The sequence below is a fragment of the Mus musculus genome, chromosome 1 (assembly GCF_000001635.26).
Source record: "Mus musculus strain C57BL/6J chromosome 1, GRCm38.p6 C57BL/6J".
Taxonomy (NCBI): domain Eukaryota; kingdom Metazoa; phylum Chordata; class Mammalia; order Rodentia; family Muridae; genus Mus; species Mus musculus.
Window position 1 is genome coordinate 120,469,829 of NC_000067.6, and position 72,089 is coordinate 120,541,917.

Sequence of the window (72,089 nt, forward strand, 5' to 3'; positions counted from 1 at the left end):
CAGCGGGGCTGCTGCCTTGTCTCTTGCCCTTTGAGAGCGCACACCACAATCAGAGAACTCTCTGCTCCCTCCCAGCCCCAGATCTCCCAGAAACTGCATCTTTATTCATGTTTTTGCCCTTGTTCTCACCAATTGCCAAGAACCCTTTGCCTTTTAGTTCTTTCTCATAAGGACTCTACTTCTAAGAACTGGTGTCCTTTTTCCTTAATAATTGATCCCCTCTTACTCATCGACACACAAGCAAACCTACTGTATCTTGCTATAAAATGCCAAGCCCTCCCCACACCCCACCTACAGTTCCTCTCTGCTCCTCATCCAAGGGCTTTCAAGACCTTGTCCTGAGCTCTTCCATCCTCCGAGGGGCCTCTCAGAAGCCACACACAGCAGACCCAGAGAAACCAGGACTGAAATCGGTGCTTAGGAGGGGCAGGACTCTGGCCTCTTTGAGGGTCCATACTATATTGTTAAGAGTTTTCTTGAACTAACTATTTTTCTACATATAAATACATATCTTTCTATTTATAGACATATATATTCTGCTCATAAACATCAGAGCAGCCAACTACAAAACCATTAAAAAAATAGTTTAAAATGGAAAAGGACTCGATTTGGTGGTGACATCTTTAATCCCAGCACTAGAAAGGCAGAGACAGGTAGGTCTCTGTGAGTTTAAAGCTAGACTGGTCTACATAGCAAGTTCCAGGCTAGCTAGGGCTTCGTACTTCATCTAAAACAACAACAAACTCCAAACATTAAACACCCACCGATAGAGAAAAGCAATCATAGTCCTAATACTAAAGACCCATATATGTGTATATGTGTGAGTGTGTGTGTACACATGTGCATATGTGTGCAGATGTGTGCCTGCATGGGTGTGTTATAAGCACATGCATACATGTGTGTGCAGGGTCACTTTCCTGTGCTGATATGTGCTATATGTGAGGTCTGAGGTTGATATGAGAATGCTGTTCCTCAGTCAGTCTCCATCTTATTTGTTTTGAGACAGGGTCTGTCAGTGACCCAGAACCTCCTTGTCCCCTCTAAGCTGCTGGCTGCTAGACTGATGACCATGGAACCTTAGAGATCTCCTGACTCAGTCTCTCCCCAACCCCAGCTCCAGGGTGCAGGTTCACACTGCCGTACTTTTCTTTTTGACATCTATCTCCTCCTATACATGGAGATATTGGAAATAATTCATTCACACACATGCACATACTCATGTGTATACACACATAACACACATGTGTGGGTATACACACCCATAGACACACACATACCTGTGTATACACACAAAGAGACACATATTCTCATGCATACACAGAGGCACAGAGTACATGGGTACATGCTCACATATAGACACACGCACAAAGGGATGGGTAGATACATATGCACATGCACACATATAAACACAAACACACAAAGGGATGAACAGGTGCATGTGTGCATGCACACTCGTAAACACAAACACACAAAGGGGTGGACAGATGCATGTGTACAGACACACATATGGACACAAACACACACACATACACACACAAAGGGGTGGAAAGATGCATGTGCACAGACACACATATAGACACACACACACACAAAGGGATGAACAGGTGCATGTGTGCATGCACACACACAAACACACACACACACAAAGGGGTGGACAGATGCATGTGCACAGACACATATAGACACACACACACACACACACAGACAAAGGGGTGGACAGATGTATGTGCACAGGCACACATATAGACACACACACACACAAAGGGGTGGACAGATGCATCTGCTGGGCACTAAGTGTGCATCTGCTGGGCACTAAGTGTGCATCTGCTGGGCACTAAGTGTGTACCATGCTGGGCACTAAGAAGAGGGTGCATTAAGACACTGTAGTCTCTGCTCTCAGAGCCCCAAGGCAATGACTAGTCTATCCCAAGGTTGTCCAGCTGTGGGAAGCCACTTGTTTCCAGTTCAGAGGAAAGGGGAGCCCTGAAGATCAGTCCTGGTGGCTACACCCAACAACACAGAAGGGAGACTCAGACTGGAAAGTAAGCTCTAATTCGGGAGAAGTAGCAATTCAAATGTGAAAAGATCAGCAGGGACCTGTAAAACACAACCACACTGTGCTTTTCTTGTAACGGTAGTTGGTAGTCGTGGAAGAGACTTTGTTTTCACAACACAGGGCCTTCTCTATCACAGGCTAGCTTTGAACTTGCTCTATAGCCAAGGAGGACTTTGGAGGTCTGGCCCTCCCGTCTCTATCTTCAGAGTGCTGAGATCACAGTCAAGTTCCACCAAGTACAGGATTTCCATGCAGTATTATATGCAGTATTGTGCATAAATGTATGCAGTATTGGGGATTGAACCCAGGACCTTGTGCATGCTAGCCAAGCATTCTACCAATTGGTCCACAACCCCAGCTTTCCATCTAGGTTTCTAGACCACAGGTAATACCTGCTCCCTCCTCCAAACTCAGCACCAAAGACAATCAAAATGGTCTCTATGACAATTTGACATGTATGTATATATTGTCTTATTAGCAGTCCTTTTACAGTAAAGGATGAACACACATGCATACGTGTGTGTATATAATTGCTAGCCTATAAGTTTTTTGAAAAAAGACTTGCTCACTTTTATTTTATGTATATGGCCTGTGTTTTACAGACCCCCTTTACTCTTTTCACACTTAAATTGCCAGTTTCCCTGAATTTGAACTTGCTTTCCAGCCTGAGGAAGTTTCTTTCTGTCTTTGTTGGATGTAGCCACCAGGTTTGAGCCTTAGGGCTACCTTATATACACAATTATACACACTACATATATTTGCCTGCATATGTCTGTGTATCACATGCATGCAGTACACATGGAGTCTAGAAGAGGGCATTGGGTCTCCTGGAAGTGGAATTAAAGGTAGTTGTGAGCCACAACACGGGAGTTTAGGAGCTGGGGACTAGGAGCTGGGACTAGGAGCTGGGATTAGGAGCTAGGAAAGGAAAAACAGCAAGTTCTCAAAACCACTGAGGCATCGACCCAGCCTCCAGGCTCTTTTTAGTGTGTGAATTGACGATCCGTATTCTTGGAACATGTCCTCTTGTCCCTCTGACTACTCCATTACAAAGGGAACTGGAAAATGTTTGAACAGACCCATGCATATTATCACCTGCCTGTTGCCACATCAGGTGAGTTCTGTCTGTGTGTGCTATTAACAAAGATCTCTGAGCACTGTTTCTCTCATTAGCAGCAACGCACATCTCCCGAATGCTTCTGGATTCTTAATGCACAAATGAAAAGGCATTCAGAATTTTCAGTATGGGAGCTGGGTCTAGGAGACTGAGATATGGGTGCCTGGGTCACATCTGTTAGATGGAGGTGCTGGTGGCATGAAAGAACACAGCATTACTGCTGTTCTGTGTCCTGTGCAAGCACAGCACAACTAGCCTGGGCAAACCTCACAAGCACACTGAGCCTCAGACTCTGTGTTTTCCTTCTTTGTGTAAGTGGGTTATGGAAATGGGAGTGGAAACCACTCCTTGGAGTGAGGGCATGTTCATCATTTTCTAAAGGAGGTACAATACCAGCAATGTCTTAATATTTTCTAAAGATTGAGATACAGTCTGATGTAACCCAGGCTAGGCTGTTCACACACTGGGTAGTGGAAGATGACCTTGAACTCCCGACCTTGTATACTACACTGTGTTTATGTGGTGCTGGGGATGGAACCCAGAGGTTTGTGAGTACTAGGCAGACATTCTAGTAAACGAACAGGCGTAATTTACAATGACACTTTCTTTTCATTTATCATCTTACATTATTCTCACGAGAGGGGAGGAAGCATTAGCAACATTTCTCAGACTGGGACACTGGGACCCTGGGACTTATTGAGTAGATGGCAGCTGTGTGTGTGTGTGTGTGTGTGTGTGCGCGCGCGCACGCGCGTGTGTGTATTTGCAGTTGAGTATAGGTGCCTGAAGAGGCCAGAAGAGAGCATCAGAGTCCCTAGAACAGGCGTTAGGAATGGTTGCAAGTTGCTTGATGTGTGTCCTTTCGCAAGAGCAGTGTATGCTCTTAACTGCTGAGCCACTTCCCCCACTTCTGATGATGTCTGTGGAGGCCCGAGGGACATCAGAGCCACTGGCACTGGCGTTGCAGGCTGTTGTGAGCTGCCTGACATGGGTGCTGGGCACAGAACTTCTGTATGAGCAGTAAGTGCTTTGACCATTGTGCCATCTCTCCAGGTCTGGTTTCACACTCAGACCCTCACACTAGTGCAGTAAGGGCTTTTATTCACGGGGCCATCTTCTTTGTCCTCAGTAAGTTTTTCCTGAGTTCCTACTCTGGCATCCATCAGGGTGGGGTGGGTGGGGTGGGATAGGGGCTGGACAAAGGTCCTCACAGATATGGAGCTCAGAGTACTCTCAGATAGAAAGGGACAGTTCATATGTATCCTGTGACCTGGCACCATCTGCAAGCTCACCTCTAGGCAGCAAGCAGATAGCCAGAGATAGGGCAATGCACTGGTAATCGACAGAGGGAATGAGGGAGGAACCCTGAAAGGTGATGAGTGACTGAAGGCCACAGTAACTTTGACACACTTCAGACTCATCTCTTCCCACCCCCAGCTTATGAGGTCAAGGGCATATTTATGAGCCTAGCTCGTGCATGCTGCCTAGCCATGGCTGGAGAGCACAGGGGCGCTAGTTCAGGGACATTCAACCACATCAGATCCCCACTTGAGCTTTATTAACTTCCCCTCAACAGAGTTAGCAAGCCCACAGATTTCCATGTGGGTGGAACCCAAAGACACCTGGGGACACACTGATGACCTCTCGGGCTCCCAAGTCAGGAGCATTCCACACCCGCATCTTCATTATGTACGCAATTGTGATTGCCCCAGGAGTTCTTACTGCAGTCCCACAAACTGTTCTCTGTGCCCCGACAATTCACATTGTCCAGCCAGATGTTCCCAGAGCCTGAGATAGAGAAGCAGGAGAGAGAAGGGAAGGGTGTTAAGGTAGAAGTTCAGGGAGGCAGGCCAGTGCTCAGGACCTCCCAACTGGCATGGGAGGCTAGGTGAGCTCTTATAACATCTTGTATAATATCTCGGGTTCCTCTCTGACCTCAACCACACAGTGAAAGCCTCATGCAAATATTTACCACTTAATCCACACAGTATGCGTGCACACACAGCCTTCTACCGGTTCCTTCATAGCTCAGCTTCCTCCTGCTGTATCTATATTTCTGCAGGACCTAACAGCCTCTGTCAGCCCTCTTCCTTCTGATAAGATTGAAGACAGAGCACTGGATGGCAGTCAGCTCTGCTCTAATGTGACTGACTATTCAAAGAGTTTTACGGCCCAGCTAGTTCTATTGAGAGGCAAGTACAAAACCAGGGAAATGACTCAATGGGTAAGAATGCTTGTTGTAAAATCAAGAGAACCTGAGTTCGGATCTCCAGTACCCACATAAAAGCCTAGCTCTGGGTTCAGTGAGAGACCTTGTCTCAAGGGAATAGGCAGAGAATGGCCTCTTCGAGACCTGCAGGTAGGTGCTTTGGGGTGGGGTGAAGTAGAGAACACCCAAAGAAAGGAGCAAGGAGAGATGGCCTTATGCCTTGTCCAGCCAGCGTCTTTGCTAGGGCAGGCGTAGTGGGTATATAAACTGATTTCTAGTGCTCCGTGGCAGCTTCCCCAAATTGTACATAGTAAATCTTGCCTTTATTTTTCTTTCTTCTCATTCTTTGCTTTTATTTTTCTTGAAACAGAGCTCAACTATGTAGTCTAGAATGGCCTCAATGCTCCATCATTGTTTTAGCCTCCCAAGAGCTGGAGTGACAGGTACCTGCCACCATGCCTAACTTCCCATGCACTCTTTAAAAGATCCTCACAGGGGCTGGGAAGATGGCTCAGTGGGCAAAGTGCTTCCCACTCAAGCAAGAAGCCTTGAGTTTGATTCCAGAATCCATGTCCAAAAAAAAAAAAAACAAAACAAAACAAAACAAAAAAACCAAAAAAAACAAAAAGAGGACATGGCAGTGTGTGCCTGTAATCTCTGTGCTTACACTGGAGACAGACAGCTCCCTGGTGCTCACTGACCAGGTAGCACAATCAAGCCAGCAGTTCCAGGCCAGTGAGAGATCCTGTCTTATGAAAGCAAGGATTAAGAAGCACGAGGCTGTCCTCTGTAAACCTGTGCACACACATGCATGCTCACCCACACGAACAGGCATGGATAGGTATGTGCATGTACACATGTATGTACACACATAAACAGAGGTGGAGCTCTACCTTCATGGCTAAGACTTCTAGCAGCTACTGATTTGGGTTTCCAGATGTGGAAGCAAATATCTGCCTTTGCCATGGTTCTGTCTCCTCCCTCTGTTCTCAATAGCCACACTTGTCCCCACTCCATAAATAATGCTGGCCACATGACATCCTGACTCAAAGACCAGATAGACAGTGACCCATAGCAGTGACCCAGAGCCTTTTATAGCCTTTGTTGTCACTCCTGGAAATGTGACAATGTCCTTCAGACAGGTGGCTAAACTGGAAAGAGGTTAGTCCAGAGCCCAGAGTGCCTGCAGCTGTACTCTACCCATGCTAAGGTGCAGGACTTTCCAGTTCCTTGAACAAATGATATTCTTTAGCCACAGCCATAGTCCATCACTTCACCAAAGGCTGTCACTGTATCGCTTGGGCATGTGTAGGAAAAAAGTCCCCAGCTGTAGAGTCACTTACCACCTCCATAGCTGCTAAGTGCTCTCCCTCTGGAGTAACCGAGCATGCGACAGAAGACAGTCGCATCATTATTATCCCAATCATCATCACAAATTGTCCCCCACTCATTGTTATAGTAAACTTCAGCTCGGCCTCTGTTGGTGCCACCCATGATCCGGACGCGTTGGAAAGATTCGCCTGGACAAGAACATATGTGTGTTAAGGCGAGGCAAGTGCTGGCCAGCATTGATGTGAGTTTTTCTGCTGCTCTTGAAATTCTACATCTAGGAGGATAAGCAGGATCATGTTGCCAGAGCTTTTGAGACTCTCCCCTTCAGCACCAACACTTGTATGCTCGTTCTCCTGCATTCTGCCTTAGGAGGAACAAGGCACAGGGGCAGATGTCTCTTTGCAAGCATGTCTTGCCGTGTGTGTGGGGGGGGAGGAAAAAATGGTAAAGGGAACAGAAGGAGGGAGTAGAGGGGGAGACGAGGTAGTGAGGAAGATAGAGAAATGATAAGAAAAAGAAGGAAAGAAGGGAATGAGGAATGATGGAGGTAAATGTGGGGAGGAGGGAGAGATAGGATGGGGAAGAGGGAGAGATGGAAGGGAGAGGAAGCAGGAAGGAAGGTGATATGAACAAGGAGGGGGAGAGGGAGAAAATATAGAGTGGAAAGGGAGGGTGAGATGCTGCCTGGACCTCTGGCCACACACTGGCTCCGGCAATATGTGAAGAGTGTTCTAGAGAAATAAGCCCCACCCTCTAGCACTCGATTTGGCAACACTGGATTGACTCTAAAAGATAAGTAAAAGACAATGAAAGTATCAATTACCTTTTTGACCCTTTTCTCCCTTTTGTCCTTGCTGGCCAGAAGACCCTGTCATGAAGAGAAAACCCACACACGTGAGCCAAGTTCTTTCTCATCCCCCTTTTTCCCACAGCAGAACACACAGAGGAACGAGGGGTAAGTTTCTCTCCTCCAGCTCTGTCTTTGACCTGGGATCTCTGAGGATAGCTATCTATGCACACTGGAGCTGGGTATGAGAAAGCAGGCCTCAGATGCATTGAAACGATGAGAGTTAGGCTAGTGAGAGAGACTCGGTAAGCAACAAGGCTTAGGGAAAGACCTATTTGGTTGTGGTGCTGCCTGAGGTGGTTGGAGCAGAAAAGGGAAGACTACATGCATCCTGGGAAAACTTGATTATGCTTTTCCAACATAATTCCTAGCATGTAACTTGGCAACTCCATAAAGATACCTCCAGCAGCCTGGGTTTTCAAGACTCATAACCTTTAGGTCCATGTCAAAAGCAGCACCTACCTTTCATCCCCGGGTCTCCCTTCTGACCGACTCGTCCAGGTTCTCCTTTGGGACCTGCCAGCCCAGGGCTTCCAGTGTCTCCCTTTCTGCCTACAAGACCTGAGAGAAGAGAGTTAGCCACATAGATGCCCAACTCTGTTCCTTAGGAGGACACAAGGGCCTTTCTGATTAGTGGATGTGTGATCCTGGACTATCAGATCCCCCAGTGATGGGCTGTGTGAGCATGTAGCCAAAGCTTTGGTCCAGCTGGGGACTGTTCTGGTTATCTGGTCTCCCACCTTAATGCCATTGAGAATGTACAGGAGGATATGGCTGGTAGAGTTCTTAGAAGATGAGATGATTACATAGAAGTTTTAGTCTTTCTGTGATAATTTCTTAGGATGTTTCTAGACCCCCATGTCTTATTATAGATTAAGACTGTAATAGAATATGTAGCTCACATGGAAGAAAAACACTCCAGAAGACTGCCTGCACTCTGTTTTAGCACTTGCTTTGGCATAGGTATGGTTTGAGCACACCCCACTAAAGTTCTTGTGTTGGGTGACTAAGCCTTAGGCAAGGAGTGTTAAGAGGACATGGTCATGGTGGGTAGTCCTACAGGCCATGTGGGGGTGCTATCTGCAGAAGAGAGCCTGGGATCCTGCTTCTCTGGCTTCCTGTCCTAAGCTCTCACTGATAGATGGTTCAGATGGATAGACTCAGCTTGATGGCTGGATGAATAAACTTCAGTCTGCTTAAAGATTCAGTTATAGCACTTGGGGGCAGGGACAGAAGCAGGAAGATCTCTATATGAGTTTGAGGTCAATCTGCTCTACATAGCCACCAAACCAACCAACAAACCAAAATCCAACCAACTAAAACCAAACCAAACAAACAGGACTATCTTTGCTCATTGGAGTTAGAGGTATTTGGGGCTATGCCTTCATTATGCCAACACCTACCACAAGGCTGAGAGTAAGCCAGTACCATGTCCTTGATCTTACACTTACTTACTTGTTTCTTTATAAAGTAGACTGCTTTGGATGTGATGGGAATGGTGATCGTGAAGGAGGAGGAGAAAGAAGAGGGAGAAGAATAAAAATAAGAATAGGAAGAGGAAGAGGAAGGGGAAACACTAATGAGAAATAGGGAAGAGGAGGGACTTGGGAAGCTAGGAAGGGTAAGACAGAGCAAGGCAGATGGATAAGCCTTGACCCCTAAGGGGACACAGGGTCCACCCAGTACCGTTGGTGGTAGCATGGCCGGACACCACTGCATGCACTGCCCACCCTCCTCGGGGTCTGACCCACTGTCTCTCCATTTTGGGATACTGTGGCCCTGCCATTTAACCCAGGTCTTCTAGGGAAGGAATAAAGGCTTGGACGATAAACCTCAGTCTCTGCCTCAACTCTGAGGGTAAGGTCACAGTGATCAAAGCTGATGAGGCTTATTTCCACACACACAGGTCTCCCAGTCATCATCCGGAGAAATTAAAATGAAGCCAGCCCTTTACCTGGGACTCCTGATTCTCCTTTTGTGCCTTTCTGTCCTTGAATTCCTAAGATGGAAACACAGGAAAGGGGGAGAAGATAATAAAACTTAGATATTAGACACTTTTAATCTTAGACAGCCTCTACCTTTGTCTGATTAATGCAGATGGAAGGGTACACTGGTTCTCTGTGATTGCTTCAAGCCTCATGATGGGGTGGAAGGGGAGACAGGCTGCAGACAGATGAAGATATGGGCGTGTTTTGATGAAATGGTGACAACGTGCTAGGTGAAGGTCTGAGGTACGCAGATTCTGGGCGTCCTGGCCAGCCTTCCCCATCTGGACACCAGTGACCTGATTTGACCTTGAATCCAGCCCATGTCCTCATTATTTCATGAGAATTTCAGAAGATAGGTCAGAAGTATTTTATAAATGAACATTTTGGATCCAAAGACTATACAGTTTCCACCCAGATCACCTGTAGTAGATGGGCCAATAATAATTTGTGTTTGTGTGGGAGTGTAGAGGACAGGGGACAACTTTCAGTGTCCTTCTGTGGGCTCTGTCCATCTTGTCCTTGGAGACAGGGTCTTTCACTGGGGCCTAGAACTCTCAAAGTAGCTTAGGCTGGCTGGACAATGAACCCCCAGGGATCCTCTGTTTCTACCTCTCCAGTTTTAGGATTGCAGGAGCACAACACCATGCCTGGCTAAGGTTTTAGTGTGGATTCCAGTGGATCAAACTCAGCCCTTACGGTAAGGCCAGCACCTATTAACTAGCTGTTTGTTGGATTCTTTGCCGTATCTCCAGGATGTGTAAAGGGCCACATGGCACAGGGGTCTCATGTTCAGAAACGGAAAAATAAGAAAGCAACTCTTGGTGGTTATTCCCTATGAGGTTAATAGAGGAGGTCCTTGCTCCTCTGTCTCTGGGGGTGGGGGTGAGGGTGGGGGGTAGGACAAAGGACAACTTTCAAGAGTCAGTTCTCTCTTTAAATCTTGTGGAGCCTGAGTATAAAACTCAGGATGTCTGGCCTGGCCTCAAACTAAGTCACCCATGAACCATCTCACAGACCCCTCCTTCCCTGCTCTCATTCCTTCTTTCATTCATTCCTTTATGAATACTAACTTTTCATAGAAGACCCACTATCGCCAGCACCCTTCCGGCATCCCCATGATGGGTCATAATCTGTTCCTTTAGCATTTTAAGGGCTCATCCTGGTTTCAGATCAGTGGGACTCCCTCAGACAGTTCTTGGAACATGAGGGAGTGCAAGCTTATTGTGGGCTACTGGGAAAGAGTAGATGATAAAGCAGTCACATTGGTGACATGGGTCAGTCTTACCACAGACCCACCCTATGAGATCACCAGAAACCATGTTGAGCCGTCACCTTGCCATGGCCTGAGCAGATTTCCTTCCTGACCTTCCCACCACTCTCTTCTCAGAGTTTCCAGACCTCACACAGTGCCAGCAAGGGGAGCAGAGGGGCCTCGGTGGCCTCTTGAAGATCCTTCTTGCAGTAAGGAATGAGTGAAGTGCTGGTCAGCTGCAATCCCTGACTGACCAGAGTGCAGGGATTCAGCTCCTTACTAACTCAGGCTGGCCACTGAGCCCCAGGTATCTTCAGTCTCCACCTTCCCGGTGTTGAGATCACAAATGGATGCCACCAAGCCCAGCTTGTTTTCACACATGCTTTGGCGATGAACTCAGACCCTCAAGTACTTTACCAACAGAGCTGTCTGTGCAGTCTAGCCCTGCCTTCTTTCGTTATCCACAGCTCTGAGGATTCCTGCTGGTTCCCTGCCACAAAGAGGAAGTGTACTGATGACTCTCGGGGACACGAGGGGATCTATCCATGGTCCTAAAGGAGTAAACTAAAAGTACAACCTGGCTGTTTCCAGATTTCTGCTCCCATGGTTCCCCTAAGCTATGTTTGCCCTGCTTGCTTCTTCCTGAAGTCTTGCTTAGCTTGGTCTGAACAACCTCTCAGGGGCTCTCCAGGTGCCCATGAATGACATCATTGTCTAACTTCAACATGTCTTAGAATGTCCTGCCTGTGGCTTGTGTGGGGCTAGGAGGTGGTTCACTGGATCAGAACAATTTCTGTGAAAGCATCAGGACATGACTAGGAATCCACAACACCCATATAAAAGCCATACATGGCTGTGCATGGCTGTGCATGGCTGTGCATGGCTGTGCATGGCGCTCCTCTGGTGGCATCTGCACAAACACACACATGCTTATACAGAAACCAGGTCCACTTAGAGATTCTGATTAAGTGGGATTGGGGTGGGGACCCCAGGAATACACATTCCTAGCAATTAGTGGTCTAGGGCCCCACTAAGGCAGCCCTAAGTAAGGGCAGCTTTGATTTCTCTTGGATTACAGCCTGTGTTGTAATAACAACATATAACAAATTCAGGAAAAGCATATCTTTGGTTTCAGACAGTGGGATGAACTCTCAGACTCACTGTGCATTAGCAGCCATTGTCAAATAATTTAGCATCTCTGAGCCTTTGCAATATGTTGCAATGTGCATGTGCATATGGGCACATACGTATGTGTGAGTGCTCACATGAAGCCCAAAGTTAATGTCAAATATTTTCCTTAACGACCTCCTCTTTATCAAGGCAGAGTCTCTGACCAAACCCAGAGCTCACCAGTTCAGGCTAGTGTAGCTAGCCAGCATACCCTGGTGATCGATCCCTTTTCTCTGTCTCCTGAGGGCTGGAACTTCAGGTGGCCTCTATGCTTTTACGTGGATGACAAGGATGTGAACTCAGGTCCTCCTGCACTTTACAGATGGAGACATTTCCCAGCCCCATCTCTGCTTCCTGACTTCCAGGCATGGAAGATAAAACTCAAGTAGGGGTTGATAGATCAAGAGTGTGATGGTAAAGTTCAGAGCATAGGGCATAGCCCAGAGGCCTATTTAACAGCAAACAGACCTCTCCTTGCTTATAATTAACCCATAATAATGAAACCCAGGCCAAGCCAGTGAAATGTCATTTCTCTGTCTTCATCTGATCCAGCTAGTTGTTCTATTGAGAGATTCATGGTTTTATTTACAAAATGGGAAACCCATGGGTTGAAAAGCTGGATTGCTTTATCAAAACTGGATAAGTGCCATAGAAGCTCTGACTTGGGGATTACCAGCCTCCTGACAGTGAGGATAGCAAGGGAGCTGTCTTCAAACATGAGGATGATATTCAGATCCCATCTGCCACCCACCCCTCTGGATATCCCATTCTGGTAATCACCAAATCTAATCTGTGTGGCCACTCATTAACCCACAGAATTCTGGGAAGTCCCTTCCATGGGAAGTCCACATAAGCCAGCAGATGTTGCACCAAGGCAAGCTTTGGCCTTGGATGAGCCACCAACCTAAATGGTGATTATGATACATCATAAATAGAATATATGATCCACCATATACAGTATTGGACTGATGGTATTTACCATCTGGATGATTAGTGGGATGTACACACATAGACACCACATAAAGATGCTCACCAGCTATAACAATATGAGCCACTAATTATGATGTCTGTAATAAAATTGGGATGTGTGTGTGTGTGTGTGTGTGTGTGCGTGCGCGCGCGCGCAGGTGCATGAATGTTAGAGTTGGTATGGGGTCTTGTGTGTGTGTATGTGTACATGTAAACATATGCATATGTACATGGCAGCTGGAGTTGATGTGGGGTCTTGTGTGTGTGTGTGTGTGTACACATGTGTACATATGCATATGTACATGGCAGCTGGAGGACATCCTCAACTCTTGTTTCTCTGATGCTTCCCTCCTTGTGTACTGAGATAGCATCTCCCACGCTTCTGAAACTTTCTGAGTAGGCTAGGCTGTCTGACCAGTGAGCCCCAGGGATCTACCCGTCTCCACCTCCATCAAATTGGGATTAAAATCAAGTCCACTGGTTTATTTTGACATGAGTTCTGGGGATTGATTTTTAGGTCCTCATGCTTGCTAGACAAGCATTTAATCCAATGAGCTATCTCTCCAGCCCTGGTGAGGGGTTGTAAGGGATTATGAACCTTGAGGGAATCAAATAATGGAGAAAATGCAGCCAATACCTAACTATGGCTCCTAATTGCCTCCATGAAAGAAACAAAGATCATCATATACTCAGAGTTCAAGGCCTGCTAGGAGGTACTAATGCGTGAGTGAGTGAGTGAGTGAGTGAGTGAGTGAGTGAGTGAGTGAGTCAGCCAACCTCTTTACCAGTTAAAACTGGGAAGGGTCAGCCTTTATGTGTGTTCATAGTCCTGTCAAAGGCTAGGGTACCCAAGTTCTTTGACCTTGCTCAACCTTATTCTCTGGCAGAGGAATGGGTCAAGGCAGAGGATCCTTTGACATTCTTGAAGGCAGGAGCCTAATCTTATGGCTCTGCCCTTCATCTTTACAGCACTCTCAACTGGCAATCCCGACTGCATAGGGCTTTCCAAATCCCATTTAGAGAGTCCACACTTAGAACATGCTTGTAGCCTGTCTATGCCATCTTCCCATGAACTATGGCAATCTGCCCATCTCTACAGTGCCCAATGCAGTGGCCTGAACCCCCTAGACCAGGTGAACACAATGCAGAAGCTTGGATTCATATATCAGACAGATTAGCTCAGGGTCTTATCAAGTGACCCACACTGATGAGAGGCCACGTGACACAGACAAATCTGGCAAATTGTTTATAACTGAGACCACAAAATAGAATGACTCTGTGCTAGTCTACAGGACAAGATAGAATGAGTCTGTTAGTTTATAGAATAGAATGGAGTATTCTGTTAGCCTATATGATAGAATAGAATGACTCTATGTTAGTCTATGTGACAGAATCTGGAAAAGAGCATCTGACTTTTGGACACCCCTCCCCCCAATCCACTGTGTACAGAGAGCTACTGCTAGGCTTGTAAACTAGTTTCCGTGAGGTCCCTGGGTTGGACCAGTGTTCTCCTAAGAGAATGCAAAGGAAGAGTTTTCGCCCTCTGTTCTAATCCTAGGTGCTGAGGTCACCACAGGTGAGCCCAGCCTGGCTGAGGTTTTAGTTTCCCTCTGTGATGCTCCAGGTTTGGTCATAGCATTCAAGGCTCTCTGGGAACCGTGGACAGAAAAGAACACCCCAGGAAGCTTGTGCTCAAGGGGTTATAATGGAAGAAACTACTTTCCTTTATCAGGAGCTTCCAGGGCTAGAAGACAGGAGAATCTCTGCCTCTTGTGGGATGTTGAGAGGCAATCCTCCTTCCTGTCTACCCATAGAACCCAGAAACCCCACCTCCCACCCCCTGCAGACTCACTCACCTGTGTCACCCTTGCTTCCTTTCACACCTGCAATCCCTGGATTCCCAGCAATTCCCGGGGGTCCTAGAAGACAGACACCACATGGGCATAAGGGTTGGAATGAACAGATGCAGGGATACCATTCCCAGTGCAGGGATAAAGGACCTCACCTGCTGGCCCAGGAAGACCAGTGCGTCCTGGCTCACCCTTGGCACCTGAAAGTCCTGGTGCACCTTGAGGGCCTGGAACACCCTGCACTCCAGGTTTTCCTGAAAGGTGATGGCAGGGTTAGGGGGTCAGTGGTACAAAGGCAGGCTCCCCATCCTCCATGAAATACACCTCCTAACACCAGCCCTCCATCATCTTTAGGATTCAATTACTGCCTATAGGAAGAGAAAAACAATGCCACAAGCTCTCTCTCCTCCATCACAGCTGTGGAAATTCAAGATGGTGGACAGATTGAGAATTTCAGGCTGAGACCACCCAGTTCTGCATCTCAGCAGCCCAGGAGGTAGACATGTAAAGATGGTTTTCACTAGAGTCTGCCTCTTCTACCAATTGACCATTTGTTTAAAGGAACAGTCAGCTTCCTCATCCCCTAGAGTGCTCTGGGTTAACGCCATGATGAGATGAAAGCTGGCATGGTGGTTCAGTACTGAGATTCTAGCATTTGGGAGCTGGAGGCAGAAAAATCAGATGTTCAAAGTCATCTTTAGCTAAATAATGAGGTTAAGACTAGCCTGAGCTACATGAGAAAAAAAAAGAAGTGGAAGGAAAGAAGGAAGGAAGGGAGGAAGGAAGGAAGGAAGGAAGAAAGGAAGGAAGGGAAAGGAAGGAAAGAGGGAAGGAAGGAAGGAAAGAAGGAAGAAGAGAGGGACAGAGAGAGGGAGGGAGGGAGGGAGAGAGGGAGGGAGGGAGGGAGAGAGGGAGGGAGGGAGAGAGGGAGGGAGGGAGGGAGAGAGGGAGGGAGGGAGAGAGGGAGAGAGGGAGAGAGGGAGGGAGGGAAGGATATAATTGGCAACTTTCCCCCACTTGATTCTTTCTGGGGACCACAGCCAATCTGCCCAGATGCCCACAGCTCCTACCTTGGTCACCTTTGACTCCTGGAGATCCAGCCAAACCTACAATGGATGCGACTCATAAGAATGTTGTCAACTCTTACTGGCTCTGCTACCAGAAAAAAAAGGCAATGCCCTCAGGCCTGTGGCCCAACAGTGCAACATCTTACCTGGTAGGCCTGGTTTTCCAGCATCACCTTTACCTCCCTGAGCTCCAGGGGACCCCATGGGCCCCGTGTCTCCCTTCATGCCCATGTCCCCTTTGTTTCCTGTAGCAAACAAACAAACAAAAAAGAAATCAAGGTTGGACATGGGAGGAGGGTAAGACAGCCCCACTTAGGCATTTCCTGTCTCACCCAAATCCCAAAATAGAATGCCCTGTGCCTACCGGGGAAGATCTAGTCACAGCCCCCCAGGAAGGAACCCCTTCCCCAGAGACAGGACACATACTTATGACAGATTGGCCAGATAACCAAACACTAGTAATGGTTGGGTTCCCAGGACTCCAGTCAGAACTCTTACCAAGAGGAGAAGAGTCATAGCCTGGGGTCATCCAGTACTTTGGGGGCTCATTTTACTGTCTACATTATGGGGATTATCTTTTGTAGCCTCTCAGACTGAAATCTGAATGTTCTAGAAAGCATCTCCCGGATGCCAAGAATAGCAAAGGTCATTGGGAGAGAGAAGAACAATGCAGTAATTTCTGTGCCCGCCGGTGGTGCAGACACAGGCTTCCCTGGCACCCAAGACTTCAAATTTTCCACTTGTCATCAGCATTCCAAACTCATTCATCCAGTCCTCTCCTGAGTCCTCTGTCTCTTCCTCCTCCTTTCCTTTAGTACCTGGTGCATATCAATTGAGGGCAGCCTCCTTCCTGAAGGGCAGGCCAGCTGGGGAGGGGGCTGCACAGCGAGCTTGCTTGGTATTAGCTACTCCGAGAGACACTAAGGTCACACTGTCAACTGGGTGTGGACACTCAGCTCTGTTCCCAGTGGGACCAACATGGGGGTGAAGGTTTTAAAGAGGACTGTCATCCCAAAGCAACATTTTTCTGCTTTCTACTAGAAAGCTGGCAGAAATTTTACTAAAAGGAATTTATGTCTCTGCTCTCTAATATTGGAGTGTACTTTTTTTTTTTGTATGTGTATACCTGTTTATGCTCAAGTGTGTGGGTGACCATTTGTGTGTGGGCATTCATGGATGAGTTTGCAAGTCAGGGGACCTCAGGTGTTGTTCCTCAGTTGCCACCCTGTTTTGTTTTTGAGGTGAGGAACTTGCTTTGAAGCTCAGCAGACAGGCTGTCCAGCCACTCTCAGGTATCTGCCTCTCTCTGCCTCCCTGGCACTGAGATTACAAGCAAGTGTGACCTCTCCTGGCCTTTTCACATAGGTTTTGGAATCAACCTTGTGTTGTACTCAAGCACATCACCAAGTGAGCCAAATCTCTAGCCTTCTATTCTGTTATTTTTTGACAAGGGCCTTCGGAGGGGACTAAGGTACCATGCCAGGTTCCTTCCAGGTCCCTTTAGAATGGGGACATGATTAATTAGTGAATGACTCTGAAGAGGACAGAAAGAGCAAGAACCAGCCTTCCTGGGTCTGAGTGAGTTAAGCTAGTTCTAATTCAAGGCTTGAAAGGGAGGTTAGCCAATTCAAGATGTAAAGAATGAATGCTTCCTGGGGCCAGGGAGATGTCTCAGTGGGTAAAGTGCCTGCTAAATAAGCCTGAGGTACTGCATTTGAATCCTAGCACTCGTATTTAAAAATAAAAAAAAACAAACAAAACAAAACAAAACAAAACAAAACAAAACAAAACAAAAAAAAAAAAGGTATGGTGACACATGCTTGCAATCCTAGAGCACAAAAGGACAAGGTAAGAGAATCTCTGGGGCTTGCTGGTCATCCAGTAAGTGAGCTCCAGGTTCAGTGAGAGACCCTACCTCAAGAAACAAACCATAATGAGAATAGATTGTATGAAAAAACCCACTTTAAATAAAAATAAGCCAGCAATGCATGTGCAATTTTGAGTGCATGCCTACACACCATATACCACACACACACATCTAAAAAGGGTGGCTACTTCCTGCCAGGACACCAAGTGCTAACAGAGGTCTGAATTCCATGGTACAAAGACCCCAGCAGGGAGCAGGATCTCACTCTGGTGTCCTCAACAGAGTTCAAAGAGTTCATGAAACCTGTGTCCTCAACAGAGTTCAAACAGTTCATGAAACCCGTCTGGAAGGCTCTCATATATATATCTTTGTATAATATGTATATGCATAGCACCCTGTAACCCACAAACATGAATGATTATATATCAACTGAAATTAATTAATTCATTTCAAAAGAACTGGAGTACAGTTGAGGCTTCTCTTAAACAGCTGGACATGCAGTTCTTGACCCAAGCCCCGTTTTCAGCTAGAACGAACAGACTTTCTGCTCTCTTGGGCTTCACCATGAATGCCAACACCCAACACAACCCTTACCTGGAAGGCCTAGGTCCCCTTTGTCTCCCTTGGTGCCATGTTCCCCCTTGGGGCCAGTGAGACCTATGTCACCTTTGCTGCCCTTCTCTCCTCGAGGTCCTGGAGCACCTGTGATGAGAACAGAGGTGAGTGCCATTGTCCTAGTGAGGACGGGTTCCTCAGAGTGGAAGGGAAGGGGTCTCCAGGGAAGGTCTAGGGCACACGTCCATTAGCTCATCTCTTGGGTGGTCTTGGTGAGCTCTTTGAAAACTTGTGGGGGAAAAGGAGAGTCGGAAGGCATTTACCCTCAGGGCCAGGGTGGAGCTATAGAGAGAACTTGTGGGGACAGCTGCCCCATAGGCATTGGTAGTGCATTGGTTGTCCCAGGAGAGGAAGCCCAAGTTACCAGTTGCTCCTTGCTTCCCTGGTGCACCCGTAAGTCCCTGGAGGCCTGTGAGATGAGAAGGACTCAGTCACTGGTTGGTTCCTTTAGTTAGCTGACATTCTGCCCACCCCACCACCACCACCATGGTACTCAATCATAAGATCCCGCAACACTATACACAAATGCACAAGCAAGCATGTGCAGCAGAGTCCCAGGCAGGCCCAGACAGAAGAGACTTCTCTCAAAGGCTTGGACCAGTGCGTAGTCGTGGAAGAAGGCTAGAGAACAAAGCAAGTGGGTTTGAACCATGGCTGCCACTCCAAGCATGGTAGGTGACCTTGGAAAAGACACCTCAGTATTCCTTGCCACAATGCTCTCATCTGTAAAATGAGGCTGGTGAGGGCTGGGCCCTCTGCAGGTGCCTCACTAATGATCCTGTGCCCAGGACATAAGTGGAATTGGCAAACAATGGCTCCCTCCTGCGACACCAGGCCACCTGGAAGGACACGCATGCACGTTATATCCTGAAGTGCAGGCTGTTCTTAGTGGGAAGAGGACCTGGTCAGCATAGTGAGCATGAGGAGAAATGGGGCGGTCCCAGAGGGTGGGTGAGGAAGGGAAGGGGAAGAGAGGCTGCCGGGCAAGCTGTGGAGAAAGGCCTGCTGGGATGCCTGAGCTCCAGCCTTTCCCGGGGATGCCAGCTGCTCTGGGCTTATGGTCTCCATCACAGATACTTCTCCTTCCCATTAGGTTTGTGGGTTCCAGAAGCATGAGCAGAGTGTTGGGGGGTTAATAAGATTGCCCAGCTTTCTCCTGTCCTCTACAGGTGCCTGTTGGAGCCACAAGAAGTGAGACATCAGACTGTGCCTCTGGGAATGGGCTGAGCCTGTCCTTCCAGGTGGCCTGGTTGGCTGCCGTCTCTGGCATCTTGGGAACCTACTTCAAGCCCCCCCCCTCTCTCAGTTGCAAGAAGGGAGACTAGATCCCCTCTGAGTGGCCTGCCTGCTGTGTGAGTGTGAGGCTGTTTGTGCATAGGCCATGTGAGTATCTGCAGGTGCACACGCATGAGTATGACTATGCAGAGTGTAAGTGTGAGCACTAGAGCATGGGCAGAAGCCTATGTGTGTGCATGATGAGTGTGTGAGCACCTGAGAGCGAGGCTGCATGTGGACATAAATGTGTGCTCACACATGTGCATGAATATACGAGTGTGTATTTCCATGATTGTGTATTGTGAGCATGTATGTGTGCCAAAAATGTGTATTCATACATGCACACGAGTGCATGAGTATATGGTGAGTATACGTATTCATGTGTGCATATACATGTGTCCATACATGTGCATGAGGGTGTGGCTCTGTGTGTGGTGTTAGTATAAGAATGCATACATGTGAAGGCACCAGTGTTCATATGTGTGCATGAGTGAGTGTAGGGCTCTGTATGCATGTGTGCGTGTATGTAGCATGAGTGTGAATACACAATGATGTGTGCAGACATGAGCTTGTAAATAAGTGGGTATGTGTGTATGAGAGAGAGAGAGAGCATGTGGTGATACAGTGGGTGAGAGTATGAGTGTCTACAGATACTCCTCACCACACTATAATCTTCCTTGTTAAAGTCTTTTGGAAGAAACCCTGTCTTGATGTAGAACAATGGGTTCCAGGGGATCTTATTAACTGCCTTCCTAATGGAGCCAGTTCCTAGAAGTAGCTTTCTCAGCTCACCAGACCTCTTGTGGTTGCTGGAGCTTTCTGGAGGGGCAAGCCTGCTGGTTTGTTTTAATTCCCCTTTTATCTAGACTAGCTGGCTCTGCTCCTGGCTGTTAAAAGGTCTTAGGATTCTGCATCATTCCACTGCAGCAGACTCAACCATAGGGTACCGAGGGAGCTCCATGAAGACTGATGGTCACTATCCTAGGCTTTTGAAAAAGAGAGAGAGGGGGGAGAGAGAGGGGAGAAAGAGAGAGAGAGAGAGAGAGAGAGAGAGAGAGAGAGAGAGAGAGAGGAGGGCAATGTATATCCCGAACAACATCCCGCAGAAGTCTCAGCTTTATTTTATGTATAAAGCAAAAAATGAGGTCCATGATAGTGAGGGAGTCACGATCAGGAAAGCAGGTTTGGCCACTGCAGGATCATGGAGCTGAGCTTTTCCCTGCTGGTTCATAGGTTTGCAGTCCTCGGCAGCGAAGGCTCTACTGTGATGTCCACACCCTATCACCTATCCAGGCTGAGGCACCACTGAGCAATACTCCCATTTGTGGAACCCCCCCTTACCTATGAGCCCACCCCAGGTCTCATACAAGCTGCCTCCCCTTGGGCAGGCCCATCCCACAGGGTTTAGACTCTGGTGTGCGTCCTTGTCCCCGAGAAAGCCCACTGTGTGTTCCTGTGACACCTACTCACCTGCCTCTCCCTTGCTGCCTGGTGGGCCCTGGGGTCCTTGGACACCTGGAGATGTTAGGGTTAAAATGTGAGGTGAGGAACCCATGGGAAGATAATAAGAGAACTTGCAGCTGGCTGGGTATGAGACAGACAAGTTTAGCAGTTAAGAGGAAGGTCAGGACTGGGAAAACCAAAGCCAACTCAGCTGGTCTCAGCAGGACCTGGGTCACCTTCCCCAAATATTTCCTTAAAGTTCACATGCAAGGCACCATTGCCCTTTCCCCTAATGAACTTCTCAACTCTGCAAGTAAGTACACCTTTCAATGTATTTCTGCAGCTAACTGTAACAGAGTGCATTGTGGGTACACCTCCACCCCCAGCACTGGGAGATGGCTCAGCAGTTAAGATGCTCTTGCCCGGGACCTGAGTTCAGTTCCTAGCATCTGTGTCAGGCACAAATGCCTGTAGCCACAGCTCCAAGGGATTTATCTGGCTTCTTTCAGCACTGCCCTGACATCCATTCCCAGGCACTCTTACGTGTCATCAGAAAACAGAACTTAACAGACCAATAAAAACTGTTCTCAAAGGTAAGCCTCTACCTAGCTGGGGGGGGCGGGGGGGGATGCCCTGAAGTATCCTGGGAGACAAAGGGAGAAGTGATGGAGAGGAGATAAGTCCAGACATTGGAGCGGGCCAGTGACTGGTGCCATGGCTGGGAAGCTGCTCTATTCTTGGGGGTGTATTCCATTTTCTCCCTTGAAACACACTTTTAAACAAACAGTTATGTGTGTTTGTGTGTGAGAGGGTGTATACGTCATGTGTGGGGGCTGCTGAGTCTCCTGGATCTGGCTACAGATGGTTGTGAGCCACTTGCCATGGATGCTGTGAGCCAACCCTGGGTCCTCTGGCCATTCTGCTGAGCCTTCCCTCCAGACCACCTCTCTCTCCTTTCTTGCTTGATAAAAATTACCTTTGGCTCCTCCACTCTACCTGTGTCCCAGTGTGATTTCCTTTTCCTGCCATGTCTGGGGTCAGAGGGAATTCAGAAGGAGACATCTCCCCATTCATGAGAAAGGGAGGAAAGGATTCAGAGTGTAGCTTAGGGGAGAAAGGGAAAAACACAGGGCTTGAAGACAGTACCTGGGGTTCCATCACGACCTGCAGCCCCCTTTTCTCCCTTCTCAGCAGCTGGCCCAGGCAGCCCGGGGATTCCAGGAGCACCCGGGGCCCCTTTTGGACCTGGAGGATAAAGAAGAACAGAGACCGTAGCTAGTCAAACAACAGTGGATGATAATATGGTCACCCAGCCTCCAAGGGCAGACTAGCCCACGGGCCTCCAAGGGCATGCTAGCTAATGAAGTAAACAAATGATCCAGGGTGATACCAAGAAGCATATGATCTGGGAGACATAGAAGAAAGAGAAAAAGAATTGTATAGATGGTGTCTGAGTGGGGCTCAGCCACAAAGATGTGGCTTCAGGTACCAGTTCAAGTTTGACCTTGTGGCTGTGTCCCCTATCCGTGTCAGGAAGCCTGTGGTTCTGGGCAGACATGCTTGCTGCTGGAACAGCTGCCTATACCTGAGGCAAAGCCAGGGCTTTTGAATTCTATGCTTTTCCCAGCCCCGAGTAGCCATCAAATGAGCCTTTGTGGGCTTTGACCAAGCTAGGCAAGCCATGAAGTAAGGGAGCAAGATAGTAGCATAATGAATGGGAGTCTGGGCTTCTCAGTGCTGGCTCCCAGCAGCACTGCCTAGGTCTTGTAAATGGGAGCTGCAGTTCCCAGAAATGAGCCACACTATGGTAAGATTCTACCAGGCTGATGAACAATTAAAGTGTGCATGATTGTAGAGAGTAGGAACATTGCAGGTCCAGAGCCAAATTATCCTGGATTATCTTTAGCCCCTTAATAGCCATTTATTAACCATTTCTGTGTTTTGTCTAACATCCTCGTGACCATTAGGTAAAATCTGTCTGGAATGGACTAATAGACCCCTTAGCATCTGTCAACCCAAAGGCTAAGAACGTCATCAGATAGCATCTAAGGCCTAATGCGGTAGTTTTCGATACCTGCTTGATGTTCCCACCAATGTATTTTTAAGTGCCTTAATTTATGATTTTCTTTTGTTCTGTTACTATCAAAATTTCAGGAAACCTATCAAACCAAAACAGGCTTTGTAAGGTAACCTGAGTCCATGTACCTGGGCTATCGCCATTTATATTTGGTTTCAGAATAAACAGTCTTTTATTCCCTTTGAGATGAGAGTTGTGTCAACAGCACACAGCACTGTCATTACAGCCCTCTGGGAGAGCCAAGCCTAACACATGAGACATGAGACATGAGACCTGTACCAACACCAAGCTAATCAAAGACACTAGATAGGAGTGCTTCTGGGAGAGAAGGAACATTCTGGAAGCCTGGGACACTTGGACAAGATGTGAGGAGGAGATAGGAAATAGGTATGGTCACATACTATCCTAGGAAGATGACAACATTTGTAGGTTGGAGGGAGAAGGCAATCGTTTGGCTCAGGGGAAGGCAGAAGTCCCAAGCTGGGTATCCTCACTCTGTCAGGGGTAGAGAGGGGTCCTATGAAGCATATGGACTGACCAGATCCATTGAAAGGTAAGCTGCATTTAGAAAAAAAACATAGAAGGCTCCCACCTAAGGAGCCTTCCAGCGAAAGTTCTAGGGAAGGGCAGAGTGGGTTAGACTGGAGGTGAACCTACCTGGAGAGCCTCGTTCACCTTTAATCTGGAACAACTCTGTAAGGGAAGGAGAGAAGGTTGCAGACTGAGCCAGAGTGCAGAGGGAAGCTTGATTTTGCTCCTGTGCCCCAACGAGAGCTCATGGGCTCTGCATTGGAAGCCTGGGACCCCATGGGTCTTCTAGCCTTGGAGGTTTGAACAATAACACCTGAATTTGTTCAGAAAAGTAAGCGTAGACGGACCAGGAATGGGACCCTCTGGAAGTTGAGGAAATAGAGAAATACTCAGATTGCTGGTCTATATCAGCTTTGCCCTTGACCAATCTGTGTTGGTCAAAATGGCTGTTCTGCAGGGTGGGAATGTCTAAGTTGGTAGGGTTCTCATCCAGCATGCATGGTAACCCTGGTTTCATCCTCAGCACCACAGAGACTGGGTGTGGTGGTACCTGGATTTTGAGTGAGGTTGTTGAACTGCTGACGGAGTTGCTCCTGGCTGGTATGGACCCAGCTGAGCTGGGCCTGCAAGGCTTGCAGCCCCTGTGCTCTAGGTACCAGGTGTGTTTTGGGTGCCCACTGCAGCGAGAAGAAGGGCTTGTCCTCGATAGCTAGTGATCCATTGCCACAGCACATCTCTAGCATCTGGAGCTGCTCCTGCAGATTGAGAACTGGAACCCACAGCATCAGTTAGGGGTCTCAGTGAAGCCTGAGACGTTGGGGCGAGTTTCTGATAGTCTGTGTAACATGTCCATGTTTTCTGTAGGACATGGAGTTCAAACACAAATTTTGTGCATTGTGGGTAAAGGAAACAGGATCGACTTCCCACAGCAGATCCCTAGGACCTGTTGACCAGCCAATCTAGCCATTTGGTGAAGTCCAGGCTAGAAAGAGACTCTGTCTCAAAGTGGACAATACATCTGAAATGACTTTCATATGCACAACACACACACACACACACACACACACACACACACACACACTCACCCTCTTCATTCCTCCATTACCTTGGTGCGTCTAACCAGTGTGTCCTAGCACAGGGCAGCAGAACTCTCAGAATGCCTCTAGGCAGCCTGAACCTTACACCAGAGGAGCTTAGGTGGCCACTCCAGGAGGGACCAGACAGGACCAGGACTAGGAACAGCTCACCTTGAATCAGCAGCAGTGCAGTACCTGCCGTGAGCAGGATCAGGTGGATGGCCATGACTGCCATGCAGAAGGTCCCCCCATTTCTCTTCTTGGGCACTGGATCTGGAATACAAGAAGACAAAGGATGGCTTCAGAGGCACAGAGAAGGAGCAAGTCTGTGCCAGGTCACATGTAGGGGTGCAGGAGACTCCCTGGAAAGTAGGAAAGGCAACCAGATCTTTCTTGTTCCTGTTTTTGCCACAAGGCAAGAAGTTCCATGTTTAGTCCTTTATTATGTGTGGCTGGAGAAGAGGAGACAAGCAGATCCCCAAGGCTTGCTGGCCAGTCAGACTACTAAGCCCTGTTGGTGAGCTCAGCCTAGTAAGAGATGCTTCCTTCAAAGAAAAGCAGAAGAAAGAAGGAGGAGGAAGTGAAGAGGAGGAGGAAGAGGAGGAGGAGGAAGAGGAGGAAGAAGAGGAGGAAGAGGAAGAGGAGGAGGAAGAGGAGGAGGAGGAAGAGGAGGAAGAGCAAGAGGAATAGGAGGAGGAGGAAGAAGAGAAACAAGGGGATGGAAGGGGAGAGAAGCGAGAGGAAGGAAGGGCAGAGGAAGGGAGGGCAGAGGAGGGAAGGGAAGGGGAGGAGAAGGGGAAGAGAGGAAAAGGGGAAAAGGGGAGGGAATAGGAAGGGAAGGAAGGGAAGGAAAGGAAAGGGAATGGGAGAGGAGGGGAGGGGAGAGAAGGGGAGGGAAGCTGGTGAGCACCTACAAAATGACACCTGAGATTAACTGCTGTATAGATGTATAGATATTGCTCAGTCTTGAACACCAATGTGATGCCTGGTTTGTGTTGGAGTCACCAATACTTACACAACAAATCACTGAAGCTACAGGTTGCATTTACACAGTCTGGGAGGTCGAAGAGGTTTGTTCTTGTTTCCTAAACCTTCTAAGAGGCTCAGAGAACTTAGTAACTCACTAGAACGTAAGATGCAGATGTGCAGTTCGTGTCTATTTCCTTGGTTTTTGGTTGTGTGTGTGTGTGTGTGTGTGCGTGCACATAGGCATGCATATGTGTGATTGTCTGCCTGTCTCTCTCTCTGTCTGTCTCTCTCTCTCTCTGTCTCTCTCTCTGTCTCTGTCTCTCTCTCTGTCTCTGTCTCTCTCTCTCTCTCTCTCTCTCTCTCTCTCTGTGTAAGTATGCCTATGAACATGTGTGTATATACGTACATGAATCTGTGTGTGCATGCAAAATGTCTGGCACAAGCTATTAAACAGAGCAACAGGAATGACAGGGGACCATGACTTTGCCTCAGCTCTACAAGGTCCCAGCCTGCTGGGGTGTGCATTGTGAGCATTTGGGGTGTGCCTTTGCTATCATCCCTTCTGTGCCCACTGACACAGACATATACAGTGGTTCCTTGCTGCCTGTACAGGAAATCTCCAGAGCCACATAAAGGCATCAAAAATACAAAGTTGATTGTGTTCCTTATACACTATGTGGTATTTGCATAGAAGCCACACACACACTGTGTGGGAGGTGACATGCAATGGCATAGGAAGGGGACCCATGCCAGAGTCCCAAGCATCAGAGGTCAAGGTGGGGCAGTAAGAACAAGCATGAAAAATGATATAAATGTAAGAGCGCAGAGGAAAGCCTTGGAGGAACAATGAAGAGAAGAGAAGGTCCCACTGTAGGTATAGTTGTGGGTGTTCTCTCTGACTCTAAATGCTTTCAGAACTGGCTAGGGGGACATAGCTTAGTGAGTAAAGTCCTGCAAATGTGGGGACCAGAGTTTGGATCCTGAGAACCCACATAAATGTTGGCTGGGTGTGGTTACCCCCATCTACTATGTCAGCAGCTGCATCAGTGAGCTCTCCATTGTGTGAAGACCCTGTCTCAGGAAATAAAGTATAGATCAGTGAAGGAAGATGTCAGTATAGTGTCCACATACACTGTGAAATGCACCCACACACATGTGAATGTGCATAAACTCATGCACACACCCCACACATACTGACATAGGCCAAAAGGAATTCAGAGTTCCCATCTGACCCAAGACAGGTGTTTAGGAACTGGGGACTTGTACTTTGCAGGTATATCTCATTCACTGTATAGACAGAAGAGGACCTGACAAAGTTCTTATGCTCACATTTGCTAGTTCATCTCTTTGAAGGTGGAAGAAATACAAAGGAAATGTCTCTTCTAAGTAGTTTGGATCCTGAGGAAGAACTTCCCTGGTGAAGAGCCTAAAAAGCCTCTGGTAGGTTGCCTTAGTTAGGGTTTCCAGTGCTGTGAAGAGACACCATGACCAAAGCAACCCTTATAAAAGTTATTTAATTGGGGCTGGCTTACAGGTTCAGAGATTCAATCCATTATCATCAAGGCAAGAGCATGGCAGTGTCCAGGCAGACATGAGGCTGGAGGAACCAAAAGTTCTACATCTTGATCCAAAGGCAGACAAGAGAAGACTGGCTTCTACATGATTAGGAGGAGGATCTCAAGTCCCATCCCCATAGTGACATTTTTCCTCCAACAAGGTCAAACCTCCTATTAGTGCCACTCCCTGGGCAAGGCATATACAAACCATTGCATAGGTTCTCAGAGATTTCCCTGGGATAAAAGAGGGAGACTGGACAGAAAGACATTTCACACTGTGACAGCCTACTTTGTGGGTTCTGATGAAGTGAGGGACCCTGTCTTTAAAAGAAAATGTGGTTAGTGCCCAAGGAATGACACTTCCAGAAGCTGTCCTTTGATATCTCTCACACTCGCGTGCGCGTGCGCACACACACACACACACACACACACACACACACACACACACACATATTCACACAGGAACACACATTGTACATGCAAATGTAAGAAGTTAAAGACAGAGAACATTCAAATCCTAAAGAGAAAAGTACCAAAAACAGTTAGAAAGGTCACATTATCTGCAAAGACCTGAACGACATCTGATTCTCTATCTGAAACCATGGAGATCGGGTACAAGTGGCACATTGTGTTCTGTGTGCTGAAAGGAAAGAATTACTGATCACGAATTCTCTTGTGAATGAAAAGATCCTTCAGGAGTGAATGAAAAATATAGACATTCTCAGAAAAAGGGAGACCAAGAGAATTTGAAGGAACTTCTCCAAACAGGAAATGCGAATAGAAGACCTACAGTTTCAAAACAGAAAAAGAATAATGGAATGGTTAGAAACAGGTGTACACACACACACACACCTCTTTGGGTTTCTAAAATTTCACTTCACGCTTGAAAACAAATAGGGTCTCTTCTTATACTGTACATAATTTATGGTGAGGAAATTCTTAAGATAATTGTATTTTCAAAGTGACAAATTGAAATAAAATTTCTATATTTGACCTGACATGGGAAAAACAAAAACAAAACACTAATTCCAACAGACGGTGGCATATTGTGTAAGTGTGTTACAATGCTGGGAGACATTTCTAAGGAAGCTGCTGTGGTTTCAATGGCTCACGTGTGTGGCCTGGTCTCCAGCTGGTGATGCTGTTTGGCAATGCTATGGAACCTTCAGGAGGTTGAACCTTGCTGGAGGAAGGAGAGCCTTGAGGTTTTACAGTAGGGCTCCACTTCATGTTAACGAAATGCTTCCTGAGTGGGGGTGCCACGTGAGCCACCTTGCTCTCCCACTGCTGTGCCTTCCCTGCCCACTGCCCTGTCTTCCTAGCTGTGAGGACTCTATACCTCTGAAGTCTGAGCCAAACTATAAACTCTTTCACTCTTAAGTTGTTTTTGTCAAGGAATTTTGTCATAGCAAGAAAGGAACCTCCAAGACAAAAGGCCCTCCATGTGACACATTCTAATGAAATTCCAAAAGGTATTAAAATAATACATTGGAAAACAAGAGAAAAAACAGATATTGTGCAATAAGATGATCTTTTAAAGCCCTAACATATTGATAATTGATATATCTGTAAGCTGTCCCTGACTACTGATCTGCACAGATGTTGGCAAGCTGATGTAACACAACTATGTATTACCTAGAAGAAACCAGAACTTCAAAATAAAGAAACAAAAATTGGTACATCTGAAAGGAGAAAGATACAAATCGATAAATACAATGAGATATTTCAATTTTAATACCTTGTTCTCAACAACTGATAAAAACCAGCACAGACAAAAAAAAAGATCAAATACCATCAATAAACACCTGATGAACACTAACAGGACACTTGATCAAGTATCAGGCACATGCCTTTCCATCATACCTGGAACATTTAGCAAAGCTGATCATGTCCTGGGTCATAAAACAGGCCTTAGTAACTCGTGGAGAGAACAAGGTTGAGGCTGGGGAGATGGCTTGGTCAGTAAAACACTTGATACACAACATGACCACCTGAATTCAGACCACAAGAACCACGTAAAATGCTAGGTGAAGGAATGCTCTTCTGTAATCCCAGTGAAAACGTCAAACACTGGGGCCTGGAGAGTTGTCTCAACAGCAAAGAGCCCTTGTTGTTCTTCCAGAAGACCCAAGTTCATGCCAGGTGACTCACAACAACCTGTAACTCCAGCTTCAGGGTATCTGATGCCCTTTTCTGGATGGATGCTATGGGCATACATATGTGCATACTTACACAGGAACACACATACACATATTAAATAAAGTAAATAATTTAAAATAAATCAGTAATAATAAAGGCAAACATTTAAAGCTAGTGTCATATAGTTGTGAGAGATACAATAGTTTTCCTTAAGTCTTGGACCAAGGGAAGGACTTTCAATCCTGCCCTCTTATTTAATACAGTCATGAATAAACAGCATAGAGGAAATAAGAGATGTAACTTTGAAAGGAGGAACAAATCTATTTCTGTTTGCAGAAGCACATGTCTAGTTAACAAATCCCTCATAATCTTCAAAAGGAATCCACAAACTAATAAGTAGTTCATCAGAGCTGTAGGATACATGATCAACATATAAAATTCAATGGCATTGTTCTATCCTAATAAAGAGCAATTGGTAACCAAAATTGAACACAGTAGTACTGGGCTGAGATGATGGTCAGCGGTTAAGAGCACTGGTTACTCTTCCAGAAGACCAGAGCTCAGAACCAGGCACCCACACCAGGAGGCTCACAACCACTTATAACTCCAGCTCTGGACATCCAGCGGCCTCTTATAGCCTTCGTAGGTACCCGCAAGCACGTACACATGCACACATGTATGCACACACAGGCACAAATGAAAATTAATGAATCAACATCCCATGGTAATATTTCAGTCCAAAGGAAATAAAATATTCAGGTATAAAACTAATGAAACTGATCTAGGATCTGTATACTGGAAATTATAAAATTCAACTTTAGGAAAATAAAGTGGAGAAGTGAAGAGCTACACTATGTTCACAGACAAAACCTGTATGGAGTAAAGATGTTAAACATTCATACATTTATTTATAGGGGTAACGTGACTCCTACTAATACTCTAGCATGATTTTATGTAATAATAGACAGACAAGCTAATATTAAAATGTATGTGTGAAGGTTAGGCTATAGAATAACTAAAGCAAACTGGTAAATAAGGGTGAAATGTGAGAAAGAACTCTATATGATGCAGGAATCGAGACAATGTGGAGTTGGGAGAGAGCTCGTCATGGAACATGTGAGACATTGTTGAGCCACCCTTGCATGCCTAGAATAAAGCCTGCTTTGTGATCCTATGGAATTCTTTTTATAGATTGCTTGATACATTTTGTGAATATTTTTCCAAAGACTTTCGTGTCAAAGGTTATGAAATATATTGGTTTTAAATTTGTGGTCTATATGACCCTATTAAATGTCGGGAGCAGGAAAAAATATCAACATCAGCAAAAGGTCTCTCGGTGCTCAGTGACCAAGACTTATCCACAGGGTTTTGCTGAAATCTTGGTCACATGACAGAGCACTATTTCCTGAGTGTGCTCTCCTGTCACACAATGCTGCCAAGGACTACCTGAAGCGCCTGCTGTGAATCTGTATGCTGTGTTCCATTTTGACTGTGCACGTGAAGTGCTCTGCTCTTACCTAACGGTTAGATGGTGGGGAACAAGGACAGCGTGTCAGCACTGAACAGTCTATCTCCAGATGCTGCAGAAATGAAAACGTATATTTCCATTATGATTTCCCAATATCTATGGCAACGTTAGCTCCAAAGACGGAAGGGTCCTAATGTCCCTCGGAAGATGAACATGCATTCGTACTGTGGGGCACTCTCTACCCATTTAATAAGAACCAACTTCTGGGATCCCTGTCTGAGCGACTCTCAGGAGAGTTACACTAGGTGATGAAATTGAAAGCCCTGGTTGGGGAAATGGCTCAGGGGATAAAGCCCTTGCTTATATAAAATTGTGAGGATCCGAGTTAGAACCCCCAGAAACCATCCAATATTGGCTGCAGGAGCACACAGTTGTGACCCTGTGATTTTGGCAGGGGTCAGGGGAGAATCCAGAAGATTCCTGAGAAGCTGGAGGCCAGCAGCAAAATTAGAGGCCTTGTCTCAATCAAGGCAGAAGCTGAGACCTGACACCTGAGGCTGTTCTTGTCCTTTGACATCTGTTTGCAAGATATGGCATGTGTGCATGCATGTATACACATATACTAGTGCACACACGTGTGTCATACACATTATACATATAAAAAAGGGAAAAAATAAAAGCAAATCTTTAATTATAGTGTGTGTGTGTGTGTGTGTGTGTGTGTGTGTGTGTGTGTGTGACACACACACATGTGAAGGTCAGACGATAGCTTGTGGGACAGTTCTCTCCGTCCACCATGTGGGTCCTGGAAGCTTGGCTGCAACTACCTTTGTTCACTGAACCATCTTTCTGGTCTCAAAACCAATCAGTCGACAGTTACATACGATGTGATTTATGTGACACTCCCTAAATAGCACAAGTGTGGAGAGAAGGAACTGAGAAGCCTTGCAGGCTGAGTGATTGCTTGTGAGGAACTGAGGACTGGCTGCGGCTCTGATGCCTGCTGTAGGGCGGAAGATACACATAGGTGAGTGTACTCACAGCTGGTGGGGTGGATCAGTGTCTGATTGGGGAGTTTTAGCAAAACTATGCAAGAAGCTCTGCCTGAAAGAACCTGTGAAAGGCCACAAAAGGCCTTGGACCATTTCCTTACTTTCTCTGTGTCTCTACATGATTATTTGACAACAAAAGGGTTTTGTTTTGTTTTTTTTAAAGCCACTATGTTAAAGTCAGATGATTTAGAGATGTTGAAGGCAGAACAGCCAGGCATAGTGGCTCATTCATGCCTTTAGTCCCAGCACTTGGGAGGCAGAGGCAGGAGGATCTCTGTGGTTTTGAGGGTAGCCTGGTCTACATAGTTTGAGGACAGTCAGTACTACATAGTGAGGCAGAGAAGGAGAGGGTTGGGGAGAGGGAGGGAAGGAAAGAGGGATGGAGGGAGAAAGGGAGGAAAGGAGCGAGAGAAAGAGAGTGGGGGGACTTTGGGGTGAAGATGTCAGGATAAGTCTTCAAATTAACTTTGATTATCTTTATAGCAAGAAGAAGGGACACCTGGGGGGGGGTGCTGGAGGTCAAAGGAGAGCATTATGACAAAGAATGGCAAGGCCTTAACCTTTCTATTATCATTTGGGTGGTGGTGCTGGAGACGAGGGAGGTGGCTTGGCTGGTAAAGCACTTGCTGTGCAAGTCTGAGGACGTGAGTTCAGATCCCAACCTAAAACAGGATAGTGTAACAGATGCCTGTAATCCCACAACCCTGTAACCCCAGAATCCTCTGAAAGTCTCTTACCAGCGAGTGTGGGGAACACAGTGGAAAACAAAAATCCTGCCTCAAACAGAACAGAAGGCAGGGGACCAAAACCACTCAAAACATACACAGTATTTTAAAGTGTGTGTGTGTGTGTGTGTGTGTGTGTATGATGTCCTTGCTTTGTGTGTGTGTGTTCCTGTTTGTAGGATATATGCATGCATAAGGATGCAAATGTATGTGCAGGCAGGAGCTGACATCAAGTATCTTCCTCAATTGATCTTGGTCTTATTTTCTGACATAAGGTCTCTCACTGAACACAGAATTTACCAGTTAACTAGATAAGCTCTCCACAACTCTCATTTTGCTTCTTTACAGCTAGCTACTGCCTTCGTTGTCTCTTGCTGCAGAGCACCCTGGCTCTCACCTACTCTCTCCACCAGTTTCTCTACCTACCAGAGTGAGCAACCTCAGCTACAGACCAGAGCACTCAACCTCCAGCCTCCCCACTAACCTCAGGATGGGATTCAAAACCTTCACCCCACCCTCAATTCTACTGATTATTCCTCCCAGTTCTGAAGGACAGCATGAGCTACATCTGTGTGTGTGTGTGTGTGTGTGTGTGTGTGTGTGTGTGTGTGAGAGAGAGAGAGAGAGAGAGAGAGAGAGAGAGAGAGACCGGGACATGTGTCACCCCTCCCCTCCACCCACTGTCTCATTTTTGTTCCTAGCTCAGCTCCTTCCATCCTATCAACATTAGAAGGGGCATAACCTCTGACCTCAGGCTCCACCCCTGGTTACATCCATGATGTCCTGTGAAATTTTCAGCCTCAGCCAGTGATACCTTGTTTAGTTTGAGTTTGAGCTCCAGAACTCATGTGAAAAAGCCAGGCACAGAGGCGGCAGACCTGTCTTCGTGGTTAACAGCACTGACTGCACTATCAGAAGTCCCGAATTTGTGTCCCAGCGCCCACATTGGGTGGCTCAACTCCCTCTAACTCCAGCTGATCACTGCAAAAGATGATTCCCATAGATTGCTCTAGAAAGGGAAATCAGAGCTCTCCAATGTCGAACAAGTCCACCCCTGACTTTAAATGCTACAAATTCCTGAAGATGCAAAAGATACATCACTTATACAATACTAAGAGAGTAAAAGACAGTTTTCCAGGGCCAGTAAAATAGCTCAGTGGGTAGAAGCACGTTCCATCAAGCCTAGCCAGCTGGGAATTCAATCCCAGAATTTCACAGGGTAGAAAGAGAGGACTGATTCCTAAAGTTGTTCTGCTTTCCACTCATGCACTGACACACGCATGTGCGCGCGTGCGTGTGCACACACACACTTGTAATCAATTTTTAAAAATATTTGAAGGTTGTTCTCCATCTGAGTCAGACTGCTAAAGAAGCCAGAGAAGCTAGAGCCTATCTTAGCTGACATTCCTGGCCATCGGTTTAGCCAGTCAGTGAGCCCCAGGTGCAATGAGAGAGAAAAAGAGAGAGAGAAAGAAGAGTGACACGGAGAGACAGAGAGACAGTGAGAGAGACAGAGACACTGAGACAGAGAAAGACAGAGACAGAGAGACAGAGAGAGCAAGATGAAGAGTGTGCTCTTAGGTCAACACAGAGTAAAGGGCTTCTAGCCAAATATATAGACAGCTCTGGTTTCAGTGCTGTGGACTTTCCTTTTGAAACAACTTTACAGAGCCCAGGTGAGCCCCTAAGTTGCCGAATAGCCAAAGCTGGCTTGGCACTCCTCATCCCTCCTCCCCTCCCTCCCACAGCTGAGGTCACGGGCATGTATCACCTGTTTATGCTCTGCCGCAGACTGAACCCTGCATGCTCCAAAGCCCTCTACCGTGTGGGCTGGCTCTCAGGCCCTCAGGGACTTCTTCACAGAGTTTGCTTTGTATTTTCATCTCAATGCACACTGCATTGTGTCCTCATAAGATGTTCATTAATGAAGGGTCATTCCTTAACAAGCACCAGACAATGGAAAGTGTTTCAAAAGGACCAGATTGTAAGCAAAAATTGACTCGAGACCAAGGGCACAGCATCTGTGGTCAGCTTTCCAGAAAGTCCAGATGGACAGAGTCTAGCAAGTGAGAGTCAGGGAGGAAATGCACCAGGGTACCAACCTACCCCTCCTTTGCTCTTGCCTCTTCTTGCTTCCCACCAACAGACTAAGTTTCTGGGCAACTGCATTACAAGGGAGTCATACTTTACCATTGATTTCGAAGGTCTCCATCACAGGGAACATAGCTTGGTCAAAATCGGCTCTGTCTTCTGTGCTGCCCAAGAAGTCTTCCTCTTTGAGGAGTTCTTTACTTCCCATTGCTAAGCTTTATAGGTGGCCAAAGCCCTGGAGCCAGCAGAAACTCTCCCCTAGGAGGAAGCAGGGCTCCCATTTAACTGCGGCAGCTAGCTGGAGATGCATACAACTTCCCTTTGGCAATGATTTTTCAATTTGCACAATGTTTCCTGGCTGTGGGGACCCGGCTGCTCCTTAGTGTAGAACTGATTTTTGCTTAAATATCAGGCTGTTCACATGTGAAACTGTTGTGTGGGGAAGCTGCCTGTTATGGGGAATTGAAGAAGTTTGGGAAAGACCCTCCATGTCCCCAGGCCCTTAGGTGACACTGAAATGGGCATTTTGTCTTCCTTCTTTATGTTTTCTCAATCCCTGCATCCATCCAGATCCAGTTAGCTACCCCAGGAAATCTTCCTCTGACCCACTTCAGGCTGAGTTCATCTATAGACATGGCCTGGAAGCCCAGGTCCCACCCACACAGACCAAATCCAAACCTATAGTTTAATAAGGTCCCTTTGTGATTTAGAGTATATTAAAGCTTAGGAAGTAGGCTAGGAAGATTAAAGTGCACATCAGGCAAGCATAACAACATGGGTTCAAATCTCCAGACCCTACTGAAAACCATAATGACAGCAGTGAAAACCAGGTGTCGTTGTAACGTCTGTCATTGCAGAAATGGTGGGACAGGGACAGGTATCCCTGAAGTTCCCATTGGTCTAGCCACATCAGTGAGCCTCAGGTGCAAATAGAGAGGTGGGGAGGGAGGGAGGCAGGGAAGGAGGAGGGAGAGAGAGAGACAGAGAGACAGAGAGCAAGAGACAGAGACTGAGAGAGAGAGAGAGAGAGAGAGAGAGAGATCATACTTTAAACAGTATGATGGAAGGCTAGAGAGATGGCTCAGTAGATAAAGGCCCTTGTAGCCAAACCTGGCAATTTGAACTTGATTTCTATGATCCACATGGTGAGAAGAGAAAACTGACTCCCACAAGTATCTTCTAGCCTCCACATACCGGTATACACACCATCACACATGTGCACATATATATACAGCACACACAATTAAAATTCAAATACTTTCACAATCACTCTGGAGGTGCCTCTTTGCAGCATACCAGTAAGCTTTCCAAACAACACTCGTGTGTGTGTGTGTGTGTGTGTGTGTGTGTGTGTACATGCATGTTGACTGCAGCCCAGTGAGGCCTAAGCTCATTCCTTTTGTCCCTGTTGAACCTGTGGCAGGTCATGATGATTAAAATGCAGATTCAAAGGGTACAAAGTTTGGTGCAACTCATATCTGGTCCTCATGGCAGCTGTGGGATGGTAGAACCGTCATTCAAGCTGTGCTTTCCTCCCTTTACACATTTGTATCATAAGGGGGTCAACGGTAACTGTTGTATTACTGAATATGGTCACACGAGCTCAGAGCTGGGCAGTAAGGATGGGCTTCTGCTATCAGGAACAGCTGATCTGATGAAGATGTTTGTTGTGTCCAGCCAGCTGTTCACATGTCTAGGTTCTGTTCTGAGAAGGCATTTTGGAATCTGGAAGAGAAGAGGGAGCTAAGCGGAGTGAGAGAAATATGAAACCAAGACAGTCATTCTGATCAAGGTTCAATTATAATGTCAGCAAACACACTTTATAAAGAAGAGGGGAGGCCCATCTCTAGCCATGCAAAGTTTCTTTGTGTGGGGAGCGGGTGTGGCGGCAGTCCCAAAGGCGCCAGGGACTGCAGCTAAGTCATATGACTTGCACCTGACTTCCTCATATAAGACACAAACATCTTGAGAGCTGCGCAGGTGCACCAGGATACCGGTGAATCCAATTTGATGGAGATATGCCCCTGCTGCCCTGATTAGCTGAGGCTGCGTGCCTGGTGAGGCGGCGTGGCCTGCTGTGCGTGGATGAGAGAGTATAAAAGGAGTGAGAGGCCCAGGGTTCGGGGGAGATATAAAAACAAGGGAGATATATAAACAAGGGAGATATAAACAAGGGAGATATAAACAAGAAGAAACAGGACTGAATAAACGTGTGCAGAAGGATCCTGTTGCAGCATCGTTCTTCCTGGCTAGTTGAGTGCGCGCAACATCTTTGAAGTAGATAGGTCAGCCTTTTAGTGGGAACTCTCGAAGATCATCGAAGATCATCACAGTTCCGGTGTTAACTCCGGAAAATTCTTGGAAGAGAACCGGTGCAGGCCTCAGGCAGGTTGGGCCTCAGGCAGGTAGTGGCACATCAAAGGAGCAGCACAGCAGGTGGCTCTGCTTAAGCAGCAGTGGATGGTCACAGCCAGCCTTGCTAGGCTGGAAGGAGGTAACAGATGTTGGCTACTTTACTCAGAGTACCTTGTTCTTCACTACTTTGCAAGTATCAGCACCTAAGTTCAATCCCCAGACTCCATATAAAAAGGCTGGGTGTTGTGGAGTGTCCTCAAATCCCAGGTCTGGGAGATACAGGTGGATGATGCTCATTAGCCAGTCAGCCTGCCAAGTCCCCCACCCTATCCCAAGTGAGCAGCAGGCCAGGTAGAGAGCCTGTATCAAAGAACAAGGTGGATGGTGTCCAAGGGATAATGACTGAAGTTGTGCTCTTGTCTCTGAACATGGATATATAGGCTTGGGTCATGTGGAACAGCCAGCTGGCAGCTCCAAACAGATCCCAGTGGTAGTCAGTGTGGGTGGTAGAGGCTTCTCGCACAGGAGGGATGTTCCCCAAGCAAAAGAGCCTGCACCTGGCCTGCCCCAAGCCTCTCACTTTCCCAGGCTCAGTGCTGTCTTTCAACAGTGGGGATGGTGCTCACTGAGGAATGCTGGGTAAACTAGCAAGTCCTGTGCTTAAAGGAATAATTTAAAGAATGTCACCTGTTCCCACGTCAGCTGTGCCTATGGAACCAGGCAGACCCAAGTCTCAGAGCCAGCACCATGAACCAGGAAAATGGCTGAAGGGGAAGTGCTGTGGCACAAGTGTGAGGACATGAGTTTGAGTCCCTAGTGCCCATGCAAAAAAACTGGGCATGCTAATGTAGCTGTAATTCCATGTCTGGCAAGTAGAGACCAGGATTCCTGGGGCTTGTGGGCCGACTAGCCTAACCTACTTGGTGAGACCAAGGTTCAGTGAGAGATCCTGGCTGAAAAACATTGGAGAGGGCAGACGAGATGGCTTAGCAGGTAAAAGATACTTGCGGTCAAGCTTGATAACCCACATTCGGTTTCCAGGACACATATGGTAGAGAGAGATGACTCCTGAAAGTTGCAACCTCTTCTGCCACCACACACACACACACACACACACACACACACACAGACAGACAGACAGACAGACAGACACACACACAGATATTCATATAACTTACACAAAATAAAGCTAAATTCTAGGAACAGTTCTCTTATGAATTTGCTGTGCAATTGCAAATGATCTGCTAAACTTCTCTGAGCCCAGAAAAAAGCTGCAGTTCCTTGAATATTTTAGCTAGGATTCATTATGGAGACAGGACTCACCACCCACAGCATATAAGCTGTCTGGTGTACAAGTACCAAGAACGTATCAGGTTTCAAACCCAGAACATGGCTTCTATAACTGCTGTAAGCCAGTACCTTACCTGAGGTTCCCAGGGAGGAGTGTTGTGGAACCAGGGATGCCAGTTCCCTGAGCCTTCAGCCCTGGTCCCTAAGAAGCAGGAAGTTGAGGTCTAATGAGCAGAATCCGGGAGTGATCACATATAGAGGGAAGGTGTGGAATTCTACCACCATCCTGTGAGATCTCCCTAGTTGATGGGATTCACTGTCAAACTCTCATGTCTCTTTAGACTGACTGTATGAGTGTGTGTGTGTGTGTGTGTGTCCCTACCTGTGTGAGTGTGTGCATGCCTTGTGTAAGCCAGAGGACAACCTTGGCTGTCGTTCCACAGGTACCATCCACCTCCTTAGAGACAGGATCTCCTCTGATCTACTGGTCATCAAGTAGGCCCGGCCTACTGGCCAGTGAGCCTCAGAGAGACACCTGTCTCCACCTCCTCAGCACTGGGATTAAGTACATGCCACCATGTCTAATTTTTCATAGTGTGTTCTGCTGATTGAACTCATGTCCTTATGCCTGTAAGGCAAATACTTTGTCAACTGAACTATATCTCTGACCCCAAGATGAATACTCTTCTTATAAAGGTTTATTTGATCATTTGTGTGTGTGTGTGTTTATGCCCATCTGTTGTGAGTGTAGGTGGGCGCATGTGTACATATGACTGGAGGCCAGAAGAATACATCGGGTGTCCTTTGAAATCACTTGTCTGACTATTACTTTAGGTGAGGTCTCTCCCTGAACCCGGAGCTCATCTGGAATCCAGGAACACTTGGCGACCCTTCTGGCTCCACTCCCTGCACTCCTGCAGGCACGTACCTAGCTGAGCTCCAGGTTCATGCCCTCATCACTGTGCAGCAAGTGCTCTTAACCACTGAGCCATGGCTCCAGCCCAAATTATGCAATATTTAAAACACCCAACAGTGCTTACCACCAGCAAACTACTGTCATTTAGATAATGGCAGCTTCCCCCAGTCCTGAGCAATTCAGCTCCTGTGAGCCCTGGTCCCAGCCCATTATAACATCTCCATTACAGGAGACTCCAAAAAGTTGCCTGTGTGCCTACACCCTGGGGCCAGGATCAGTAGGGTTGATAAGTTCGTGGCACATCTGTAAAAGAAGCACTCTGCTGATAGCTATGAAGCCAGGCTGTAAGGAGCACTTCATGTCTTGCCAGATGTAGCCTTTACAATCCTTTAAATCTCCTGTTAGGCACAAAGCACACTATTCCAGGGGTAGGGTACAATCTCTTCCTAAGCTCCACTCAAACACTTTTATGTCCAGGAACACAGATCTGGCTGTTTCTTCCCTAAATGAAGTGGCCCATTTCTATCTGGGAACTGACTTGTTCAAGATATCCAGGGTTGGGTTTCACTTTCCAGGCAGAGTGGATCTGATTGGATTGGAGAGTCAATATGCATTCCAAGAGTCCCCAGTGGAGTTTTGTCCAGTTTTCTGGTGTCCTCAGAAGTGACAGCTAAGGGCTCATGTTGCTTCGGTATGATGGGAGGAATGAGGATGAGGGACCCCAGGCAGGTGTGAGGACCCTATCTTGGAGTCCTCTGAAGACCTCAACATCACATCGCTTAGTGCGTCCCACATTTGTTCACCCATGAGCTGCCTGTGTGTCCAACAAAAAGAGCTCTGGGGTGACCTTATTCTAGCCTGAAAAGTGGAGCAATGGTGTGGTGTTGAAGTGACTAAGACAATTCCATCTTGTGTTATGATTCCATTTTGTGACTGCCTAGGCACTTCTCAGCCCTCTCCTTCCCAACAGCCACAATTGCCTTGGCAACACATTTGGGATTTCCATGACCAACTAGCCATAACTGAAAAACACAAATCAGAAATAATTGTTGGGGCTGGAGAGATGTCTCAGTGGTTAAGAGCACTGACTGCCCTTCCAGAGGTCCTGAATTCAATTCTCAGCACCCACATGGTGGCTCACAATCATTTGTAATGAGATCTGATGCCTTCTTCTGGTGTTCATGAAGACAGCATTTTGTAGTATGCAAGTTAGACCTTGAAAGTTAATTCAAACAGAGGTTAAAAAGAAAGATCCTGGAGTTATTCTTGCTAAACTAGTACAAACAGAAGTTTGTCTTGAGCCACTGAGATGGGAAGTGTTGGGGGACCTTGGCATCCCAGGATATCCTGCCTTTTGTCTCAAGTTACAGCTCACTAGGTAGGGAAGTGAAAGTCCCTGCATACACAGGGCTAGCAAGGGTCGGACAGAAAGTTTTCTCTAAGACCAGAAGACTGCCCAGTTCTACCGCTCTGCCAGGAGCACTCTAAGTCAACAATCGCAGGGATCCTCAAACATCAATATTCACTGCAGTACCACTCACAACAGCTAAGTTACAGGACTGACCTGAGTGTGCAACAACAGAGGGATGGGTGAAGAAAGTGTGGCTTGCTTTTATACAATGGAGTTTGTGCAGCCAAAAAGTAGAGCCATGCCTTTGTCAGGAAAATGGATGAGACTAGAGACAATTATATTAAGTGAAGTAAGCCAGCCTCAGGAAGTCCAACATACGGTGTTCTTTTCTTATTTGTGGCTCCCAGATTTTATAGTGATATACGAAATTATATATTTATGTATGCATGACATGAACAGAGACCATGGGAGCCGCCAAGGGAGCTTAAGGGGTTTAAAGGAGGGGGAAGGTCTGAGAAAGGGAAGAGGAGGGACACCAGAGGAATATGCTCAACACTCAATTAAACTGGTCTCCAACCAGGCCTACACTGGGAAAGGCCAGTGTGATGGTTCTATTAACTTGACATGACCTGCAGTCACCACAGAAGAGAATTTTGATGGGGGATCATCTAGATCTGGTTGGTCTATGGGCAAATCTGTGGGTGATCATTTAGATAGTTGATGCGGAATGACTCAGTCCACTGTGGGTGGCACCATTCTCTAGGCAGGGATCCTGGACTGTGTAAATGCAGAGGTGGCTGATCACAAGGCAACGTGTGTTCTTTATCTCTCTGTTCTTGACTGTGGATGTGATGTGACTGGGTGCTTCAGATTCCTACTTTGACTTCTCTATAATGATGCACTGTAACCTGAAACTGCAAGTCAAACTCTTTTTCCCTTAGGTTGCTTTCTGTCAGAGCATTTTATCACAGCAAAAGAAATAAAGCTAGAATTGCCAGGAAGGCAGCTGCCTCCACCCCTCTGATTTCTAAGACACAAGATCTCCTGAGCCCACACACCACACACCCTGCATTCCTCGAACCCTTGATGTCTTCATGGATAACCAAACTTTTCATTACACCATTCATAAAAGAAGGTGTCAAAAAACACATTTTGTCTAAGAGAGAGCAAAATGAGATGCTGGAATGTAATTCCATGAGCAATGTTGACCCTTCCTCAGAGCAGACTTGGGAAATTGTAGCAAACATGGAGTGGAAAACAGTAGCCAAATGTTCTATGCTCATAGGGTTCCAGAACCCCTTCTCTCTCTCTCTCTCTCTCTCTCTCTCTCTCTCTGTATGTGTGACATATGCGCATCTGTGTGTGTGCGTGCATCTCTGTCTCTGTGTGTGTGCACATAAGTGTATGCATCTCTCCCTCCCTCCCTCTTGCCCCCTCTCTCTGTGCATCTCTCCCTCCCTATGTGCATGTACGCATGTGTGCATCTCTCTCTCCCTATTTCTTTTTTTCCCTCTCTTTCTGTGTGTCTGTGTATGTGAGCTTGTGTGAATCTATCTCTCTGTTTTTCTCTCTCTGTGTTTATGCATGTGTGCATCTCTCTCTATCTTTCTGTCTGTGTCTCTGTGTGTGTGAATCTCCATGTGTGTGCATGCACATGTGTGCATTTCTTTATCTGTCTGTTTCTCTGTGTCTGCACTCAAGTGTGTGCATATCTCCCTCCCTTCCTCCCTCCCTCCCTTCCTCCCTCCCTCCCTCCCTCTCTCTCGCTCTCTCTCTTTCTGCATCTCTCCACCCAACCACGTGTATGTGTGCACAAGTGTGTGCATTTCTCTCTCCCTCCCTCTGTGTGTGTGTGTGTGTGTGTGTGTGTGTGCGCGTGCGTGCACATGCTCATGTGTGTGCATGAGGGAGCCAGATGACAACTTTGGGCTGTTCCTCCCTTATTCTCCACCTTATTTATGAGATAGGCTCTCTCCGTGGCCTGGAATTCATCAAGCAGACAAGGCTGGCTGAACAATAGCCCAACAAGCCTGTCTCCACCTCCCCAGGATTAGGATCACTGCACGTACCACCATGCCTGTCATATTGGTTGTTTGTTTATATATGTGCATGTGTGGTATATGTGTATGTGCATCTGTGTAGAGGCCAGAGGTTGACACCATATGTTTTCTGCTGTTGCTGTTTACCTTTTGAGACAGGATCTCTCACTGGACCTAGAACTCACCAACTACCTACCTACCCCAGCTGACCAGTGAGCAGTGGATATCTACCTGTCTTCCCTTCCCCTCAGTACTAAGGGCAGAGCATGCAGACGTGCTGACAGGGAGGACTACATCATGTGAGTATTTTATGTGAGTGCTGGGGACCCAAACTCAGGTCCTCATGCTCGAACAGCAGGCTCTTCACCAGTTGAACCATCTCACGAGTCCCTGGCTTTAAAAAGCAAACATGAGTTCTGGGGATCAAATGGAAATCCCCACACTTACAAGGCAAGCCAACTGAGTCATCTCCCCTACATCTCCCTTGTCATTTTCAATAACTGTCGTTCCCAGATGTTCCCCTGTCCACTCCAAGGCTACTCTGCCACAGGTTGACTATTCCTCGACTCCTCTGACACCTTAATTCCAACAACCCCTAGTCTTAGGACCTCTGATCTCTGACCTCTGATTCTGCTATTCTCCCTTCGCCAAATGCCCACTTCAAGTTCTGTCTCGCGCCTCATCTGCTTGTGTTCTTATGGTGCTTGTAATCGGCCTCCTGTTCACAGCTTCCTCTGCCCTATCCCTTAGTCTTCATTGCTCTTGACAAAACCTGTGACCCTGGTTAGACCCAGTCCTCCAACAATTGGATGTAAATGGGGGGAAAATGAAACTAATGTGATTACACAGACGGTCTGATGGTCTCGTTTAATTACATGATGTGAACTGCAAAGGAACCTTAAGCCTTTCTGGTAATTGTAGAGCAGTTTCTTATTCCGCTCACTCTCCCAAGCAACTCTTTCAGACCAGACTTCATTAAACTCCTCTTCTTCACTCTCACCAGAAAATGCTGCCCTCCTCCTCGTGTGTCCCAGGGAGTGGGGCAGATACGCATACATGTGTATTGTGAGGACTCAAGGACAAGCTGGAGTGTTATTCCTCTGGCAACATTCACCTCTTTTGAGACAGGTTCCTTCACTGGCCTGGAAGCTAGACTGGCTGGCCACTGAGCTCTGGGGATCCTCATGCTGCCTCTTCTCCAGCACACACCACACACATGGCTTCTTCTTCTTCTTCTTCTTCTTCTTCTTCTTCTTCTTCTTCTTCTTCTTCTTCTTCTTCTTCCTCTTCCTCTTCCTCTTCCTCTTCCTCTTCCTCTTCCTCTTCCTCTTCCTCTTCCTCTTCCTCTTCCTCTTCTTCTTCTTCTTCTTCCAACTCCTCCTCCTCTTCTTCTTCTTCTTCTTCTTTTGATTTTTCGAGACAGGGTTTCTCTGTATAGCCCTGGCTGTACTGGAACTCACTTTGTAGTCCAGGCTGGCCTCAAACTCAGAAATCTGCCTCTGCCTCCTGAGTGCTGGGACTAAAGGTGTGCGCCACCATGCCCGGCTCACACATGGCTTCTTAAAATGTGGATTTTGGCCTAGAACTAACCCTCTTGCTTGCCAGATTAGCCAGCGATCTACTGCCTGAGCCAGCTCCCCAGGCTCAGCCTCTGTGCCCTCCTTTTTGCTGGTCTTTCCTCTCTGCTGCACACCATGCTCTCCTCTTTACTAGGAAAAACCCCAGGCACCAGGGAAAGAACTCCAGACTCTCCCCATCGGTGTCTGGTCCAAGGATCCTGCCTGCAATACTAAAATTTCCTGAAATTTTCCAGGCTCCCATCAGGACCTCCCTGTGCTCTCTGCACCTGCCCACATGACCCCCTCAGTGATGTGGGCTGTTCTTCCCTCTACCTGGGTTTACGGTCTCACCTGGAGCACTCCCAACAGCAGAACACAAACCCTGACATTTATTTCACCCTAATGCATAAGCTTCTGGCCTACTTCCCTACAAGCTAACAACCATGTTTTCCCCTTCTTTCTATTAAACTTCATCAAAAGCCATCTATCCCACTATGGCCAACTCTTCTGCTGCTGGGCTATAGTCTATCAGCTGCAATGGGGTTTCTCCTTCTCAATCAACTGAAACTACCTTTGCTAATACAGCAATGGACTCTTCAGGCACCATTTACAATTCACCCCTTATCAGGAGCACCGTGTGCAGTTATTTCTACCATGAAATACTCTCTTTAGTTACTCCCAAAGACTGTACTTGTGCTGGCTGCTCTTATGTTAACTTGACACACAAACTAAAGTTTTCTGAAAGGAGAGAACCACAATTAAGAAGTTGTCTTCATAAGATCCTATTGTAAGGCATTGCTTTAACTATTGATTTGATGGAGGAAGGCCCAACCCCTTGTGAGTGATCCCATCCCTGGGCTGGTTGTACTGGGCTCTATAAGAAAACAGGCTGGTGTTTTAGGGACCCCTTTCCTCCCACTGGGTTGCCTTGTCCAGCCTTAATACAAAGGGAAGTGCTTAGTCTTATTGCAAGGTAGTATGCCATGTTTGGTTGCTCTCCCTGAGAAGCCTTCCTTTTAAAAGGGAAATGGAGGAGGAGTGGGTGGGGGTGGTAGAGGGGAGGAACTGGGAGGAGAGGAGGGAGGGGAGACTGCAATTGGGATATAATATATGAGAGAAAATGAAATAAAGAAATAAGGAAAGCAAGCAGGCAGGCAGGCAGGCAGGCAGGCTATGGGGAAACAAGCCAGTAAGCAGCACCCCACCATGGCCTCTGCATCAGTTCTAGCCTCCAGATTCCCACCCTCTTTGGGCCCTTATCCTGACTTCCTTCAGTGATGAGCAGGCATGTGTCACCATGACTGGTTTGTATGGTGCTGGGGATTTAGCCCAGGAGTCTGGCAACCTGAGATCTGTGGACTTTCTTGGGAAAGTGAAAATGGGCCTGGAGTTAGGGAGTTCCAGGCAGACTCTTGGTAGGTGGCTCACATCTACAGCCACTGTGGCTGAAAGAAACTCACATAACAATCTGGGCTCTAATATAGATGGTAGAGTGTAATGGAGTGTACCTCTAATATAAGGTAGAGTGGTACTCAGGACATCTGATGTTGTCCTGCGTCTTCTGCATGCACAGGAGAGGAAAGGCATACCCACTCACATTTGCACATATGTCACTTGTACAAGGAGAGTCAAGATGAAGGCTGAGGAGAGGGCTCAGGCAGAAAAGTCCTTGCCTTGCATTCTCAAGGACCTGAATTTGAACCCTGAGACCCACATTAAAAAACAACCAAATAAAAAACAACAGCTGGATGGGTGTAGTGATACATGCCCAGGCATGCTTCTATGAACACACAGACACACTTAGTCACACACACACACACACACACACACACACACACATACACACACAAGTATTCATGCATATAAGAAACATAAATTTTAAAAATGTATATATGAAACAAAACTTGACAGAACGGAAGGGAAAAATGAGTCTGGTCCTTCAGCACAGCACTTTCAATAACAGGTCACTCAGACACATGGCAAGTGTCCTAGTTTCATTTCTATTGCTGTGATAAAAATCCCCTGACAAAACAACAACAACAGAGAACCTAAGGGAGAAAAAAATTATTTTAGTTTACAACTCCATGTTATAGTCCATCATTGTGAAGAAGTCACTGCATCACATCCGAAATGACACGACACTTGACACAACACGTCACGACACGACAGGAGAGAGAGAGAGACAGAGAGAGAGAGGGAGAGAGAGAGAGAGAGAGAGAGAGAGAGAGAGAGAGAGAGAGAGAGAGAGGAAAGAGATTAATATATACATGCTCACTTCCTAGCTTCTGTTTAGCTCCATTTCTCCATTCTTATACAGCTCAACACCCCAGGAGTAGGGAATGGAACTTCCCATGGTGGGCTGGATCTTCCCACAGACACGCTCACAGGCCAGCCCAGTGTACATAGTCCCTCCTTGAGCCTCTTCCTGGGTGATCTTAGGTTGTATCACATGGACATTAAAACCAACCAGTACAGCAACTAAAGAAATTAAGGGCTTGAACAACACAGCAAGCCAACTAGACCTATCAGATACACACAGAAGCTTAACACACAGTGACAGAATGCACATTCTAGTCAAGAGCATAAGGGACATTCCTGGGAGATGTCACATTAGGCCACAAACTTGGTCTCAATTGATTTTACAAGTTAGATAAACCAAGTATCTTCAATTACAAGATGAAATTAGAAAGCAATTAACTAAAGAAAAACTAAAAAAATTCTAAGTATGTGGAAGTTAAATGACACACTCTTCAAGAATTATCTTGAAGAAAAACATACAAGAAATACTAGAAAACATTGAGAAATGAAGACAGAAATATAACATACCAGAGCTTACATACAAGTGGTTAGACTTCAACTATGACATCATGTCTATTTTACTACAATTGTATGTATATGTGTGTGTGTATGTGTGTGTATGTATGTGTATGTGTAGGAATAGGTGTAGATGTAGATGCAGATAATTTATATGCATACACACACACACACATATATGTGTATATATATATATATATATATATATATATATATATATATATATGGAGACAGGAGATGACTATATGTGTTTGCATGTATGTATGTGTGTATGTCTATGTGTGTGTTTATGGGTGGATGGATGGATGGATACTACTGGTGTAGATGGCTCAGTGCTGCCTAAGCGTGGAGACCTGAGTTCAGATGGCTATAATCATGTAAAAAAGTTAAACAAGACAGCACCTGTCTATAATCTTAGTGCTGGGGGTATGGGGGTGGGAATAGAGTTCTGAGGATCCTTGGAGCTTTCTGGCCAGTCAGTCTAGCTGAATTAGTGAGCCCCAGTCTCAATAACCAAGGTAGAAAGTAATTGAAAAAGATAGTTGGCATTACATACACACACACACACACACACACACACACACACACACACACAGAGAGAGAGAGAGAGAGAGAGAGAGAGAGAGAGAGAGAGAGAGAGAGCGCAAAAGTGACATTGATCAATATGGCTTCTTACCATTCCTTGCTGAATAGAGTTTTTAACCCTAGTTAAGTTAATATGGAGAGTGGGACTATCTTCCTCTTTTCTCTGCCCTTATCCTCGTGAAGACTGGGTTCAGAGGGAGACTCCCTTCGGGAAATAGCAGAGTTCATTCACTGCTGCTCAGTGTCATATGACTTTGGGGATGAATGGAGTGATCTTAGCCTCAGAAAACGGAAGTAGTTGCTTGTGAAAGCGGACCTGGGCCTTCAAGTGATGCCCAGGGGTGCTTCTCCTTTTATTTCTGCACATTGCTAGCAGGCATCCCCGGCACTGTGAGAGCAGAGGCAGTGTGGGCAGAAGCCCTCTGTGTAGAAGAGCTCGCTGAAGGCTCATGGGCACTCAGTGTGCTGGTTAGTTCCATGTGTCAGCTTGGCATAAGCTAGAACAACCCGAGAGGAGTCTCAGTTTCAGAATTATCTAGATCAGGTTGGCCTGTGAGGCTGGGCTAATTGGGGTGAAAAAATGCATCCTGAAAATGGATGTCACCATTTTATGGGCTAGGCCCTGTACTGTGGAAAAATGTGTGTGTGTGTGTGTGTGTGTGTGTGTGTGTGTGTGTGTGTGTGTGCTGGTATCTAAGGAGGCCAGAAGAGGATGTTGGATCCCTGGAGGTTGGAGTTACAGTTGTGAACTGCCCAAAGTTGGTACTGGGATGTAAACTCAAATCCTCTTAGAGAGCAGCAAGCTCTCTTAGGCACTGAGGCATCTCTGCAGCCCCTGCTGGACCATGTTAGAGAAGGTTGTCTGAGATCAAGCAGGCAGGAAGCCTGGGAGCATCCATTTCTTTCTGCACTCGATGTGATGGAACCAGTTGCTTGAGTCCCTGCCTCGCCTTGCCCACAGTGATGCACTGCGTCCTAGAGTCAAAGGCCACATAAACTCTCTTCTCTCCTGAGCTGTTTGTGGGCAGGACCCTTTATCACAGCAAGAGAAATGAAGCTAGGGAACCTAGAGAGCACTGGGGACCCAGAGGAAGGACAGCAACTACACTTCATGTGACCAATAGTTAATAGAGCTTTGTGCTGGGTAGTATGGTCAAGAGAAGCCTGAAGTCAAACTGTCTTCACGTTGGCTGAAGCAGAGGCCTGAGTGGCTCTGGGAGGCATGGGAATGGGTCCAGCTGAAGTTAAGAGATCAGTACTCACTGGGCAATTGACCTGAGCTGAACTCAGAGATGGATGGAGAAGCACTTGAGCTTCTAAAACAGACTGAAGATGGCTGCATCCTTGCCCAGGGCTGCTACAAGCAGTTGGATTCACAGGTTTGGGAGCAGCCCAGAACCCATTTTCCCTTTTAAGAACCTCCTGATTTCCTTCATCACAACGATCTCTTCTTGACTGGGAATATAGCTTAGTGGGTAGAGTGCTTGCCTAGCACATGTGGTACTCAGGCCAATTCACAGGACTGCACAGGCTGGATGTGTTGGGGCATGCCTGTACTTCCAGTAGCAAGGCTAGCCTGGGTTACACAAAACTCGATTTCAAGAAAAGAAGGGGGAAGAGAGGAAGAGAAGGAGAGAGGGAGGGAGTATGAAGGAAACAAACGAAGGAAAGAAGGGAGGGAGAGAGAGAGAGAGAAAGAAAGAAAGAAAGAAAGAAAGAAAGAAAGAAAGAAAGAAAGGAAGGAAGGAAGGAAGGAAGGAAGGAAGGAAAGAAGGAAGGAAGAGAGACAGAGAGGGGGAGGGGGATAGAGGGAGAGGGAGGGAGGGAGAGAGAGAGAGAGAGAGAGAGAGAGAGAGAGAGAGAAGAGAGGGAAAGAGAGAGAACACTCAGTTGATCTTCCTTACTGTCAGTCACTCTATGACACTCATGTAGAGAACCAGAGCAAGCCCAGTGAGCAGACTACAGGAATGGCATGACTCCATGTGGGTATAAATTCCTGGCCTGAAAGCACCAGGCTCCTTCACAGCAGCTAGTTCTGATCAGATCACTCTTGCCATATGATTTTGAACTGCCTAGCTTCCTGGCCTGTGCTGTGACCTGTTTCCTTCCTAAACTCAGTTCTTTCTGTCATATGGAAGTCCCCAAACGATTGCAGTAGTGCCCTTTTGTCAAGTTGGCTAGATTTCCGTTTCTATTGCACATAACTAAGGAACACAAAGCACCCTCTCTGTATGAGGGGCTTCCAGGACTCGGCCAGCTCTCTTCCTGCTCACCTCTTAGGTCTATTTAGGTTCGTGTGTCTGTGACTGTGGATTTCCCTCAGTTTTGACTACGGACTAACAGCCTCCCATCAATAGAGGCTCACCAGGAAGTGGAGCTCAGAGTAATGAATAAATGTGGTTGATTCACTCCCCGATCTTATTAATTACCCAACTCAAAGCCAAAACTTATTGATACTTTGTCAACAGTTGCCCAGTTTCTAAAAGAATAAATTGTGTGCATTTGTTTGCATGTTCAGGTGTCTTTAGGTGTGTCTATTCATGGATGTCTGAGGACAGTCTCAGGTGCCATTCCTTAGATACCCTCCATGCTGTTTTTTAAGACAGCATCTCCCACTGGCTTGGAACTTCTCACGTGGGCTAGGCTGGTTGGCTAGATCTGCTGTCTTCACTTCCATGGCACCAGGCTTACAAGCCTGGGCTGCTTTTAAAATATGGGCTCTAGGGAATTGAACTCAGGTCCTCATGCTTGCAAGCAAGCACTTTATCAACTGAGCCATCTCCTTAGGATTTTTATTTTGTTTAATAGTAGAATAGTGATCAAAATCAACATAAACCTTTTAATAAAATGAAAATATCAGAAACAAATATCCAAGGGGACTGGATAAAGGGTCACCTCTCAATGAACCCCCCAAACAAGCTTCAGAGATATCCCCCTTTCCCTCTTGGGAGATGTGTCAAGTCAAGAACACTCTACATGTCCCCAGCAAGGAGTTTTTCTGCTTGTTTCCATGAAGAGTGGACTTTGGATAAGGTTTAAGCCCCATTCCTGGGGCTGGAAAGATGACTCAGTGGTTAAGATCACAGGCTACTCTTCCAGATGTGCTGAGTTCAATTTCCAACAACCACATGGTGGCTAACAACCATCTATAATGGGATCTGACATACAGGAGTACACACGCACATTATATGATAATAAATCTTTAAGTCCATAGCCCATTCCTATGGCTGCAATCTTTCTCACCTCTGGAGGGTCAATGGCAGTAGAAGCCATCTTGCATTAATACTGCATGGCTGGGGAGTGAAATTCAATGTATCTCTCATGAATAGGTGGGGCCCATGTCCCCTGGAAGCACCACACCCCCTTCAAAGAAAAGCAGGAATTGCCACACACCAAGAAGGGGCAGCAGCTGGTCTCACCTACCCCTCAGGCACAGGCAGCAGGAATGGCAGCCACAGACTGTGGTTCCTAAATGCTTTTGGCCCCTTTCCCATACTTGTTTTCCCATCTGACTGGAAATGTTGAGGGTTCCTAGTGATCTTCTGGTCATTTCCTTCTGATCTTAAATGAGCCGAATCCCTGTAGACGGTGTTCATAGAGTGTTGATGACCAGCACGTGAGAGCTACAGTGAGACTGGAGGTGGAGTGTAGGGGCAGGGGCAGGGGCAGGGGACAGTGCATGCCCAGAGTGGGTGAGAGCATGGCCTCCATCTCTGGCACAACAAAAGGAAAAAGAAAACATGGGAAAATAAGAGGGGAGGGGAAAGGGGGAGAAGAGAGTAGAGGGGAGGAAAAAGAGAAGGAAAAAGAAGAGGGGAGGGGAAGGGAGGAGAGGGAGGGGAGGAGAATTCAGCTAGTAAAGTGTTTGTCATGCAAGCATGAAGATCTGAATTCAATCCCCAGGACCTACTTTTTTTTTTTTTTAAAGCTGGGCACATTGGTTCACACTTTTAATCCATATATTGGGAAAATGGAGACAAGAGGCTCCCTGGGGGCTCTTAAACAAGCCAGCCTAGTATAAGTGGCATGTTCCAGGCCTGTGAGAGGCCCTGCTTCAAAACTGCAGACCACTTTTAGGAAGTATACTCAACGCTGATTTTAAGTATCCATGTGCTTACACATGTTCTTCATGTGCTCACACACATGCATTTTTGTACATACATGCACACACACTCTTAAAAAGATGAAAAGACTTGAGATCATCTGTCTGACTCTGGGAGGCATTTTATTTGGGGGAGACTAAAAAGCCTAATTTTGTTCACTCGACAAAGGCTGAACACTGTGGTTGGGCCAGCGTGTCCTCCTGAGCATCCACTGCTCTGTTCTCCACCTATCACATCTCTCTGGCCATCTAGAAGGACTTCAGTTGCCCAAGGCCAACCTTGAAGACTGTGCTAGTTGTCTTTTTGTTCGTGTGATAAAACCCTGGTCAGTACTAGCTGTGATGTGGGAAGGGCTTATTTCATTTTACAGGTTATACCCATCACTGAGGGGAATCAAGGCAGGAGTTTGAAGCAGAAGGCGCAGAGGATTGCTACTTACTAGCTTGTTCCCCCTGGTTTGCTCAGCAACCCCAGGCTCACTGCCTACAGAGGGCTGGGCCCTCCCATATCAGTCATTAATCAAGAAAAATGCACCCATGGATGAGCTGACAGGCCATTCTGATGCAGGCAATTTCCTCCACCGCGGTATGTCTAGGCTTGTGTCAAGTCAACAAAAACTAGCCAGCACAAAGACCCTATTCCTTAATCTTACAAGCATGTCCAACCACTGTCCAAGGCCCTTGTACCCCAGGACAGCTAAAAATCCTCCTCCATGCAAAACTGTAAACCTTCTTGAAACAATGAGACAGGGTGCGATTTTTTTTTTAAAGCTCAATTGCAGTTGAGTCGGTGTAGTGGATGGTAATGTCCTTCTCAGTGTTGGACCTTTCATTTAACCCAAGCTGTCTTCCAGGCTACCCGCCTCCCCACAGAAGCTGCTCCATGCCTCAGCCTCCTCAGGCGGATATGCTGCACCCAGAATTTCCTCAGGACAAGCAACCCTATGCTAGGATTTTTCAGGGCTCCCACTAAACTGCAAACTCTCCACAGACAAGAAGCACAAAGTTCAGGACTTACGTTTAGTTCAGACAGAACTACAGAGCTGAAGAAATAATTGAGAAATATCCAGATTCTGAGAAGCAGCCTCCATGAAACATACCAGTGGCTCCGGATTGTGTATGTCTGAGTATAAAGGGCAAGAGGAGGAAAGGGCAGGCCCACTTCATCTCTTACTGAGTCTGCTGAGACAAACCAGGAGAATATTCTGAGCTGGGTGTAGTAGCATTCACCTTTAGTGCCAGCACTGGGAAGGAAGAGTTGAGGCAAAGCTTGTCTACAGAGTGAGTTCTAGGTCAGCCAAGGATTACAGAGTGAGACTTAGTCTCAAAACAGCAAGCAAGCAAGAAAGAGAGGAAAGGAGAAGGGAGGGGAGGGGAGGGGAGGGGAGAGCAGGAAAGGAAAGGAAAGGAAAGGAAAGGAAAGGAAAGGAAAGGAAAGGAAAGGAAAGGAAAGGAAAGGAAAGGAAAGGAAAGGATATTCTGAATACCTGAGACCTGTTTTAGTACAACACAAAAATAATCCCCAGGCTAGGGAGACACCTCAGGTAAAAGCACTTGTTCCACAATCATGAGGACTGGATTTCAGATCTCCACACTCACACAAGCAAGGTGGTCCTGAAAATGCCTGTAACCTCAGCTCTGATGGGGAGCAGAGATTAGAGGATAATTAGGGGTTGCTTGCTTCCAAATTCATCAAGAAAGCTCAAGACCCTGGTTTCTGCCTCAAAAGAATAAGTAGAGAGTGATGTCCTCTTTTGGTGAGAGTACACACACACACACACACACACACACACACACACACACACATACACACACATGTGCATGCACACATATGTGTACCTCACACACACATACACATCCCTCACAAGTACACACATAGACATGCAGGTACATACACACACATGGGCATATACACACATGCAAACATAGATACACAAGTGCATACACATATGTGCGTGTACACATAGACAAACACACAACTGCATATACACATTTGCACACACACACACACACACCCATAGATACACACATTCAAGTGCATACACATAACCATGGGAGCTAGGGAGATACCTTAGTTGGTAAAGTGCCTCTCTTGTAAGCATGAGGTCCTTAGTACAAGTCCCAGAACACACATAAAAATGCTGGATGTAGTATGTGTCTCTATAATGCCAGCGCTGGGGATGCAGATGGCAGATTTCTTGGGGCTGGTGACCAGCTAGCCTAATCAACATGGTAAGTTCAGTCCAGTGAGAGACACTGCTTCAAAGAAACAAGATGAACACCATCTTAAGAATGACTCCTGAGGGAGGCTGTTCTTCTTTTCTACACATGTGCATGCATACATGCATCTGCACAGACATACAAACACAAACACATACCCTCTCACAGATACACACACACACACACACACACACACACACACACCTTGCTCCCTTCTGTCATTTGATCCTGACTCTATTCTTTTGTATGCAGTTGAAGTCTTTGAACTAACAGTTCTAGGACTGTACTAAAGATGGTGAAACCATCTAAAACCCACAAGCAGAGAGTTCTGTTGTTAGTCTATAAAGTTCCCAGGCTATTATTATCTCTCTTGTGCCATTTTGGAGGGCAGACTCTAGTTAGTCGATTATGGTTGTGCAAACTAGTTACAAATAGGGAGGGAAGCAAAAGTCCTGATGCAGAGTTTCGAAGAGCTGGGTGGAGGGAGCCAAAGTCATTGCACTTCTGTGTGTTCCATTCTGAAGCAAGATTTTAGATCATCAATCCTCCAGCACAAGGAAGGGGGCAGCTACAGGTCAGCACCTTCCTGGATCAGGCAGGATTAGATACTGACTCAGATTCTTCGATGCAATCCTCTGTCATGTGATGCTACTGGTTTGCAGAAGAAACATCTGTAGCAACTGAAGTGATTGCTCAAAGGCATGAAGACCTGAGTTCAATCTCTTAGCACCCATGTAAGAAGTGGTGACACACACATAATCCCTGGGCCGGGAAATGGAGACAGGCAGATCCCTGAACTCACTTGCCTGCCAGCCTACCATATGAATGCCAGGATAGTGACAGACCATCTCAGAAAACTAGGTGGCACCAGTAAAGGCCCCTACTTCCAAAACCAATGACCTGAATTCTATTCCAGGAGCTGTGGGGCAAAAAGAGATAACCAATATATGCAGAGTGGCAAACATAAGCCACCTGCCCACATTCAAAAGCCAATAAGTAAATAAGTAATAAAAAATGTCTAAGTGTGGTTTTTTGTTTTGTTTGTTAGGTTTTATTTCATTTTTTTTTTTTGAGACAGGGTTTCTCTGTGTACCCCTGGCTGTCTTGGAACTCAATCTGTAGACCAGGCTGGCCTCAAACTCAGAGATCTGCTTGCCTTTGCCTGCTGTGATTAAAGTTATACACCATCACTGCCAGGCTTAAGTGTGAGTTTGTAATTGATGGAACCAGTGAGATGACTCAGCAAGTAAAAGTGGACAGAGTTTCTGTAGAACACCACCAGAAGTTGACCTCTGGCTGTCCCGCACACACCTGCACACACTCAAAAATGTGCTAGCTGCTCTTCTTAATCCCGGAATTCTAAAATGGAACCTGTCAAGGTCTTGTGATGGAAGATGAAGCTGTGGTTCCATCCTTTTCCTGCCCTGTTATCTTTGTAGGGTTTACATTGCTGTGAAGAGACACAATGACCAAGGCAACTCTTTTAAAAGAAAACATTTAATTGGGGCTGGCTTACAGTTTCAGAGGTTCAGTCCATTATCACTGGGGCAGGAAGCATGGCAGTATCCAGACAGTCATGGCTCTGGAGGAGCTGAGAGTTCTACATCTTGTTCCAAAGTCAACCAGGAGAAGACTGGCTCCCATGTGGTTAGAAGGAGGATCTCAAAGCCCACTCCCACAGTGACACATTTCCACCAACAAGGCCACGCCTACTCCAACAAGTCCACACCTCTTAATAGTGCCACTTCCTGGGCCAAGCACATTCAAACCACCACATCTCCCAACAGGTAACTAATTTATAAATCTGTAGTTACATTGAGGTTGTCCTGATCATACACCTGTGAGCACAGTTCAACCCAATGTGAGTGTTCACTGTGACTGCCTTTCCCCTATTGCACATTTTTTTCTGTAATATTTGGCTTGTTTTTTTACCATCACTTTTGTTCCTAAGAATCCATCCTTAAGTTTGACAGGATGTTCTGCCAAATGTTTTTAAATAACAAATATTAGCTTTCAACTAATCAGAAATGTTAAAAACTCCAAGATTTTGCTTTTGTTTAGATAATTCTCTTCTCAAGTATTTTTAAAATTTGAATTAATTTATTATTATTGTGTTTATATACATGATGTGTATGAGGGGTATATGTGCTAATGTGTGCTTATAGTGGCCAGCGTACAATCTTGTACTGTCAGTTCTATCCTTTGTGTGGGTTCCAGGGTCAAATTTAGGTCATCAGTCTTGGTAGTAATCACCTTTATCTACTGTGCCATGTTGCCTACCCTTCTCTGTTTTTGGAAAATACATATGTGTATAGAACGTATTATGATTGTATTCACTCCCATAACCCTCTCTTATCCCTCTCCAACCTTGCTGACTTCCATCTTTCCAGTGACTACTTCCTACCATGTATGTACACACACACACACACACACACACACACACACACACACACACTTGCAGGTCTTCAGCAGAGAGCTGTATATTCATGATTACAACAGCCGGATCCCATCCAGAAGACAGCATTTCACAACACCCCTCTCAACTCTCTGGCTCTTACCAGAGTATCTCTTTATACACCATGGGGATAGCACTCTTAAAAGATAGCTTAAAACACGTATTACTTGTTTATAGGGTTCATGCACACCATGGGACATGTGTGTTGGTCACAGACTGGAGAACATGAGTAAGTTTGTTCTCTCCCTCCACCACGTGAGTTCTCGGGACTAAACTTGGGTCTGAACTTGGGCCATCAGTCTTCACAACAGGTACCTTTGCCCACCGAATCACTTCTGGCCCAAATGCTCTTTTTTTTTTTCTTTAGTGTGGTTTGTAAATTAGGTCTATGAAGATTTTCTCCCAGATTTGCTTTAAAAAAAAAAAAAAACCTCTCTTCTAAGTACTAAAAAGGGGGAATGTACTAAAAGATAAATCATATGATTGTTTCAGATACAAACCCCCCCCCAAAAAAAAAACCAAAAAACAAACCACTACCCATCCCCTCACCCCCCAAAAAAAAACAAAACAAAACAAAAAAACAAAAAACAAAAAACAAAAAACCAACCAACCAAACAAACAAAAAAAACAAGACCAAAAAACCCCTCATCATCTAATTGAAGCTTGTCAAATGTGCTATGGAAGGAAAATTCTTTGCCTTAAGAAAAGGCATCTCTCAAATACGTAATAAAAAATATTTTTTTTAAAAAAAGAAAAGGCATCTCTCAAAATCTGAAATAAAAATCATAGAGAACAATAAAGATGGGATGTTTTTCCCCAGCATCAGGCTCAAGGCAAGAACGTCTAGTCTTACCATGTCTATCTGAGGGCTTGGTAATGTAATGAGATAATCAAGCCAAGTATAAGCAAAATCTTGCCAGGGATAGGACTATGCAGAGTGGGTCGTGCTTCAGCAGTAAACAGCTGTGGTTGTTGCGCAGATTCCCCAAGGCATCCGTGATGATTAGCTTTCACTAGATCTTGGGACAGCCTAGTATACCTCAGAAGGCAGTCTCAGTGAGAAACTGTCCTCATTAGTTTGGTCTGTGGGCATGCCTGGGGGGTTGGTGTCTCGAGTGCCTTAATTGATGTAGGAGGTTCACCATAAATGTGAGAGGTACCCTCTGGTGGCATTTCAGATAAAGGGATATGGAAGAAGGAAAGCTTTGCTCTTTTGTTTTGTTGGACTTTACTCTTGTTGAAAGAGTGGTGTAAGTTCATCCACTTTGTTGCTACAACTGCAAATTCCTTTGTATTAGAACCAGTTTCCCACTAAAACTGAAACCAGTGGGTCTCCAGGAATTTCCCAGGCCTTCATTGTCAGCTTGGAACCGCTGAGACCTCCAATCTTGCGGACCCAGTTCCTACTAGATTCTCAGTCTCTCCAGTATGAGTCAGCCATTGTTGGATGACCCAGATGATTGTGTAAGACAGTGTAATAAATGTTCTTTTAATAACCTTCCATTCTATTGGTTTTGTTCCTCTAGAGAACTGTATACCTATGCAATATTCATAGCAGCTGGTCTGGTGTGAGGGAGGTTTCCCTATATCCTTGGCTGACACTCTTCTGCTCACAGCAGCCAGGGTGGGGGCTCAAGGAAGAAGATAAAATCTGTCAGTTACAGGGTCACATTACCCTGAATTCCCACGTTAGCGTATTTAAAGGAAAATCAAACATTACCAAATGTCTTAGAGTTTCTATTGCTGTGAACAGACACCAGACCATAGCAACTCTTATAAAAAGAAGACATTAGTTGGGGCTGCCTTACAGTTTCAGAGGCTTAATTCATTATCATCATGTCCAGAAGCATGGCACCACACAGGCAGACATGGTGCTGGAGAGAGAGCTGAGGTTCTACATCGCTGCATTCACAGACAGCAGGAAGTGACTATGAACCTCTGGACTTGGCTTGAGCTTCTGAGATCTCCAAGCTCTTTAGTGACACACTTCCTCCAACAAGGCCACACCTCCTAATAGTGCCACTCCCTATGAGACTAGAGATTGGGTCATCCGTTTTCATTCAAACCCGTGCACCAATGGTGTTCACAATTGTAGCCTGTCATTCAAAAGGCATCGGTGTCTCTCAATGTTTATTCCTGCTCCTACATCTCAGAGTGCCTGTCTTCAGATGATTGAACTGAAAGGATAGTGGCCCCGAGGCTCAGCTGCTGCCTAGCTGGTGCCAGTGGTCTAGTTCATAAATCAGTGGTGTTAACAAGATGCCATCTCTGCTTTTAGGTATACACATAAATACTGACACCGCCTCAATCCCAGACAGAAGGAAGGATTTTTGCTCTGCACTGTATTCCAAATTGAGCCACATGATTATTTCTGAGTGTGTGGCTGAGTCCAGAGGTCAATGAAGATACCATTTTCTTCAGGTATGAGCCTCAGGCCTTGCCACTGTGAAGGAGAGTAAAGTCTCCAGTGCACTTGGGCTGCGCAGGCTAAGGGGTATTGTGGAAGTAGAAATGAAGGCCATTCCCATGAAGACAAGAGGGTGTGGGCGTTGAAGATCTGGATTTTAAGGCAGGGAAGGAGACAGTTTAATGGTGTCTAATATCCAAAGTGATCATTTCCAATGAAATTACTACTATCAACCTATATAATTACATATCTAAAAGCTACCAATAAATAAAAGAACTGAAATATAATAAAATGTATAAAGAAAGTACAGGAAGAAGGTTGAAAAAATCAAAATGCAATCATGGTTTCTTACTGTAGACAGCTACCAATTTGAAACAGAATATAAGAAACTATCTCGCTAATATTGTGAAGAAAGAGATGAAATATCTAACAATACATGCAACAGAGAAACCAAGCCTCAGGTAGGCAGTGGTGATGCACAGCTCTAATCCCTGCATTCGAGGCAGGGGCAGGCAGATCTCTGAGTTTAAGGCCACCCTGGTCTACAGACTGAGTTCCGGGACAGCCAGGGCTACACAGAGAAACCCTGTCTTGAAAAGTGAAAAAAGAGAGCAACAGAGCGAGAGAGAGGGAGAGAGAGAAAGAGAGAGACAGAGAGAAAGAGAGAGAAAGGAAAAAAGAAAGAAAAAGAGAAAGAGAGGAAAGAAAAAAGAAAGAAAAAGAGAAAGAGAGGAAAGAAAAAAGAAAGAAAAAGAGAAAGAGAGAGGAAGGAAAAAAGAAAGAAAAAGAGAAAGAGAGGAAGGAAGGAAGGAAGGAAGAAAGAAAGAAAGAAAGAAAGAAAGAAAGAAAGAAAGAAACAAAGAAAGAAAGAAAGAAAGAAAGAAAGAGAGAGAGAGAGAAATGTATTTTCAGGGTTGGGGGAGTAAAAACTAAAATAAATACTTTTTCAATTTTTCCAAATTCAAATGAAGCATGTTTGGGATACAGCTGTGGTTCCACATCCCCCACTTCCTCTCTCTTAGGATCCAGATGATGCTGTTTACATGGTTGAAGTGGGTGGGGTCTGCAGGGTCCTGGTCATGCCAGAGAGATTGGGCTTCACCAGCTCGGGACATTCCATATCCACCCACTGAGAGGATGGAGGGTCTGAGCTCAATCTTGAATAAAGACTCTTTGCTTTTGCATACAAATTGGATTCTTGGTGGTCTCTAGTGGTCTGTGGGGAGCTCACATATACTTTATTAGGAGCAAACCAGTGCTATGTATGGACCCTGAAGAGTGGGAAGGAGTTTTCAGGGTAAATGGAAATCATTGACTGGAGTTTAAAGCCCTGAAATGCCTCATGTGTATGGAGAGGCATTCCAGGAATCTCAGTTACTTGCTGAGTGGATTCTTACTGGGGTGGGAGTGGGAGGGTTGAAATTGTAGGTTTTCCAAGGGCTATTCAACTTTCCCCAGGTAGAGGGTGTGGCAGGTCAGGCTCCAGGGATAAAGTCAGAGAAAAGGAATCCCTGCTGGAAAAGGGATTCCTCCATTTTGCACTGAGCTCAGAGGAGCTATTCGGCCATGGTAGATTGAGACCTTAAAGAGAACGGTTTCCCCACAATGTAAATTAATGATTTGGGTAAAAAGAAACAATGTTAAAATGCTGTCAACTGTTCCTACATGAATTTACGAATCTAATGTACATTAAAATAAGTACATTAAAAATACTAACAAAAATGTTTTGCAGGGGTGTGTGTGTGTGTGTGTGTGTGTGTGTGTGTGTGTGTGTGTGTGTGTTTGGACCCTTTTAATAAATTACATTGGGGCGATTGGTCAGCAACCTGTTACAATAGATAAATGAATAAATAAAAAGGCACACAAGTCAGATGTAAAAGAGATGATCTGACTATAGGAATATGAAAGAAATTTCCAACCAGGAACATTGACCACATCAAAGTTCCAGCTAGCCAGATAGGGAGATAGGAAGTTTTGTTTTAAATATGATAAATTAAGAATAAATTTTAAACAAAGCAATGGTTTTCATCTTGACATTTTCAAATAGGTGTGTCATTATACGTTGTCTCAATCCACCCTGCTACGCCATTGTTCTCCTCCCTGGTCCTTGCCTTCCTTTTCCTGGTTTCCTTTCCCCCAAATCATCACCCCTTCTGCTCTCATGACACATGTATTCCATCTCCATTAAGAAAAAAAAAAACATTTTTTGCAAATGACATCTCCACATGTAAAGAGCACAACTAAAAGTAGGAAAATGGACAAAAATGCTTTTTCAGGGTAAAAAAAAAATGAGTCATAAAAGATAGGGCTTCCAGTTTTGAACATGTTGGGATACAAAGAACAAAAAGCTGGCCCAAACATCTGAGTAAAAGACGCCATTCTCATGACTGAGACGCTGGGGGTGGGGGGGAGTGAACATGTAAGAGGTCATTCTCATGACTGAGATGCTGGGCGGTGGGGTGGATAAACATGCAAGAGGCCATTCTCATGACTGAGATGCTGGAGGGGATAAACATGTAAGAGGTCATTCTCATGACTGAGACGCTGGGGGGGGGGGGATAAACATTCAAGAGGCCATTCTCATGACTGAGATGCTGGGGGGGGGAATAAACATGTAAGAGGTCATTCTCATGACTGAGAAGCTGGGGGGGGGGGATAAACATGCAAGAGGCCATTCTCATGACTGAGATGCTGGGGGCGCAGTAAACATGTAAGAGGTCATTCTCATGACTGAGATGCTGGTGTGGGGGATAAACATGCAAGAGGCCATTCTCATGACTGAGATGCTGGGGGGGAATAAACAGGTAAGAGGTCATTCTCATGACTGAGATGCTGGGGGGGGGCGGGGGTCTCTAAACCTCTTTTGATGAGCAATTTGGCCTTATGTCTAAGAAAGCATTTGTGCTATGTTTTTTGATGTGGGTACAAGGACTCTTTTGAAGCAGTGCTCACGACAAGAAGCCTGGACAAACTCTGGCCATCCCCTTAGAGGTCATAAGCAAGCATGGCCTGTTTTCCTGTGGCTCCCAATTACAGCATCATATTGTGCTGGAAATATCCCCACTGGGTCTTCCACTTTGATAATTTTTTTCTGTCTTGCCTTCACCTTTTCCCTCTGCCTCAGTCCAAGACCCTAGCCTGCGAGAAGACTGGCCTTGTCTCAGGCAGGGTCAAGGCTGGTGTAATCTGGAACAGAGAAGTGATTTTCTATTGTAGATTCTCCACCTCAGCTTGGGTCAAAATAAAATCATGGGCTTGGAAACTCCTCACTTGCATAAATAAAAATCTGCAGACTCATGGTTGGGTTTTCATATTTCAAGAGTCAAACTTTAGAAAGAACAGGGGAAGTAGGAGTGGCCTCTCATGGGGCCAGAGGACAATATCCAGGAGCCTCCTCTTCCTCGAGTTTCCCAACTTCTCAATTCTTCAGTAGCCAGCAAGAACCATCCCCGTGCAGTGTGTGTGTGTGTGTGTGTGTGTGTGTGTGTGTGTGTGTGTGTGTGTTTATGTGAGAGACAGAGAGACAGAGAAAGAGAGAGAGATAGAGAGAGAGAGAGCATTGCAATGCCTCCTGGTCTTCTCTAGGGGCTTCTACTCTGGCAAGGAGGCAGGCAACCATGCAGAGTGACTAGACAGTTCAGACAGCCTCTCCAGGGCTCAGAGCAAAGCTAGGTCCATCCATCTCCTCTGGCCTTTACTTCCAGTCATAGTGAGGTGGTCAAAGGAGATCTTCAAATTAAGATAGTAAAGGTAAGGGTGTTTGAGTCAGGGTTCAGAGTAGAGGGGTCAGCATGGGGGATAAGAGTGGGGGGAACAGAATGGGGGTTAAGGATGGGGGCAGTGAGAGGGAGGGGTCAGAGTGAGATGGTTTCACCATGACGATAAAAACGGTAGCTCTCCTCTTTAGGGATCTCCCTTGTGAGTTCCAGAGCATTAGTGGATGCTGATGGGGACTGTCCCTGAGGTTTGTGGGCACGCTGTGGCTACAGCCTGTGAGCCAGGCACATCAGCAGGAAAGATGTATGCAAACCCACCTCACAGAGGAACAGGGGCTCAGAGAGAAAGCAGAAGCTGCTGAGGCTTCAGAACTCAGCTGCTGCTCAGTCCGCAAAGCTCATCATGATGTCATGGGCCACAGAAGGCGGTGGGCAAGCCTGGTGGAACAACCAGGCCTGTCACTGTCCTCTTGAGGCAGGAGAGGAACACAGGGGAAAGTCATGGGGACACGGGAAAGGAAAAGGCCACCCTGGGCTTCACTTGCTCCTTCCTGCTGAGGAAGTCAGGGGGCTTTGGACACCGCTGATAATGTCCAAATTGCCGACTGAGACAGCACATGTTGTCCTAAAGACCTCACCACCAAAGATCATAAAACCTGTGTTTATCTGTGACCTCAAATGGCCTAGTAATGCTGAGGATCCTCTCACCCGACATCTAAGAAAACCCTTCAGAAAACCAGCTTGCAACTTTTTATAACAAGAAAATTCTTTTACTTCCCACTTCCCTCTGAGCAATGTTAAGGGTGCTTTTTATCAGGGTTAGAGCTTTAACTCGGGAGCCCTCAAACCCTATACACACCCACAGTGAGAAACAGCTCACAACTACTCATCTTTGAAAGCCTGAACCCATGCTCTCTGACTCTCTTCTGCCCCTGAACACCTTTCTTCCTATTTTTAAATATATTTTACTTAAAATAGAGTTAAATCACTCCCCTGTCCCTTTATATTCAAGAAACAGCAACTCAGGCTGGTGAGATGGCTCAGTGGGTAAAAGTGATGCATACAGCCTGACAACTTAAGTTCCATGCCTGGGATTCACCAGGTGACAGTGGGAACTGATTCCCAAAAGTTATCCTCTGTCCTCTCCATGTGCCACTGGCACACCTGTGCCTGCACTCTCACACACACAATAAACGAATGGACTCCAACACTGCTTCTCACTAGCCTGTCCTTGAATTCTTTTCCTCACAAAAGCAGGGCCCTAAGAGAAAAGGGACTCTCCCAGTACTAGTGACAGAGTTGCTGCTTTTCTGTCCCTATCTCTGCTGACACTCTTGGCTAGAAAGACACAAACTCCCCCAGGCCCTTCCCATGTTTAGGAACATTTCGACAAGATGTCCGTTCCATGCCCTGTGCACATGGTCACATTCTCCAAGGCACCATCTCCACCTTCCCGATTTCCTTTCTTGGTACATAGAGCAGGAAGCCAGCAACACCAGGTGCGGGACACGAATGATGCCAGCTGCAGGTCCTCGGCCCAGAGCCTGCATTGTCCATGATGCTGACTGAAAGTCTGTTTTAGAATGGCGTTCTTACTTCCTCATCTTTTCCGGTTTTGGATCCTTGACACCATCTGTGGTTCTGCACAAACATGCAACTATTTTGTGGAACAAGGGAAAAGACTGAGAGAGAAAAAGACCAGAGTGAAGCCAAGCAGTGACAGGGAGTTGTTGACAGCCAATGATGGTGTGGCATGTTGACACAAACTTCCTCCTTGAGTAACACCTGATGTCAGTGTGTATGTCACTCAAAGCCTTCAGGTACCCGATGTCCCTGGCTGATGCAGGCCAGGTCAGTGATTTGTCTCTTGTCTAAGTATATGACTACACCTGTATGCATGAGCACAGGTCCAGAAGAGGTGACCAGTGTCCTTGTTGGCTACTCTATACCAGTTCCCCTGAGGCAGGCTCTCTCTGTCTTTTTAGCTAGACTGGAAGCCAGAGGCCCTAGGGATTGTTCAGTGCGCTCCTTATTCTTAGTTATTGGCTTGACTAAGTCTGGAATTAACTGAAACCCGAGCAGCTGGGTAGACCTGTGAGGGGGTTTTCCTAATGAAATCATTTCAAGTAGGAAGACCCACCTTTAACCTGAATCTTTTGATGTGAGAAGATCCACCTTTAATATGGACCACACCTGCTGGCAGTCTGTATAAAAGACACAGATGAAGGAAGCTCTGTCTTTGTCTGCTTGGCTTTACTCTGAATCCAGTGCATTCCTTCAGCACCGTGAGAGCCTACTTCTTCAGGATCCCGGCATATAATAAAGACAGCCGAGGCATCCAGCCTCGTGGAGTGGATGGCGACTGGATTCTTGGAGCTTCTGTTGGTAGACTGCTGTTGTTGAACTAGCTGGACCATAGCCTATAAGCCACTTTAATAAACACACACACACACACACACACACACACACACACACACACACACACAATTATTTCTGTTCCCCTAGAGAACCTTGACTAATACATCCTGTCTTGCCCCCCCCACACACACACACACAGGAATCTGAAGTCACAGGCATGCTCAGGGTGCCTTGGTTGTAATGTGGATACTGAAATCCAAACTCCTGTCTTCCTGATTGTGTAGCATGTACTCTTAACCAGTAGAGGCATCACTTCAGAGGCACAATTCTTGCTGAGAGGCAGGATCTCTGGCTCTGAAAAAATGGCTCTGTGTTAGGACACATGGGGCAAACAAAAGCCATTTCCCCTTAGAGGACTTCCTTCTAGAACACAGCAGAGTGGCCTTTGCTCATGATCTAGGTCTAGGCAGAAACCTCAGGCCGCACATCATGGTCAAATCAAGAGCTGGACTTTGGTTGGGTGTGGTGGAGGACATTTGTAATAATCCCAGAACTCAGGAGGCAGAATTAGGAAGATTCAGAGTTCTAAGCTAGCCTGTGCTACCCAGCAAGGCCCTGTCTCAAAACATCAATAATAAAAATAAATAAATAAGTGAATAAGTAGGAACCCAACTTTGAATTCTGGTGGAGGGTCATGAATTTGAGAACAGCCTGGGTTATGTAATAAGATTCTGTCTCAACATGCCCCCTCTAAAAAATTAAAAACAAAACAAACAAACAAACAAATTAACAAACAGCCTTTTGTCCAGCACGTGGGAAGCTGGGGCAAGAAGCATTTTAGATCTATCTGAGCTACAGAGCAAGACTGTCCAATACCAAAGCAACCCTGGTGATCTTTCGAAGGTCTACAGTGCCTTCTATAAGTTCTATACTCACCTCAAATACATGCTCTGGAAGTTTGGTCCTCTATGTGGCAATGTTGAAGTGGTGGACTGTTTAAAAGGTGGGACTTGATGGAAGAGAGGTGGGTGGTGGCCTCTGCCCTTATGGATAGATTAATGCTGGCTTTGTGGGAATAGATTAGGTCCGACAGGAGTGACCTGCCTCTCAGAAAGCAAGCTACTGGGAATCAAGGCCTGGCTCTCCTCAGTCTCTGTTGCACATGAGTGTCTTCCTTACCCCTTCTTTGCAAGGTGAAGCAGCCATAGTGGCCTTGCTGGCATAGTTGCACCATGCTGTATTGATGGCCCAGTCACCAGATTCATGAGCCAAATGAAACTCTTTTAGTTGTTTGTTACATTGCATCATGTAGTTTGTCATAGCAAAGCAAGATAGAACAAAACGGCAGTTATAGAATGACTCATAGTGAATCAAGCTCTTTTCTTTGAACTCTATAGACATAGCCCCAGGCTAGAGGTTTCTAGAAGCTCCAGATGTTACCAGTTGACTGAACATAGCATCTCAGTCTCTGCCTGAACTCTACTTACTCCAGCAGATGTTCTAGGCTCATAGGTATACCCATTCTATTTCTGCTGTGTGACTGTGTAAGATATGTATGTTTATATGCATATGTATGTATGTGCACAATGTCTATGCACATGCTCATGGAGACCAGAGATCAATATCGGGTGTCCTCCTTGATCATTCTCTATCTTATTTATTGAGACAAAGTCTCTGGTGGGCCTTGAGCTATCCTTGAGGTTTGGCTATCCTAGTTGAACAATGAACTCCAGGTAGCTGCTTGTCTCTGATCCACAGCCCTGAGGATATAGGCACATGCCATCCACCAAGCTTGGCTTTTACACGGGTCCTGGAGATGAAAACTACAGTGTTGACGACAATATGCAGCAAACATTTCATGATTGAACTACCTCCCCAGGCCCTGTATTCAACCTTTTGAGATTGTGATGAATGTCATCTACAAAGTTCACAAATGAGAACTGCACAGTTGAGTTGCAAAATAAAATTAAAAAAAAGTAAAACTCTGGCTTCCTTCACAGGTCTCTGTGCTACTTGCAATTGAACACGCTTGCACCTAGAAGCGAAGATGTTACTGGATTACCAAAAGGCCGCTATCTTTGTAGGAGCTGGAGTTTTTCTTGGGCAAGACTTGCTAATGCTGGCTGTTTTCTTACTGGGCCTGTGTGGGCCTCAGCCCCCTACACTGTGCCACAGCCATGTACTCTCTTGCTCTGCCACAGTAGCTCGGAAAGTCACAGGAAAAGACAGAGTCCATTTGTCCCTGGGGGTCACTGCACTCCAGGACACTGGCAATGAGGATTTAACTTAGGTAGTGTGACATCTTGGGCTTCTTTGTGTTGCTGAAAGATTCACCCACCTGCTCCGATATCATCACACTCCACAGTATCAATGGAGTGCAGAGGCTGGGGAGAGGAGAGCTTGGAAGGAAAACACTTTAGCTCTTAGTAGACAACTGGGTAAATCCCCTCTCTTAAGTTTTTAACTCATAGCAAGGCTCTGATGGGGAAGCCCCAAGATATGTTTGAAAGAAGGTTGTGGCTCTGGTCTGCACAGCACTAACACCTATCCTCCTGGTCATGGAACTCAGTTATGCTCAGCAAAAGAAATGGGGAGAGAGAGAGGGAGAGAAAGAGAGAGAGAGAGAGAGAGAGAGAGAGAGAGAGAGAGAGAGAGAGAGAGAGGAGGGAGAGATGCATCCCTCCAAGGTCTTCTAGACCACCCCAAGCATGATGTTCCATTCTTCTAGCAGTGAGGAGATGCATTCTGATACCCAATGCTCCAGCACCCATCACCTTGGCAGGCCACCTCTGATACTCAAGAGAGCCTGCAGCAGGAAGCCAAACGCCAGAATTGCTTTCCCTTTGGATCTGAGAACCGAGTCCTTCCAGATGAATGTTAACTGGAGTGACCCACCTAGGTATTTGGAAGTTTATGTGAGTGTGCTCACCTATATACCTGCATCTGGAAGCCAGAGGTCAATGTCAGGGGTCTTCAACCACTCTCCAGCTTATGTATTGATTTAGAGACAAGGTCTCTTGCTGAAACAAACTCACAGAATCAGTTGACTGTCTCACCGCTGAGTCCCAGGATCACCTCTCTGCAGTACTGGGGTTACAAAGGCACAGAATTGTGTTTGCCTTTTTTAAACATCCATGTTTAAATTCGGGGGGAATCCGCCATGTTTGTGAGGTATCCCCCAACACTCATCCCTGTGTTTAAGACAGGGTCTAGGTATCCCAAGCTGGCCTTGAATTGGATATGAATATGACCAATCCTCCCTTCTTCCTCCACCCTGCAGTACTGAGTTACAAGCATGGGCAGCCCTGTCTGGTTTAATGAAACACTTGTTTGATCTCGGGGCCTTGAACATGCAAAATGAGCGCTCTACCAAATTAGGGACACCCCTAGTCTTTACCTAGGAATTTCTCTGGCATCCTTGGTTGATTCCTTTCCCCCCTACAAGTATGGAAAAGTCCTTGAAAATGTCAGGCAGGTTAGCTGCCCCCACCCCTGCTGGAATGCTCTGGGCAGAGCCTAAGGCTCCCCACTCCTCCAGGAACTTCACTGGGGCAGAGTCTGGGTTGCCTGTTCAGGGTTTATTCTTCATAGTCTCACCTGCTGTTTGTCATTCAGCTCGGGCCTGAGACGGGCTGAGTAGATTGGCACTAAAGCAGGCGATTTATATTCTGAGCAGAGTTTAAATGAACTGCGCAGAAGTCAAATCTCGAATTGTTCTTGTTTACCTTGAGCAGGGCTGAAGACTTAGGCTTGGGTCCATCCAAATTCCTAATGGACCAACTGCCCCAATTACAGATGATGCTGCAGGAGTCTGGATGCCTTGGGAGGGGCTCAGTGTCCTTCAGCTTGGGCAAGGGATGCTGCAGGGCACAGGGAAGGTGCATGGCACGGGGGAAGGGTGTTGGGCCAGAGAATGACTTTCACAGATTGTCCTTCCCTCTCCTGCAGCAAAAACTTCATAAGACAGCAGCATTCAAAGGGGACAAGACTTTACAGTGGGTGGCACTGGGAGGGGCCGCCCATGGTGCTGTGGGTGACACAGGATGGGCTAGTATTTGGAGGGGGGTTGGTTTTTTGAGACAGTCTCATACAATGGAGGCCAGCGTTGAACTCCTTATGTAGCTGAAGATGACCTTGACCCTCTAATCTCCATACCTCGTCCCCCACCCCAAGTGTGAGGTTTGAAGATGCATACCACCATGTTCATTTTAGAGATACTGGGGATCTAACCCAAGACCTCCCTCTTGCATGCTGGGCCACTCTCTATGGTATCTCATTCAATAACTGATGCATAAGCACGTTGGGTTAAAAATGTGGGAGGAAGAATTACATTTATGTTTACCTCCCTGCAAAGCCAGATGGCCAGTTCTGAAGCAGGACATTGACCTAAGACCCTTGTCATAGCCTGAGCAAAGCAGAAGTGTGATGGCTACCACAGGAGAGCAACACTTAACCTCCAAGGGGGACTGTGGGAAAGAGATCAGAATCAGTCATCTTTCTGGCTGTGAAAGCTTCCATCTCTAAACTCTGGTGCTGCTCTGGGCAGTCCTCAGGGTTCTGACTCCAGAGTCCCCCACCTAGACAGCAGCAGGAAAGAAGCTCTGGTCTCTGGACTCACTTAGCAGCCCAGCACCCATGGGATGTCGGTATCTTAGCCCAACTATTCCTATAGCCTGGGCCTTTCCAGTGCAGCTCTGGTTTGTGAGGACAGAGGTATATTCAAGCCAAGTGTGCTTTGGGAAGGTAATCAGTAGGGTCACCTGCCGGTTCCTCCTCGTCCTCTCTCCTCCAGGGAAGTGACACACAGACATGCATGCATATACACAATATGCACAAATGCATAGCTGTGCTACCTATCAACATCGGTATGCACATATACGGACATATAGCTCCTCCCATGAGAAGTTGTTCTTTCTGTGTCAAGAATATTTCCTGGGGCTATAGGTGGAGCTCAGCTCAACAGAGTTCTTGCCTGTCAGCATTCTGGGGGTCAGAAGTTCAAGGTCATGCTTGACTATATCCGCTGCCCAAGGGCAGTGGGGGATACGTGAAACTGTCACAAAAACAAAACCGAAGACTTTCAGGAAAAGTTATTTAGGTTCAGAAATCCCCTGGTCTAAACCCCTGTCATTCAAGAGGTCAGAATTGTCACACAGGGTCAGCTTCTTGGCTTATCAAGGCTGAAATTCTCTCTGGTGGAAGTCCAGAGAACTAATTAATGAGAGGGTGGGAGGTGTTTTCCCTGACTCTAGAGTCTGCGTGTTCCTGATGTGACTGGGTTGAGTTTCCCTTAATCAGTTCCAATCTGGGTCTGTCATCCTTGTCTTAAATGTAGTTATAATTTCAGCTGTCAGTTTATTTCCCAAAGTGAAAATAGCAAACAGGGCTTTTAATGAATCAATCACCCAGCACAATTGTGCAAACAGGAGGCTGAGAGGCGATGGTTAGTGTGCCGGGAATCTGAGTCTTGTTTCCTAAGCCCCTCTCACTGATGGCTGTTGTAGATGCTGGGGATCCAGGGCTGCAGCAGAATACATCAGGGTATTCATCCACACCTGTGGGAACAAATATACCTCTGAGGTGGCTGGGCAATGGCTCAGTCAGCAGGGTGCTGCTATGCAGGTGTGAGGACCTGAGTTTGGACCCCCAATATCTACATACATAATGAGCAAGTCAGCAGACCTGCATAATCTCAGTGCTAGGGAGGCAGAAACAGAGACAGATCCCATACGCTTGCTGTTCAGTCAGCCTAGCCAGATCGGTGAACTGCAGGTTAATGAGAGATACTGTCTGAGAGAGAGAGAGAGAGAGAGAGAGAGAGAGAGAGAGAGAGAGAAGGGAGGGAGAGAGAGATATTGAGGAGGATACCCCAGCATTGACCTCTGGCTTCATGTGTGTGTGTGTGTATACACACACACACACACACACACACACACATTCACACAATACTTCTGTGATAAAAGATCCCCACATTCTCTCTGCCTGGTACCTCACTTAGTAACCAGGAGTGTGCCCATGGCCTTGTGCCTTCCTAATGTGCTGAGGCTTTCTATGTCTGTCACCACATAGTGCACAGGGGAGGGGAGAAGACTGATGTGCAAGCCCCAGGCTCCCCAGTCACTGAACATGGCTAGGTGACTTTGTGGCTGTCCGTGTCTCCTTTCTGGGATACAGAATTAGGTGAGCATGTTCTTCAGGAAGGAAGAGACAGAGTAAAGGGTTCTCTCCATTCTATGAGTCAGTGCTGACTCACCTTAGCAGACACACGATGCCTTTTCATTCAAGGAAATCCACAGATGGAGGAGTCCTGGATATTTCATGCTAATGTCAAGAGGGCATATGAGAAGGGAGGCTTTCTTTCCCCAGCTCCTTAATAGAAGGAGGAAGGGAAGGCTCACAGGACCCTGAGTGTGGGTTCCATCTAGCCACAAGTGGCCTTGGTAGATGCTCAAGTATGTAGGAAATAGAAGTTGGCTGAGAGAGAGGAACTCCATGATGAAACGTCCATAAGGTCGCCATCTGTGATGGTGCAGAACTTTGAAGTGAAGCAGATGTTTGGGGGTAACTCACATTCCTGCGAGTGACCTTTCCCCCAGGCTCTGTAAGGAACCCCAATAAAATTATTGTCTTACCAGCTGGACTTGGGTGGAATCACTTACTTTGGTCTGTGGTTAGTACTCTATCTGGGCTGAATAGGCATTTGTTCCCATCTCCCTGGGAAAAGTTCATGCAACAGGAGAGAGTTGAAGTGGCAGATGGAGAAATACCTATGTCCTTGAAGCTGTCTCTGGGGCTCAGAAACATCCAAACTTGGAATCACTCTCTGTCTTCAGGCCTCTTGTTTCAGCAGATAATAGATGGCTCTGAACGTGAAGGCAGTGTCTGATGGATCTCCCTACAGCTGGTACCGGCTTCCTGCCTTGTTCAGGAACAATACAGCTCATGGTCACAGATACATTTCTTACTCCGGTCAGGGGCTCCTAGGGCTGGTAAGGGGTCTGCCCATCACAGACATGAAGTTCTGGCTACCTAAGGTTAGAAAGGATGACCACCCAAATCTCTGTGGTCCTGGAAGCTTCTGTATCGAACAAGCACCAATTGCTTGACCACTTCATTGATTGAAGCAAATCACATTTGTGTGTGTGTGTGTGTGTGTGTGTGTGTGTGTGCAAACACTTACA

General features: G+C 46.4%; 1 protein-coding gene across 1 annotated transcript; it reads right to left on the reverse strand.

Moving 5' to 3' along the window:
- Window positions 1-4,709: 4,709 nt before the first annotated feature.
- Window positions 4,710-35,196, reverse strand: Marco (macrophage receptor with collagenous structure). The gene is made up of 17 exons (NM_010766.3): window positions 34,841-35,196; window positions 24,913-25,014; window positions 24,216-24,434; window positions 23,792-23,827; window positions 22,204-22,302; window positions 21,085-21,129; window positions 18,704-18,748; window positions 18,319-18,426; window positions 16,004-16,102; window positions 15,861-15,896; window positions 14,946-15,044; window positions 14,797-14,859; window positions 9,516-9,560; window positions 8,024-8,122; window positions 7,538-7,582; window positions 6,726-6,902; window positions 4,710-4,961 (listed from the first exon to the last, which is right to left on the reverse strand). Exons 1-17 carry the CDS (start codon window positions 34,947-34,949, stop codon window positions 4,831-4,833), a joined length of 1,557 nt encoding a protein of 518 aa, NP_034896.1. The 5' UTR covers window positions 34,950-35,196; the 3' UTR covers window positions 4,710-4,830.
- Between the last annotated feature and the right edge of the window lie 36,893 nt (window positions 35,197-72,089).

Bases quoted from the DNA above. Each gene is read 5' to 3' on its own strand.
- Marco (NM_010766.3), bottom strand. From the start codon at position 34,949: ATGGGAAGTAAAGAACTCCTCAAAGAGGAAGACTTCTTGGGCAGCACA. The intron at 9,561-14,796 runs GTGAGTGAGTCT...TTTCCATCTTAG, and splicing joins AGGAAGCAAGGGTGACACAG to GAATTCAAGGACAGAAAGGC. The intron at 6,903-7,537 runs GTAATTGATACT...GTTCTTGTCCAG, and splicing joins GGGAGAAAAGGGTCAAAAAG to GCGAATCTTTCCAACGCGTC.